Here is a 70,990-nt window from a genome sequence, read left to right as displayed (position 1 = left end):
GGTAGTGGTAAAGTTTTATTTGAGCTTCTGTTGCCTTTCTATCACCTCATACTAGTTTCCCCATTCTCCTTTAACCTCTGAACTCGAAAAGGCACTTTTATGCACGCGACTGTCGCTCACTGGATGTTTCCTCTGTTTTGTGCTGCTCTCTGTAAACCTTAGAGAACAAAGGCCTGATGGAGCAGCAAAAGTTTCTGAAATACCATAACACAACAACGCCATTTTCAAAGTCTCCATTTGATGGGTGGTTTGAACTTCAGCAAGTCTTCACCACGTCTAGATGTCTTAAGTGCGTTATTTTGCTGCTATGAGTTTGGCAGCGTTGCATTAAGTAACAACTCTTAGAGCAGCAGAGTTGTTCTAAGGCAACAGAACAAATCTTAGGCATTATGGTGCCTAATAATGCAATAATAGTACAAATCACACAAAACAACTCGCATGTATAGTGTGAGCTCCATATTTGGATGTACGATTAAGCCTAAGGTTCTGCATGTTGTTCCCACCACTCTATGCTCAAATGTATTCACAGTACTCATAAGATGATTTCACAAATACCAGCTAAGGGCAGGGCAGAGGGCGGTCCACTACCCCCAGCCATGAGCTGGGACTTTAGGTTCAGATGACCAGCTACTAGATTCTTGTTCCAGTTCCACTGTAAGGTCAATGTAGCCACCAATATATCATGTGACACTAATGTGGCATGAGTTCTCTGCAACTCCTTGCAGACATCCCAGATGGAAAGACAGCCTCCTAACAAGTCTCTCCACCAAAAAAATAAATAATTCAGTCATTCAGTCTCCTTTATTCCCTAGAAGAAAAATACTAATATTAGGATTTATTAATGGTGTTCCAACAATGAATATGTCTGACCTATAAAGGAAATGCACTCACCTCAACTGGCGTTCCAGTATAAGAATTTCTAGGTCCGCTTTCTTGATTTGGCGGTCCAAATACATGATTTCTTTATCCGTTTTCTCAATAGTCTTAAGGAGATGGTGCCTGTATAACTCTGCAATTCTGCAAAAAATGTAGAATAAACACAAGTCTTTACTGTTAAGAACCCACTGTGTGGAGCCGTGGTGTGGAGGTCGGAGGAATCCCGTCCTGGTAGTGGCCAGCCTTTCTCTGTCAAAGGACAACAATGTACGACTCGTAAAAGAATCTCCCAATAGTAGTAACTAGGAAGAATACTAGTATCTACTTCGGTATGAATCTCAGCTTCCTCCTTGGTGGCAGCAGACAGAACATCATCCTCCTGCGATGTGAGGAAGAAATCATGTTTCAGTAACCTTTAACCCCATGAAGCAAAAGCAGTGTGTAGTGTACTTACGACTGCAGGCTCTTCGCCTGTTGCAGCGGCTGAAGGCTCAACAACGTAAACGACACCATCTGTAACTGTTGGGAAGAGAAAGGTGGATGAATAACCACATTTAACTGCATGTGCGGCTAAATATATGTGGTTGTGTAGTCCTAGCTCTGACATGGGTACCTGTGTCTTGGTTGGCATCCGGTTCAGGTGAGCTGTCTGCAGAGATGCCTTCGGAAACGGGTCTGGGGGAGCTTTGGGTGATGGCCAGCCCCTCCGCCTCCGTCAGGGGTGGGATTAGTAGCTCAGTGTCGATTTTTCGGGCCGCAGCCCGTTTTCTGTTGGCTGAATGCAGCTCAGAGTGAATCGTTTTAAGAAATTATACGGGTATCTGCAAATTAATGGCTCCGACATGAATATGTACCATTTTAAAACTGCGTCAAATTATAACAAGCAATATACTGGATGTTAAATGTGCATTACAAAAGTGTTTTTTTTTTGTTTTTGTTTTTTTTACAAATTAAAACATGGCTTGAAATCAGACATTGAAATTTTTTTTTTCCCAATTCTTCTTTGAAAGGCTGCAAATAATTATTTTATTTATCAATTATTCTATCATTTATTATGATGTAGAAATACATTAAACAATGCTAATAAGCAAATAATTCAATTACTTTTTAGGATAAGGAGATGACTTTATAGCCTAAAATGCAATAACAGCATTCCTTTAGCATATGTTTGATCATTTGTAGGAAAAGATGCATCTGAAGCTAAAAAAGAATAATCTATTGATTATTTTTTGATACTTGGACAGCACAAAATACAGTTTTGGCTGAATTACTTCACTGAATATGTTGTTCTTTCAGCAAATTACCTTTTTTTTAAGTTTGTGTGCTCCAAGTTAACAATTAATCGATTATTATTATAGTTGACAATTATTTCAGTAAATGATTAATCATGATTGTTTTCATACTTCTATGCAAACTATTTTTTAATGTTTCATTCTGAGATCAAACACACAGATGGACTCTAATAATTAGCAGACCTCTGAGGGTCATTTGCTGCACTGGATTTTATTTATCGGGGTAAAGGAAGTTGAGAACAGAAATTCACACAGCACCTTTGAAATTTTTATTTATAAAACATTTTTGAAAACCCTGAATCATTTTTCTTTCATTTCACAATCCCAATAAAACACATCGAGAAAATGCTACTTCTGCAAGTCACTGTATGTTAAGTATTATAATGAGGGAAAGAATTAAGTCTATAACTTGTTGAATTAACTACTGAATTATAGCTATATTCGTTCATGTCTTAGCTTTCTGAATCATATTTTTATACTTCATTTTCAGTTGCATCCAAGTCCGTTTTTCCCCTGAGTTACACCTAAATGAAAACCAAATTTTATCCAATATACCACTTTTTTCTTCCTTTTTTTCCCCCTTTTTTTTTTCATACAGATAAATGGCGTGGTGCATTCCGACGCATTGACTCGGGCAGCAATGCTCTTCCATGCAGCCTGTCTCGCTGTAGCTGCTGCTGCCTTGTTGCTCTTTTCACTAAATATGTGAGCATGCTCTTCGTAAGCCTGAAGGAGGACCCTCTGCTCTAGCGGCGTGAAATAAGTCGATCTCTTTTAGGAGCTGTTGGTGTGTTCACTGAAGGCATCCGCAGGAAGGGTTTGGATGGCGCTGGTGCTCGCGCTTGCTTCCAGGTGAACCAACTCCGAGTCCACTGAACTCATGGAAACCAGCGGTTCTGATACCGAAGAGCCTGGGTTTTCCCACTCGGAGTAAGCTAACTCGGAATTCGCAGGCTGACCCAGAGTTTGTTGAATTTTTTCCATACTCCTATTGTCCTTCAAATTTAACGTAGTGCGTTCGTCATTTTTACGTTCTCGCCACCATAGATATATAAGAGTAGACGCTCACCTTATGTTGTGAGCGGAAGGTTCTAGATAGGCAGGAAAATGCATGTTTTCGTTTTTTTGAAAGAAAATGGAGGGAATAATCGAGCCGAAATGAACAGTGTGAAAATCTAAATATGATAGGAAAAATATATTCCATAACTTCCATGAATTTTATTGGGATTACATGTGAAATATAGACCTAAGGAGCTAGTAAAGAAGATGGGAAGGAGGAGAAAGAATTAATTTTTCTTCCTTACAAACAGAGTGTAGTACATTTATGTTTACTTGCGTATTTCTACATAAAATCCAGTCACTTAATTAGTAAACATTCCACCTGGATATATTTAAACCTGATTAAATACAATTGTTTAGTCCAGCCATTGTTGAAAAGTCCTGTTTACAGTTTACCATAAGTGTGGGGACATGACACACTTGTGGAAAAAGTGCATCAGTGAAATGCAAGCAAAATCAAACCTGCAGCAAATAAAAAAAAACATCACCCTCATACTGAACCATAGTAGTGGTGGTGGCAGCATCATGCTGTAGTAATGCTCTTCACCAGCAGGGAATGGGGACATCAAGGCTTTTCTTGTAAGTTCTGCAAAAAAGCATTTTACAGGCTGCAAAAATAAACTGGGCCAGTTGGGCCATCTTACAGTAGGATAAACCTAACTGTACAGGCAGAGCTACAATGGAATGGTTTTCTGTTTTTTACTTGGAAAATTAAAACTTTAAAATTAGTGTTTCCTTTCGCTTTACAAATATGCGCTACCTTCTGTTGATCCATCAGAAATATAGTATTTTACAGTAACCCAGCTTTAACAATGTAGCCCTTTCTAACAGAAAAAATATATATGCCACTCAAAATATGGCGGCAACGTTAGCGCACAAACCTGACGCTCATGCTGCGTCTACTTTGCGATGTCTATGCTCGCTATGACGCACGTCTGTTGGTAGTAAAGGAAAAAGGAGAACCAGTCCAGTTAACCTGACCTGCCGTCTCTGTCTACATAAAATTCGCGTTTGCTTTACAAAATGTTTCGCCGATATATACACACGGATTTAATTTAACAACCAAACATGTCGGTTTGTTCGTCGTCAGCCCGCGAATGTATTCAGCTGGTAAAACTGACCTAGGAAGAAGAATGCCTTTGTTGCTACGCTAGCTAGCTGGACTTAGCTTCAGGATGGACAGCTGAGTGCTATCAGGAGTAACAAATAAATGTCCTGTAAATGAATCTTGAGAATACCGTCTCCTGAGTGTAAAGGAGGGGTTTGGGTGCCTTTTTTGCTACCTCCGAACCGCGTAGACGATGAAGAACTGCGAGTACCAGCAGATCGACCCACGGGCGCTCTCCGTTTCGCCGCTGTCGGCTCAAAACCCCGCCGAGAAGAAGGTGCAGCGCCCGCGGAGAAAATGGGAAGCTTTCCCGGGGAAAAACAGATTTTTCTGCGACGGACGGCTCATCCTGGCCAGACAGAACGGCGTCCTTCCTCTAACACTAGGCCTTATTGTTGTCACTAGTGGCCTTTTCTTTGCTTTCGAGTGAGTAACTTGTAGACTGCTGTACGACTATAAATAAAACACGAGAAGTTGTTTTTTTTTCTTCTTTTTTTAGTGTTGCTGTAATGAAACTTGTTTTATTTCCAACAGTTGCCCCTTCCTGGTGGAGCATCTGACCGTCTGTATACCTGTGATAGGAGGGGTGCTCTTCTTGTTTGTGGTCGCCTCCTTGCTAAGAACCAGCTTTACAGATCCAGGCATTTTACCCAGAGCCACGGCAGACGAAGCCGCAGACATAGAGAGGCAGATAGGTAAGATCCCCCGCTTGAACATATGGCAAAAAGAACTTTGCCATATGGAGGACACGTTTGTTGTGGAAACATAGACAAAGACCTAAGCAGCTTACTGCGCCGTGTCATGGCAGGAGGAGCCTATAGCTGCACACACACACCTTGATCTGATCGTGCTGGAGGACACGTGTTGTTAAAATGTCACATCTTTTATTCACAGATACCTCTGGATCCTCAACATATCGCCCGCCTCCTCGAACCAAGGAGATCCTCATCAACCAGCAGGTGGTAAAGCTCAAGTACTGCTTCACTTGCAAGATGTTCCGGCCTCCACGGACCTCCCACTGCAGTCTGTGTGACAACTGTGTTGGTAAGAATAGTTTTGGAGGATCACCACTTATTCTTTTGCTTTATAAAAAAAAAAAATAAAATAAACTAACTCACTTGTTGCCTAAAGTCTTAGGTCATCATTGAAAAGTTTGGGACTGCCTATATGTTTTTATCAGAATGAAATCGATTTTATCACTCTCATTAAATCCAAATCATCCCTGTTGCTGTTAACCATTTGCTTTCAAGAGAACTGGTGTTGAGGTCACTTCCCTAACAGAGTGGGGAAATTTTAGCTGTGCATTTCACAAACTGATTTTTTTTTTTTTTTTAGTGACCAAGTTACAGGAAGTGACTGTGTCCTGTGTTGTGTACAGCAAAACCCCACCAGCCTCTGCTCATCACAAGACTCGACTCTTAACTGTTGTCACTTTCCATCCTACTGTATGCCATCGGTGACCATCTAGTGATTAGTGATTCAATTATGGATTATTTTGTTGCTGGATTTCACTTTTCTGATTTGCAAAGTTGTAGCTTCAAAACTCAGATTTTTTTTCCCCTGTAAGCTATAAGTAACAATAAATCTTTAAGATTTATGAGGAAAAAGCTCAGATTTACCGTTTTATGTTGCACTGTTAAATCACTCATCTGTGCAGAGGAACTGTTCTTTGATCATTGGTTAATTGATGACATGGTACTGCATATGTGAGAGAGACGAGTCCGTTACACAGCTCTGCAGTCAGATAAGATTTTACAATTTAAAGCAAAGAAAACATACTTACAGTCTTAGATTTGTATGAGCAAATATAGTGGTAAACAGCGCCCTCTGTGGGGCACCGCTAAACCAAACTCTAATCAATATGGACTGAGATTTCCTAAAACCATCATTTCTTCTTATGAAGATGTGATGGTTCTTAACAGGATAAAATAGAGCAACTTTCCTGTAATGTATTCACCTTAACTGCAGTGTATCGGTAGCATAAATGATCAGTTGGACTGCTTCTGCAGAAAATAGTTTCCTTTTAGGTGTTTGTTCCTCATTTTGTATTTTTTGTGGTTTCTCACCGATACTGAAAATATGAGTCTTCTTTCCTCAGTAACAACTTCCACACTAAAAAAAAAAAAGTCATAATTAGCATGTTTTCCAGATGATGGTTCATTTAAGAGTTTTACTTCCCAGCATTTTCTTTTTTTTTTCTTTTTTGTTGTTGATCTCTTTACGAGCTACTGCCGATATTTGACATATTTTCCATTTTTCTGTTCCTTCAGAGCGATTTGATCACCACTGCCCATGGGTGGGGAACTGTGTCGGGAAACGCAACTACCGCTATTTCTACAGCTTCATCATCTCTCTGTCTTTCCTGACATCTTTTATATTTGCCTGCGTCATCACACATATCACCCTCCGTAAGTGGCCACATCGCTTAAAAGGGAAGGAGATGGATCATTTGTCATGAGCCAAGATTAGTTTTCAGATTTTTTCTTCTTTTTTTTTTTCTTCTTTTCTTTACAGGTTCTCAAGCAAAGAAAGGCATCGTTCAAGCCGTTCAGGAGAGTCCTGCAAGATATCCTTTGTATAGTCTTTTTTTATTATTGTTATTTTAAAATGTTAGTGGGCTGAGTCAGATCTGACTAAATTTGGTGCCAATTTGGCATTTACCGGAGCACTTAATGCTGCGCTCTCTTTTTAGAAGCAGCCTGCCCAGCAAAAGTGCTTTTAAACAGAAGATTTGGTGTTTTATGGCTGTTTGAGATGATTTTAGTGAAAAATAATATACATTTCCAGGTAATTGAGATTCAGTTTTGATTATTTTATCTACTACAAGCAGGAGTGAGTTTATGTTTGTCTGCTTGCCTTTTCAATTTTATCTAATTAAATGATAGTACATTTGAATGTTATTTAACTTTTTTTTATTCCAGTAATTAAATTCAGAAAGTGAATCCCATATATCGTCCTAATATAATATGTTCCTGAAATTAACTTTTTTCATGATATTCTTATTTATTACCATTAATCTGTGTAAAAGCTGATGAGCTGCCTTGATCAAAGTCTTCTCCCAGCTTGTGTAGAGATGAGTGTGAGATCTAATACTCGCCCTTTGTGACTGGTGCCATGTATGTTAACACTTTTGCCTTGACTCTTCCCTGTGCACTGTGGTGGAATTGGTGATTTGCTTTTTCTCCATCTGGTCTATTTTGGGCCTCTCAGGCTTCCACACCTACTTAGTAGCCTCCAATCTCACCACGAATGAAGACGTGAGTATTCCAGTCTGTAAATTGACGGCGCTGGGTTGGGCTGAGGCGTTTATTACTTGCTGATCGGTGTGCTGATCAACAGATCAAGGGGTCGTGGTCGGGTAAGCGGGGAGCGGAGGAGTCCGGAAACCCCTACACTTACAGCAACATCATCACCAACTGCTGTGCTACGTTATGCGGCCCAATGCCTCCCAGGTGCGTAATTATTTGTCACGCTTTCAATCCCTCTCCTTGTTCGAACCGCGTGTCACGGTCCGCTTTGTTTCCAGCCTGATTGATCGAAGAGGGTTCCTCCCTCCCGACGAGGCGATCCCGGCCGCCGCGGCCTCAGAGATGGAGCTGCCTCCCTTCACGCCCAAGAGCGATGCGAACATGGTATGATGAAAGCGCTTGCGGTCCCTCCCCGGTCCCGAACGCCTCCCCGCCTCCCCTCTTGTTGCTGTGTGGTTGTTAGCCCCTCCCACCCTGTGCGTCCCCCTCCGTCAGCCTCCAGACCTCCAGCTTCAGTCCTTCGATTAGCGTCAACCACCAGCAGTTACATTTCTGCTACCGTTGTTAAGAACTTTGCACCATGATTGTGTTTTTTTTCTTTCTGTTATTGAAAAACGAGCGTCTCAACGAAACGTCACCAGAGTTCGGTTGAAATAACTGATCACATCAGGTTCAAGTTTTCAAAGTAGAGGTGATCGGATTAGTGCAGCTGGACGTGAGCAGAGAACTTTTTAGTTTGACTTTTTACAACTGAGACTGAAATCATCTGTTAAGATTAAAGTTGAGCTGGCCGACGGTCAGACTGCAGCAACTATGTTAACTGGACAGTAAACGCCTTGTTTCTCTTTAAGTTTTTGTTTTTATTTATTTGCCTTAACGAACATGTTTCTCTGCCATGCTCCATGTTGTTAAACTACTGACTTTATTTTTGCATGTTTTTATAGGAATATTCTACCAGTTTTCATTATCAGGGCCTTTAAGTGGACATCTGTTGGGTTATCAGCACTTTATTAGGAATCATTACTCGTATGCCTGAAGTACATTTCTCTTTGAGTATTTTCAGCATAGCAAAATGTTTTATTATTTGCTTTGTCCATTGCTTTATTTTTATCGTCATGATGATAAAAATGAGTTGCTTTATTTGTTAAATAAATGTTATTTTTGTATTTTGAGTTTTGGTCTGCTTTGAGTTTAGTCTTGTCTTTGAACATTTTACATTTGAAGCTGTTTTTAACCTTTCATCAGGAGCCTGCTCTTCAAAACCGATTCAGATACACATTTTGTATACCTTTTACTTGGTTATGGTAAAAAAGAAAGTACACCCCTTTCAAATTGTTGTTTTTCTGTATGTTGTACACTTTGAATCAGAAGTTTGCACACCCTCATTTTTAGCTTGCACGTCTTATTAGAAATTGTTTGTTGGATTTCTAATAAGTGTCAATATGTTGAATCATCACGTCATGCAACGTAAAAGTTGTCCAAAATTGCAATTGCAACAAACTGCTTAGATGTAATATTTGGTTGAATATTATTATCTCAGGCTCTGCTTGCAGTTTTTACCATTTAGAGGGACTTCCTTTCTGTCCTTGCCTGATCTAGATCTTACTTCAACGCTTGAAATGACAGACGATTGAGGAAATAATATTTACGACTTCTGGTTTTCTCTTTCTTTTTTCACCACTACTTCTAATTACAGCTTTATGTTCCCCAGAGGGGAATAATTTGTTATTCCAAAGACGATTAAAACTACACACACAGACTCAGATGTGTACTTGCACCCCCACTGATCAGTAGATAAATGTCTGTTTGCAGACACCAGGGTAGGAACAAACTTTTTCACTGGGCCAGTTATCAGAAAGGGCAAAGTTCATATAAATTGTTTTCCTGGCACATAAGCACAGTTTTTCACTGTGGCTCAAAATGGAGCCATTTTAAACTTGATGTTAGCCTGTCTTATTTATTATGATGTTGCTCACCTCATTAGCTTGAAAGCGTCACCTCAACTCATCGTTTTTATTTTGTGTAAGCTTCAAAAGTTCTCCTGAAGACTTTCCAGATCCTCCATGGGGGCAGCTGCTGAATATTGGAAGGTGTCAGTTTTGGAGCAGAGTCTCTACTTGTTTGGTCAACAACTTCTCAGTCTGTCATGGTCTGTGGGTGAGAGTTTGAACTCTGGACACAGTGATCCTAAACACACCAAAACTATTTTAGCAACGTATAAAGCAAGGCAACATAAAACTTAGAAAACGTATTAACAGCCCGTTAAGGCTGGATCTGTGGCAGAAAACATTTTAATCAAACTGTCCAACTCTAAAGTCTATTTAAGTACGATGGAGTTGCATATATGAATTTGCACGCGTGTGGCTTAGAAAAACAAATTAGCATTAAATTTAAACTTAATTTTTAAGATTTGCGTTTTGAAATCTGCATCGTTCCTCTAGAAAAAGATAATTAAAAACCTCAAATCAATGTGAATTTCATTCAAATGAGTGTATGTCAACTTCTGACTTGAACTCAACATTTTAGGGTTATTTGGGCGTACGTATAATTCACAAACATTTCCATTGTGCCTTCTTTCACCTTTGATAATGACACAGTGGATTCTGAATTTAAGTACTTTCGTACATGAAATTTGAATGTATTTTAGGAGGCGGTGAATACTTGAACTGACACAGGGTGTACTTTCTTTCCTATTTTTTTTTTTTACTTTTTTACCATGACTGTAACTGTGTGACACATGACAAATCTCACCCTCTGTGTTGTGTACTGTATCCGTTCCATCCTGCCAGGAGGAGAACTGTCAGGAATTTTCTTTGTCCTGCACAGCCTGAAGGTAAACAGTGCTACAGGTAGACAGTCGATGGTAAGAGTAGGGCGTCGATGTCGAGCCAACCCCAACATCTCATCACTTTCCATTTTCTGCGTCAGCTCCTCTGTACCGCTTACATTCTGCTCTACTAACTATGCCAGATGCAGCCTGTGCAGATTTTGTGATGGGTGTCTGATGATGGTGTGGATCACTCATGGTTGTGGGTTTGCATGCTTCATCACAGCCAATCACGTTTGCCGTCATTAACGTTTGCTCGCTCACTCGCTCGCTCGCTGCAGGATCAACCTTGCTCTTACGGCTGATGATCTAGCACAAACCACGTCTCTAGCAAGGTTTTCTAAAAGGCAACAAAACTTAAATCTGTATGCACATGTAGTTTGAATCTTACCTCGTAAGGAGCATTTATTTATTTAGCTGCTTCACTAATCAGCTTGATTACTTTTTTTCCCCCCAATATATGAACAAAGACAACAAAACACATCGATCGATCCGAGATGTGCTCAGATCTGTTTTCTGTCCTGCTTATGCAGCTTTTTCTCTTCCAGAGCACAGATGTAGGTCACTTCTTTTCATGGATCCTGTTGAGTTTTGAATTGAAGGTTTCAGCTTCCAGTACATCTTTGTAATTAAAATATATATATATATATCTTCACTCCAATGGATATTATCACTTTATTCATAAGATTTCTTTAGAATAATAATAATAATAATAATAATAACTCTTAAATTTGAAAATCTTAACTTTAATTATCTCAAACTTTTGAATGTGAATTCTTAAAAATACTGCTCCACCTCAGTAAATTAGAAATCATAGATTGGTTTATTTACTTTGGTAATTAATCTTTAAAAAATCTGCCTCACATATGGATTTATTACTAATTATGATTGTTGCTTACAGCCAACGGAAACCCTAAATATTAGTCATTAAAACATTACATCACATAGGACCGATAAAAAGACTAATCAATTTTTGATGTAGAAATGTTATGTTCACAGTCCCAATGAACGTTGATGTTTTTGATAGTCGTCTAGCACACGTTGACACCCTCCGCTAGGGGCGTAAGTGACAAAATGTCATTCAGGAAGAAGTCGGCTGTTCACAGAGCTCTGCATCAAAGCATAGTAATGGGAAGTTAAGTGGAAGGAAAACGTTTGGTAGAAAAATCTGCACAAGCAAATCTCACTAAAGAGTTTGATGTAGTTCAGGGAGACACTGAAGATGATCTGTAGGATTTTTATGCTAAATTTTAAACGTGGGTTTTCATCAGCTTTATGTCATAATCATCCAACAGAAAAAAAGTATTTAAAAATATAACTGTACTACGAATTCGTATCTATATATAACTTAGTTTTACTTTTTGAATTTAATTACTGAAATAAATTAAGTTTGGTTTAATTTACTGAGAGGCATCAATGAATTAAACTAATTTATTGTGTGTTTTTCTTACACTATTCACTACAAGCTCAAAAGTTTCACTGTCTTCTGATCACCACCACTAAACCTCATTTCAAAAATGTTTCAGAAATAGTGCTACTTGTTACACAGTATGTTCTGTCCTTCTCTTCCAGAGATATTTCGGAGGCCTAACATTAAATTTGCCTAAAGCCTCTTCAAGACATTGGTCGGAAGAAACCGAAACTAAAATAGTTTCTTTGTATTTCCGCCTAAGTCCAGCAGAAACACAAAGTAACTGTTCAAATAGTTACATTGACACTAATTTAAGATAAAGATTTCTGCCGTTTAGATAACTTTCCAATTCTCTGGGATCATGGCTTGTGCATGGTTGCCCTCTAATGTCACTCCATACGTTCAATTCACTTCCTCCATTGCTTCTTCACGTGCGTCCTTTTTGCAAGCCTTGCCCCGAGGCTTTGTCTCGCTGCTCTCACCGTGAAGACGGTTTCCAAATTAATCCTGCTTGATTCGAACTCTTTCCTGTTCAAAGTCTGCCTTTGTTCTTGATTTGCCCTGTTTATCTTTCTCCACACAGTGCACTCAGAGCACGAAGGACGTGCTGGAAAGGATGCTCCACTCCTCTGACTTTCATGGCCTGTGCCCTTCAGGGAACCCCAAGACCTCGCCGCTGGTCCAGGAGGTTTCCAGCAGCGCCCCAGCAACCGCAGAGCCCTCCCTCTCCTCCGGCTGCTCACGGCAGCTCGCCCGCCAGGCTGTGGTTGACCCCTGTCCCCTGTTGACCCCTGTCGCTTTCAGCAAAAACAACAGGAGAGACTCGCTGCACTCGATCAACCCGGCCTTCCGCCTGGCTTCTCCCTCGCCCACGCTAAGCCGCAGGGCGCTGGTTCTGGGCGACGGGCCTGACATTGGTTTCATCCCTCAACATTAAGGGCGCTTTGGTCACCATCAGGGCAGACATGGAGTCATGGTGGGGACTGTGCGCTCCTCAGGCTGCACACATCGCTGCTGTTTATTGTCAGGCAGTGGTTTTGGACACAAAGACACTTAGTCAGAGACTCGGTGCATGTTGGAATTTGGTGTCGCAAAAATGTCCTGGTGAGGGCTTACGGTTAATTTAAGTCACTAGTGTCCAGTTGTACACATCCTTCAAAATGGAGGGGAATCTTAGTAACACTTGAGAGCACAATATAGAGATATTTTTTCACATCTTTTTTAGGACGCTTGAAATGTCCCAGCACTCCTTCTGCTGATAACCTCAGTGTTTGAGTTCTAACATAATATGCAAACATGAGTTTGGATGTTTTGTGTATAAGAAGCCAGAAACAAATGTTGGACTTTGCTCAGTTTTCCAGAGAGTGAACCATTTTAACAACGAAAAGCCTCACGCATCGTCATCTACATTGTCCCATCTATGTTTGAAGGGTTGGTTATAGACGGACAAGGATTTCATACTTGTTGGAATTTTGCAAATCCTTTTGCAAGAAACCAAAGGTTTTGGAAAAGGTTGTCTTTTAAAAGTTACATTTTATCGTTTTTTTTTTTTTTTCCCCTTCGGTGTCCTTGGGCTCAGTACATAAAGAAGCTAAAACTGGACAACGATGTTAAAATTACATAGTTTGTTCAGATGTCCCATGTGGAACAGGATGAAATGTTTTAGTAATTCTTTAGTAATTCTTTGTTTCCTCTGTGTCTAAACATTTAAAAATTGGACGGGAAAACAAAGCATTTGAATCATCTTTGCAACTTTTTTTTTTTTTTGGAACTCATTCGGAAGTATTTGTTGCTGACATGATGTTTAGTGTTTTCTGTCTTCACGCGTTTTTATCGGTTTTGCCTGCAGCACATATCCGACGATTTCAACACAAAACCTGAAACTGTCATATTAATACACAGCAAAATGCAGGAGGTGGAGAGCACCACTAGGGGGCAGGATGTGAACAGCAAATTCAGCTCAATCTTTATTTAGTAATGTGGACATCAATAGGGCAAATGCCTTTTTCACTTTATTTACTTATATATTTTTTTGTATTTGAGCTTTCAACGTGTCCATCTGTGGTGAGTTTGTGAGGATTCACTTTGGCGTAGCTCATGAATCAGTCTGCAGCGAGGCCTGTAGGTTGCGTAGACAGTTACAAGCAGTGCTTGTACGAACAAACTTGTTTGTATTTTGCAGTGTAGCAGTACAACTGTATCATATGACCAATAAACATCCATGTTTGTTGAAAGTTTATTCGTTTCTAAAAAAAAAAATAAAATAAAAAAATCTGCTCCCAGTTACACAGTGATCAAAACAAATGGACAAAACCCGCACAGGAGGAAAGCGGGGTATCGAGCAGAGTTCATTCTTTAAGACCGATGCCTCGTGGAAACGGCGTGAAGGTGCATGCTGTCCACATGTGCTCAGAGTGTTTCTGTCAGATGTGGACAGTGTGAAGCACTAAATGCTCGACACAGATCCAAAGACCAGCAATGCATTCGACCTGGAAAGTCCTAGAACATAAAGTCATGATGTGCAGAAATACAAAGATGCATCCACCTGCTCCAGGATGCTGGAATGCAGGATGCAAACCAACCTCTCGCATGCCAGGATGAGTTATTTCCGTTTTGCGTTTTCTTCCTTGCCGAGCCAGTCGTATTTGTAAAGCTGCTGTTTACCTGCAGGCGTTTTAATAAAACCTATTTGCACTCAGTGTTGGGCTTATGGAGCAGGAAGAACAGAAAGAAGCAGATGTGTTTCACTCTAAATGACGTCTCGCATTTGGATTGAGATAAAAGATACCCACCTCTCAAGGTACTCTCTCAACATATTTCAGTCTGCTTTGAAACACGAAAAGAATAATGGATTTTTTTTTCTACTCCTCTGAACACAGTAAATCATTTAACTTCAAAGGACTCAAGCATGTCAGCATGACAACCTGTGTATTTCAAGCAAACAAAACACAGATGGCCAAACCTTTGGCTCAACGTCTCGTCGAAAGAATAAAAGCCAAAGTGTCGTCGCAACCTCAGCAGATGTGTCGGATCTTAAACGGAACCAGTCGTCGCACAGGGGACCTCAGTTATGGTTTTAAAGGGGATGAGACAAAGATGAGTGTAAGGATCGTGTTTTACAAGGACAGAGACCAGTTACGAGGGCTTTTGAAGCGGGTTGATCTGAAGGCAGTCTTGACTCAAAGATGGCCAGTTCTTATTGGCTGCTGCAGATTATTTTTTAAGAAAGAAAGAAAAAAAAAATACTAATAAGCACATTTGAGCACATTTATTGACTGGAAACATTGTTTTATGCGGAATCCCTGATGCCTCATTGGCACCCCATCTATTCCTAAAAAATAAGAGGAGAAATTAAAGCTTTGAATGACATTGGGGAGTGAACAGGATGCAAGATAAAAATCTTTCTAAGAAAAATTTTCAAAATATAAACATGAATAAACATGACACTTATAGCAATAACTACAGCGAGCGCATTAGATAAAAATGTTTAAAACGATTGGAGCTTTTAGCAACATTTCTGAACGCACAATTGAGTTTATCCTGTTGCCACAGAAGATGGCAAAGTCTTCAAAGCTTTGTTAAAGAACTGAGTTTATTTAGTGGTTATCAGGTCTCCATAGTGAGAGTTAGATGCTGGCTACTTGACAATGTTTGAAGACATGCAAAACCCCCCCCAAAAAACAAAACAGTTTTCTCTCCTTCCATCAAATGTAAATAGTTGGCTGGTTACTACTGGAAAGCCCCGTGTTTACGCTACATGAGATTAAGACTGATTATTTTAGTGATAATCGCTTCAGGTGGTTTTTGCTGTAAAGCAAAGTCAGTTTGTGGAGAAGCTGTTAGAGATGGTGAGGGATCTGTGGTGCTGTGGGCTTGTTCTCCTCCAAAGGCCCAAGAAACTTTGTCTGGAGATTTTAAAGACAGATCCTAAGGACTCTAGCAATAAGCTAAAAATGGCTCATCATTGTGTATTTCAGCAGATTAGTGATGCAAAGCAAATTAACTCAGAAATGGACGATCAGACACAAGCTCACACTGTCTTCATGACAATATCTGCCCTGTGGAGAACCTGTTGTTGAACTGACGAGATCATGTGACATGAACCAGGACTCTGGACAGTGTTACATGAAGAATGATGAAAGACCATTATCATTAAAGACCATTATCTCTGTATGTTGCAGCTTTGGGAAATATTTTTTCAGAGACGGATGTTCTGTTGGCAAAAGATGTTTGTTCCAAATATTGGAAATATTAAGATTTCATGGTGAAATATATTTCTGGAAAAGTGATATGTTTTTCCTAAAGTGTGCTCCACTCAAAAGGCTGGGATTTTTCTGGTAATTTATTGTGAGGTCACGCCATCCCTTCGCCACCGGCCGCCGTCCACCACATGCGTGACTCACTGCACCTCTTTCCTCTTACCCCAGACCTGTTGGGCTCTGCTGTCATGTGTGCAGCCGTGTGTGTCACAGCCTCACAAGCCTTTTTCTCATGGCTCTCTGGTCTGAGCCGAGCCGAGCAGAAGTGAAGTGAAGCTCTTCACTGAACCAAACAGGTGACTCAGAGTCAGAGCTTGCTGTCAGCATCACTGCTGTGCTAAAAGCGTGTCTCTCTGCTGGGGCAGCGGGGCTGGATATAATTAACCCTGTGCTGAGCTGAACAAACTGGCATGCTGAGTGTCGCCACTGAAGCCAAGTAGTGAAATGTCAACTTGGTGGCCAAAGATTTCACAGTTCTTCAACTTTGTCGTATTTCGTCAGCAACAAATAGTTTGGTGTTTTTGATCTGGATTATCTGTGACAGACCAACACAAAGTAGTGCATAAATGTACATTAGAAACGTATGTACTGCTTTTTTAAAACATTTTTTTTTAAACACAATAAATCTGAAAAGTGTGGCAGGTATTTTTGTTTCCACTCCAGTCCCTCTTAAACTGTTCCCTCTTTTAAAATTTTCATATGTAAAATACTTAGTGGACCAGGAAACATCATTTTTGCACTTTGCAATTATGCTCTGTACATGTTGGAGATTCATTACATAAAATTCCCATTGAAGTGTGTGACATGACAAAATCAAAAAGGTGTGGAAATGTTCAGCATTCCAGAACTGAGTTTGATGAAACAAGCCCTGCTACGCTTAGATGTGCTGCATTTCTATTTTGCCTGACAAAACCCACTAAAAACCTTTAAAACATGCCAAAGTTCTGCAGCACTCGCCTCTTGAAGCTGATGGAAAAAACACAGGAAAAAAGTCCTCGCCAACCAAAAAACGGCTGCAGAGCGTGCGTGTTCACGCGCGCGACGAGTTTGCTCTGTACTGATCTGCATATTTGTACAATGCTTTTCGTGGAATTTGGTTTTGGGTGTGACCCGGGTGGATCTGATTATCTCTGTGTTTGGGCACGGTGGCTTGTGTCAGCCTCACCTGGGAGCTGTTTGGAGACGGCAGCGGGGTCAGGTCGTTCCACGGTCACCTCTCAAACAATGTAGCTACAAAGGAATCTGTAAGTGGTGATCATTAATCCAAACCGGTTTCATCACAATTTCTCTGGCTTTTTATTGCAAAAGAAGACCAATTTACCGTTTGCAATGCAGAAAGCTGAGGTTTTGATGCGTTGAGAGCCCCTGCTCACATAAAAAGCTGACAAAGACAAAGAATATTCTCAACTTTTCCACCCTGATGTACGAAAAGACTTTATATCATATAAATCCCGTGGACCAGAGATAAATGAGAGGATGTGGGACGTCGAAGTTCTTGCAGACGGAAAGATGTTGGTTCCGTGTGGCGAAGTGGAAAAAAAAGGGCTCGCCATGGAAACGTGAATATGTGCCAGGGAATTGGATTAGAGTACCAGGGTACCAACGGAGCAGACTTTATCACAGCAGCCATTATCAGCAGAGGTTGCATGATATGGCTCAATTAATCAGAGGGAAATGCTTTGGTTGCTCATGACATAATTTCCCGCTGTGATAGTAACACTCTCTTATCAACTGAAACATGTTTTCCTTTTACTTGCCTCCGCTTAATATAGACACCTGCAAGCTGCTAAAGTGCTAATTTGATCACGTTGCAAACACAAACTTCAGTGTTTTGTTGGATGATTTTAGACAACATTCCAACAAATGAATCTCCAGTTGGGAAGGTGAATATTTTTTCAAATCTTCTGACAAATAACATCTGAGAAGCTCGGCACGCTTTTGTATTTTTGCCCCCAAAGTCGGTGCTTTGGAGATCCACCATTGGCTGCAGTTATAATTGTCAGTTTTTTTGGGGGGGGAGATCTTCTTTTCCAGAGACTAGAGAGACTCTTCCTTCTGAAATTGCTCAAGTTCAGTCAGATTGAAAGGAAAACATCTGCGAACATCAATTTTAATGCCACGGATTCTCTATTGGGCCTGTGGACTGTTTGCCATAATAACTACTCCCATTTTAAGAAGATGGATTAAGCACTGTGTGATCTTGTTTTTTAAGCTCACCCTTCTAAAAACTCCATAATATCTCCCTAATCTGTCTGCTGGTCCTCATCATTCTGATATAGTGAGATTAAATTATTTAGATTTTTTTTTCTTTAAGTTTTTGATTGTGCTGCTTTCTCAAAAATGTTTAGTTTTTAAAAAATAATTTTATTTCAAAGTAAAATACTTGTAAACCTAAAGCAAATGTGTAAATATCCACCTATAGTATGACGCACCTTTATTTATTGCAGTAAAAAGATGGAGCCATACACTTCCCCCCATTAAAATAACACCTTTATGCCGAGACGATGCTCCTGATTTACTTTCCTGTGACTTAAACCTAACACTCAGAGAACGGCATCGCCGCCATACTGCCTTCCGAGTCTCTTAAGCGCAAACAGATGATTGCGCATTAAGCCACAGGGATCACTGAACCTGATGTACGTGGTCATGGCCCAGTTTTGTAACGACAATAAAGTCAGAGGGATGAAAAGGTCAGACACATAGATAGCTGATGCTGAGTCACTGAAAAGGCACGACCAGACATATTCCTGACAAGCCCGAGCGACGTGCGGGCCAGTTGGGCTTTAAGGAATGAAGCCGCAACGCTTATTACGCTCGACGCTCTGTTATTCAAACAACAAAGGGAGTGCGACGCGAAACTGACTCGTGGAGACAGGTAGTAAATTGGGCAGCAGTTAGATGAAGTATTTCGTTTGTCTCAAACACGAAGCCCGTCTCTCCACTGGAACTCAGAAGGGCTTTTGGCCACATGTGCAGCATTTACTCCTGTCTGCTTTCAGTTACAGCGCACATGAATCTTCCCCTTCCACCCAAAACCCCCACAGGCCTTTCAAAAAAAATAAATAAATAAATAATAATCAGAGCAAACGATCCAGGTTTGTTTTCATTTAGACACCTATTTTATCAATATCCATAAATGTTTATTAGTCTGGTACGTTTGTTCTTGCTCAGGTAGTAAAAAGAACTTCGTGACCTGAAGCACAGCGAGGATTCCTTCCAGGTGAGGCCTGGATGGCGATCCAAAGAGGGTGCTGTCTGCGGGATTTTTTTCTTTTATGAACAGAGTTTGACCCTGCAGGTGTGTTAGATAATGCCGCTGTTTCAGATGTCAGGCGCTTTCGCTTAGTCCAGTTGTGCTGCATTCTGTAGGCGTCAAACAGCTGACAACAATTGCTGTCTGGCAGGTGATGTGCTTTTCTCTCACACCATCTAAAAGTTGAGGAAAACGGTGAGTTACTGGAAAGAGACGGCAATACGTGTTTCTAGGAATAAAAATCAGGTCTTGCTGCTAAGTCGGCCTGCCTCTTCAATTCTAGTAAATGCTCCAGGAAGTGAACAAAGGCAAATCTCTTCTAACATAAAATGTCCTCAGCAGGCAAATGTGTCGAGGGGAAAATGCAGAAGATGCTTATTTCATTTGCGCTTCTGTGGTTGGATTTGTTATTTCAGAAACATCTGCACACTGTAAGCACCTCAGCTCACATCTTTACACTTAACGTTTTGGTTCGCAGCACAATCGCATCGCTTGTCGTGTCATGCAAACTGTATTGTATTACGGCCAGAAACTTCTAGGTGTTTACAGTGACGCTGGAAGAAAAATCTTTCAGTGGCTAAATCAGATTTGAGAGGTGGGGAGGTTCTCCTTTCAGCATTACAATGGCCCTAAAGGCAGAAATCATATCTCTCGGTGCGATCTGCTGTGTACTTTACTGTAAAGGCTGTGTGGTGTAAATTTCCTCGCCTGTACCCACNATGGCGGCAACGTTAGCGCACAAACCTGACGCTCATGCTGCGTCTACTTTGCGATGTCTATGCTCGCTATGACGCACGTCTGTTGGTAGTAAAGGAAAAAGGAGAACCAGTCCAGTTAACCTGACCTGCCGTCTCTGTCTACATAAAATTCGCGTTTGCTTTACAAAATGTTTCGCCGATATATACACACGGATTTAATTTAACAACCAAACATGTCGGTTTGTTCGTCGTCAGCCCGCGAATGTATTCAGCTGGTAAAACTGACCTAGGAACCGCGGTAAAGAATGCCTTTGTTGCTACGCTAGCTAGCTGGACTTAGCTTCAGGATGGACAGCTGAGTGCTATCAGGAGTAACAAATAAATGTCCTGTAAATGAATCTTGAGAATACCGTCTCCTGAGTGTAAAGGAGGGGTTTGGGTGCCTTTTTTGCTACCTCCGAACCGCGTAGACGATGAAGAACTGCGAGTACCAGCAGATCGACCCACGGGCGCTCTCCGTTTCGCCGCTGTCGGCTCAAAACCCCGCCGAGAAGAAGGTGCAGCGCCCGCGGAGAAAATGGGAAGCTTTCCCGGGGAAAAACAGATTTTTCTGCGACGGACGGCTCATCCTGGCCAGACAGAACGGCGTCCTTCCTCTAACACTAGGCCTTATTGTTGTCACTAGTGGCCTTTTCTTTGCTTTCGAGTGAGTAACTTGTAGACTGCTGTACGACTATAAATAAAACACGAGAAGTTGTTTTTTTTTCTTCTTTTTTTAGTGTTGCTGTAATGAAACTTGTTTTATTTCCAACAGTTGCCCCTTCCTGGTGGAGCATCTGACCGTCTGTATACCTGTGATAGGAGGGGTGCTCTTCTTGTTTGTGGTCGCCTCCTTGCTAAGAACCAGCTTTACAGATCCAGGCATTTTACCCAGAGCCACGGCAGACGAAGCCGCAGACATAGAGAGGCAGATAGGTAAGACCCCCCGCTTGAACATATGGCAAAAAGAACTTTGCCATATGGAGGACACGTTTGTTGTGGAAACATAGACAAAGACCTAAGCAGCTTACTGCGCCGTGTCATGGCAGGAGGAGCCTATAGCTGCACACACACACCTTGATCTGATCGTGCTGGAGGACACGTGTTGTTAAAATGTCACATCTTTTATTCACAGATACCTCTGGATCCTCAACATATCGCCCGCCTCCTCGAACCAAGGAGATCCTCATCAACCAGCAGGTGGTAAAGCTCAAGTACTGCTTCACTTGCAAGATGTTCCGGCCTCCACGGACCTCCCACTGCAGTCTGTGTGACAACTGTGTTGGTAAGAATAGTTTTGGAGGATCACCACTTATTCTTTTGCTTTATAAAAAAAAAAAATAAAATAAACTAACTCACTTGTTGCCTAAAGTCTTAGGTCATCATTGAAAAGTTTGGGACTGCCTATATGTTTTTACCAGAATGAAATCGGTTTTATCACTCTCATTAAATCCAAATCATCCCTGTTGCTGTTAACCATTTGCTTTCAAGAGAACTGGTGTTGAGGTCACTTCCCTAACAGAGTGGGGAAATTTTAGCTGTGCATTTCACAAACTGATTTTTTTTTTTTTTTTAGTGACCAAGTTACAGGAAGTGACTGTGTCCTGTGTTGTGTACAGCAAAACCCCACCAGCCTCTGCTCATCACAAGACTCGACTCTTAACTGTTGTCACTTTCCATCCTACTGTATGCCATCGGTGACCATCTAGTGATTAGTGATTCAATTATGGATTATTTTGTTGCTGGATTTCAGTTTTCTGATTTGCAAAGTTGTGGCTTCAAAACTCAGATTTTTTTTCCCCTGTAAGCTATAAGTAACAATAAATCTTTAAGATTTATGAGGAAAAAGCTCAGATTTACCGTTTTGTGTTGCACTGTTAAATCACTCATCTGTGCAGAGGAACTGTTCTTTGATCATTGGTTAATTGATGACATGGTACTGCATATGTGAGAGAGACGAGTCCGTTACACAGCTCTGCAGTCAGATAAGATTTTACAATTTAAAGCAAAGAAAACATACTTACAGTCTTAGATTTGTATGAGCAAATATAGTGGTAAACAGCGCCCTCTGTGGGGCACCGCTAAACCAAACTCTAATCAATATGGACTGAGATTTCCTAAAACCATCATTTCTTCTTATGAAGATGTGATGGTTCTTAACAGGATAAAATAGAGCAACTTTCCTGTAATGTATTCACCTTAACTGCAGTGTATCGGTAGCATAAATGATCAGTTGGACTGCTTCTGCAGAAAATAGTTTCCTTTTAGGTGTTTGTTCCTCATTTTGTATTTTTTGTGGTTTCTCACCGATACTGAAAATATGAGTCTTCTTTCCTCAGTAACAACTTCCACACTAAAAAAAAAAAAGTCATAATTAGCATGTTTTCCAGATGATGGTTCATTTAAGAGTTTTACTTCCCAGCATTTTCTTTTTTTTTTCTTTTTTGTTGTTGATCTCTTTACGAGCTACTGCCGATATTTGACATATTTTCCATTTTTCTGTTCCTTCAGAGCGATTTGATCACCACTGCCCATGGGTGGGGAACTGTGTCGGGAAACGCAACTACCGCTATTTCTACAGCTTCATCATCTCTCTGTCTTTCCTGACATCTTTTATATTTGCCTGCGTCATCACACATATCACCCTCCGTAAGTGGCCACATCGCTTAAAAGGGAAGGAGATGGATCATTTGTCATGAGCCAAGATTAGTTTTCAGATTTTTTCTTCTTTTTTTTTTTCTTCTTTTCTTTACAGGTTCTCAAGCAAAGAAAGGCATCGTTCAAGCCGTTCAGGAGAGTCCTGCAAGATATCCTTTGTATAGTCTTTTTTTATTATTGTTATTTTAAAATGTTAGTGGGCTGAGTCAGATCTGACTAAATTTGGTGCCAATTTGGCATTTACCGGAGCACTTAATGCTGCGCTCTCTTTTTAGAAGCAGCCTGCCCAGCAAAAGTGCTTTTAAACAGAAGATTTGGTGTTTTATGGCTGTTTGAGATGATTTTAGTGAAAAATAATATACATTTCCAGGTAATTGAGATTCAGTTTTGATTATTTTATCTACTACAAGCAGGAGTGAGTTTATGTTTGTCTGCTTGCCTTTTCAATTTTATCTAATTAAATGATAGTACATTTGAATGTTATTTAACTTTTTTTTATTCCAGTAATTAAATTCAGAAAGTGAATCCCATATATCGTCCTAATATAATATGTTCCTGAAATTAACTTTTTTCATGATATTCTTATTTATTACCATTAATCTGTGTAAAAGCTGATGAGCTGCCTTGATCAAAGTCTTCTCCCAGCTTGTGTAGAGATGAGTGTGAGATCTAATACTCGCCCTTTGTGACTGGTGCCATGTATGTTAACACTTTTGCCTTGACTCTTCCCTGTGCACTGTGGTGGAATTGGTGATTTGCTTTTTCTCCATCTGGTCTATTTTGGGCCTCTCAGGCTTCCACACCTACTTAGTAGCCTCCAATCTCACCACGAATGAAGACGTGAGTATTCCAGTCTGTAAATTGACGGCGCTGGGTTGGGCTGAGGCGTTTATTACTTGCTGATCGGTGTGCTGATCAACAGATCAAGGGGTCGTGGTCGGGTAAGCGGGGAGCGGAGGAGTCCGGAAACCCCTACACTTACAGCAACATCATCACCAACTGCTGTGCTACGTTATGCGGCCCAATGCCTCCCAGGTGCGTAATTATTTGTCACGCTTTCAATCCCTCTCCTTGTTCGAACCGCGTGTCACGGTCCGCTTTGTTTCCAGCCTGATTGATCGAAGAGGGTTCCTCCCTCCCGACGAGGCGATCCCGGCCGCCGCGGCCTCAGAGATGGAGCTGCCTCCCTTCACGCCCAAGAGCGATGCGAACATGGTATGATGAAAGCGCTTGCGGTCCCTCCCCGGTCCCGAACGCCTCCCCGCCTCCCCTCTTGTTGCTGTGTGGTTGTTAGCCCCTCCCACCCTGTGCGTCCCCCTCCGTCAGCCTCCAGACCTCCAGCTTCAGTCCTTCGATTAGCGTCAACCACCAGCAGTTACATTTCTGCTACCGTTGTTAAGAACTTTGCACCATGATTGTGTTTTTTTTCTTTCTGTTATTGAAAAACGAGCGTCTCAACGAAACGTCACCAGAGTTCGGTTGAAATAACTGATCACATCAGGTTCAAGTTTTCAAAGTAGAGGTGATCGGATTAGTGCAGCTGGACGTGAGCAGAGAACTTTTTAGTTTGACTTTTTACAACTGAGACTGAAATCATCTGTTAAGATTAAAGTTGAGCTGGCCGACGGTCAGACTGCAGCAACTATGTTAACTGGACAGTAAACGCCTTGTTTCTCTTTAAGTTTTTGTTTTTATTTATTTGCCTTAACGAACATGTTTCTCTGCCATGCTCCATGTTGTTAAACTACTGACTTTATTTTTGCATGTTTTTATAGGAATATTCTACCAGTTTTCATTATCAGGGCCTTTAAGTGGACATCTGTTGGGTTATCAGCACTTTATTAGGAATCATTACTCGTATGCCTGAAGTACATTTCTCTTTGAGTATTTTCAGCATAGCAAAATGTTTTATTATTTGCTTTGTCCATTGCTTTATTTTTATCGTCATGATGATAAAAATGAGTTGCTTTATTTGTTAAATAAATGTTATTTTTGTATTTTGAGTTTTGGTCTGCTTTGAGTTTAGTCTTGTCTTTGAACATTTTACATTTGAAGCTGTTTTTAACCTTTCATCAGGAGCCTGCTCTTCAAAACCGATTCAGATACACATTTTGTATACCTTTTACTTGGTTATGGTAAAAAAGAAAGTACACCCCTTTCAAATTGTTGTTTTTCTGTATGTTGTACACTTTGAATCAGAAGTTTGCACACCCTCATTTTTAGCTTGCACGTCTTATTAGAAATTGTTTGTTGGATTTCTAATAAGTGTCAATATGTTGAATCATCACGTCATGCAACGTAAAAGTTGTCCAAAATTGCAATTGCAACAAACTGCTTAGATGTAATATTTGGTTGAATATTATTATCTCAGGCTCTGCTTGCAGTTTTTACCATTTAGAGGGACTTCCTTTCTGTCCTTGCCTGATCTAGATCTTACTTCAACGCTTGAAATGACAGACGATTGAGGAAATAATATTTACGACTTCTGGTTTTCTCTTTCTTTTTTCACCACTACTTCTAATTACAGCTTTATGTTCCCCAGAGGGGAATAATTTGTTATTCCAAAGACGATTAAAACTACACACACAGACTCAGATGTGTACTTGCACCCCCACTGATCAGTAGATAAATGTCTGTTTGCAGACACCAGGGTAGGAACAAACTTTTTCACTGGGCCAGTTATCAGAAAGGGCAAAGTTCATATAAATTGTTTTCCTGGCACATAAGCACAGTTTTTCACTGTGGCTCAAAATGGAGCCATTTTAAACTTGATGTTAGCCTGTCTTATTTATTATGATGTTGCTCACCTCATTAGCTTGAAAGCGTCACCTCAACTCATCGTTTTTATTTTGTGTAAGCTTCAAAAGTTCTCCTGAAGACTTTCCAGATCCTCCATGGGGGCAGCTGCTGAATATTGGAAGGTGTCAGTTTTGGAGCAGAGTCTCTACTTGTTTGGTCAACAACTTCTCAGTCTGTCATGGTCTGTGGGTGAGAGTTTGAACTCTGGACACAGTGATCCTAAACACACCAAAACTATTTTAGCAACGTATAAAGCAAGGCAACATAAAACTTAGAAAACGTATTAACAGCCCGTTAAGGCTGGATCTGTGGCAGAAAACATTTTAATCAAACTGTCCAACTCTAAAGTCTATTTAAGTACGATGGAGTTGCATATATGAATTTGCACGCGTGTGGCTTAGAAAAACAAATTAGCATTAAATTTAAACTTAATTTTTAAGATTTGCGTTTTGAAATCTGCATCGTTCCTCTAGAAAAAGATAATTAAAAACCTCAAATCAATGTGAATTTCATTCAAATGAGTGTATGTCAACTTCTGACTTGAACTCAACATTTTAGGGTTATTTGGGCGTACGTATAATTCACAAACATTTCCATTGTGCCTTCTTTCACCTTTGATAATGACACAGTGGATTCTGAATTTAAGTACTTTCGTACATGAAATTTGAATGTATTTTAGGAGGCGGTGAATACTTGAACTGACACAGGGTGTACTTTCTTTCCTATTTTTTTTTTTTACTTTTTTACCATGACTGTAACTGTGTGACACATGACAAATCTCACCCTCTGTGTTGTGTACTGTATCCGTTCCATCCTGCCAGGAGGAGAACTGTCAGGAATTTTCTTTGTCCTGCACAGCCTGAAGGTAAACAGTGCTACAGGTAGACAGTCGATGGTAAGAGTAGGGCGTCGATGTCGAGCCAACCCCAACATCTCATCACTTTCCATTTTCTGCGTCAGCTCCTCTGTACCGCTTACATTCTGCTCTACTAACTATGCCAGATGCAGCCTGTGCAGATTTTGTGATGGGTGTCTGATGATGGTGTGGATCACTCATGGTTGTGGGTTTGCATGCTTCATCACAGCCAATCACGTTTGCCGTCATTAACGTTTGCTCGCTCACTCGCTCGCTCGCTGCAGGATCAACCTTGCTCTTACGGCTGATGATCTAGCACAAACCACGTCTCTAGCAAGGTTTTCTAAAAGGCAACAAAACTTAAATCTGTATGCACATGTAGTTTGAATCTTACCTCGTAAGGAGCATTTATTTATTTAGCTGCTTCACTAATCAGCTTGATTACTTTTTTTCCCCCCAATATATGAACAAAGACAACAAAACACATCGATCGATCCGAGATGTGCTCAGATCTGTTTTCTGTCCTGCTTATGCAGCTTTTTCTCTTCCAGAGCACAGATGTAGGTCACTTCTTTTCATGGATCCTGTTGAGTTTTGAATTGAAGGTTTCAGCTTCCAGTACATCTTTGTAATTAAAATATATATATATATATCTTCACTCCAATGGATATTATCACTTTATTCATAAGATTTCTTTAGAATAATAATAATAATAATAATAATAACTCTTAAATTTGAAAATCTTAACTTTAATTATCTCAAACTTTTGAATGTGAATTCTTAAAAATACTGCTCCACCTCAGTAAATTAGAAATCATAGATTGGTTTATTTACTTTGGTAATTAATCTTTAAAAAATCTGCCTCACATATGGATTTATTACTAATTATGATTGTTGCTTACAGCCAACGGAAACCCTAAATATTAGTCATTAAAACATTACATCACATAGGACCGATAAAAAGACTAATCAATTTTTGATGTAGAAATGTTATGTTCACAGTCCCAATGAACGTTGATGTTTTTGATAGTCGTCTAGCACACGTTGACACCCTCCGCTAGGGGCGTAAGTGACAAAATGTCATTCAGGAAGAAGTCGGCTGTTCACAGAGCTCTGCATCAAAGCATAGTAATGGGAAGTTAAGTGGAAGGAAAACGTTTGGTAGAAAAATCTGCACAAGCAAATCTCACTAAAGAGTTTGATGTAGTTCAGGGAGACACTGAAGATGATCTGTAGGATTTTTATGCTAAATTTTAAACGTGGGTTTTCATCAGCTTTATGTCATAATCATCCAACAGAAAAAAAGTATTTAAAAATATAACTGTACTACGAATTCGTATCTATATATAACTTAGTTTTACTTTTTGAATTTAATTACTGAAATAAATTAAGTTTGGTTTAATTTACTGAGAGGCATCAATGAATTAAACTAATTTATTGTGTGTTTTTCTTACACTATTCACTACAAGCTCAAAAGTTTCACTGTCTTCTGATCACCACCACTAAACCTCATTTCAAAAATGTTTCAGAAATAGTGCTACTTGTTACACAGTATGTTCTGTCCTTCTCTTCCAGAGATATTTCGGAGGCCTAACATTAAATTTGCCTAAAGCCTCTTCAAGACATTGGTCGGAAGAAACCGAAACTAAAATAGTTTCTTTGTATTTCCGCCTAAGTCCAGCAGAAACACAAAGTAACTGTTCAAATAGTTACATTGACACTAATTTAAGATAAAGATTTCTGCCGTTTAGATAACTTTCCAATTCTCTGGGATCATGGCTTGTGCATGGTTGCCCTCTAATGTCACTCCATACGTTCAATTCACTTCCTCCATTGCTTCTTCACGTGCGTCCTTTTTGCAAGCCTTGCCCCGAGGCTTTGTCTCGCTGCTCTCACCGTGAAGACGGTTTCCAAATTAATCCTGCTTGATTCGAACTCTTTCCTGTTCAAAGTCTGCCTTTGTTCTTGATTTGCCCTGTTTATCTTTCTCCACACAGTGCACTCAGAGCACGAAGGACGTGCTGGAAAGGATGCTCCACTCCTCTGACTTTCATGGCCTGTGCCCTTCAGGGAACCCCAAGACCTCGCCGCTGGTCCAGGAGGTTTCCAGCAGCGCCCCAGCAACCGCAGAGCCCTCCCTCTCCTCCGGCTGCTCACGGCAGCTCGCCCGCCAGGCTGTGGTTGACCCCTGTCCCCTGTTGACCCCTGTCGCTTTCAGCAAAAACAACAGGAGAGACTCGCTGCACTCGATCAACCCGGCCTTCCGCCTGGCTTCTCCCTCGCCCACGCTAAGCCGCAGGGCGCTGGTTCTGGGCGACGGGCCTGACATTGGTTTCATCCCTCAACATTAAGGGCGCTTTGGTCACCATCAGGGCAGACATGGAGTCATGGTGGGGACTGTGCGCTCCTCAGGCTGCACACATCGCTGCTGTTTATTGTCAGGCAGTGGTTTTGGACACAAAGACACTTAGTCAGAGACTCGGTGCATGTTGGAATTTGGTGTCGCAAAAATGTCCTGGTGAGGGCTTACGGTTAATTTAAGTCACTAGTGTCCAGTTGTACACATCCTTCAAAATGGAGGGGAATCTTAGTAACACTTGAGAGCACAATATAGAGATATTTTTTCACATCTTTTTTAGGACGCTTGAAATGTCCCAGCACTCCTTCTGCTGATAACCTCAGTGTTTGAGTTCTAACATAATATGCAAACATGAGTTTGGATGTTTTGTGTATAAGAAGCCAGAAACAAATGTTGGACTTTGCTCAGTTTTCCAGAGAGTGAACCATTTTAACAACGAAAAGCCTCACGCATCGTCATCTACATTGTCCCATCTATGTTTGAAGGGTTGGTTATAGACGGACAAGGATTTCATACTTGTTGGAATTTTGCAAATCCTTTTGCAAGAAACCAAAGGTTTTGGAAAAGGTTGTCTTTTAAAAGTTACATTTTATCGTTTTTTTTTTTTTTTCCCCTTCGGTGTCCTTGGGCTCAGTACATAAAGAAGCTAAAACTGGACAACGATGTTAAAATTACATAGTTTGTTCAGATGTCCCATGTGGAACAGGATGAAATGTTTTAGTAATTCTTTAGTAATTCTTTGTTTCCTCTGTGTCTAAACATTTAAAAATTGGACGGGAAAACAAAGCATTTGAATCATCTTTGCAACTTTTTTTTTTTTTTGGAACTCATTCGGAAGTATTTGTTGCTGACATGATGTTTAGTGTTTTCTGTCTTCACGCGTTTTTATCGGTTTTGCCTGCAGCACATATCCGACGATTTCAACACAAAACCTGAAACTGTCATATTAATACACAGCAAAATGCAGGAGGTGGAGAGCACCACTAGGGGGCAGGATGTGAACAGCAAATTCAGCTCAATCTTTATTTAGTAATGTGGACATCAATAGGGCAAATGCCTTTTTCACTTTATTTACTTATATATTTTTTTGTATTTGAGCTTTCAACGTGTCCATCTGTGGTGAGTTTGTGAGGATTCACTTTGGCGTAGCTCATGAATCAGTCTGCAGCGAGGCCTGTAGGTTGCGTAGACAGTTACAAGCAGTGCTTGTACGAACAAACTTGTTTGTATTTTGCAGTGTAGCAGTACAACTGTATCATATGACCAATAAACATCCATGTTTGTTGAAAGTTTATTCGTTTCTAAAAAAAAAAATAAAATAAAAAAATCTGCTCCCAGTTACACAGTGATCAAAACAAATGGACAAAACCCGCACAGGAGGAAAGCGGGGTATCGAGCAGAGTTCATTCTTTAAGACCGATGCCTCGTGGAAACGGCGTGAAGGTGCATGCTGTCCACATGTGCTCAGAGTGTTTCTGTCAGATGTGGACAGTGTGAAGCACTAAATGCTCGACACAGATCCAAAGACCAGCAATGCATTCGACCTGGAAAGTCCTAGAACATAAAGTCATGATGTGCAGAAATACAAAGATGCATCCACCTGCTCCAGGATGCTGGAATGCAGGATGCAAACCAACCTCTCGCATGCCAGGATGAGTTATTTCCGTTTTGCGTTTTCTTCCTTGCCGAGCCAGTCGTATTTGTAAAGCTGCTGTTTACCTGCAGGCGTTTTAATAAAACCTATTTGCACTCAGTGTTGGGCTTATGGAGCAGGAAGAACAGAAAGAAGCAGATGTGTTTCACTCTAAATGACGTCTCGCATTTGGATTGAGATAAAAGATACCCACCTCTCAAGGTACTCTCTCAACATATTTCAGTCTGCTTTGAAACACGAAAAGAATAATGGATTTTTTTTTCTACTCCTCTGAACACAGTAAATCATTTAACTTCAAAGGACTCAAGCATGTCAGCATGACAACCTGTGTATTTCAAGCAAACAAAACACAGATGGCCAAACCTTTGGCTCAACGTCTCGTCGAAAGAATAAAAGCCAAAGTGTCGTCGCAACCTCAGCAGATGTGTCGGATCTTAAACGGAACCAGTCGTCGCACAGGGGACCTCAGTTATGGTTTTAAAGGGGATGAGACAAAGATGAGTGTAAGGATCGTGTTTTACAAGGACAGAGACCAGTTACGAGGGCTTTTGAAGCGGGTTGATCTGAAGGCAGTCTTGACTCAAAGATGGCCAGTTCTTATTGGCTGCTGCAGATTATTTTTTAAGAAAGAAAGAAAAAAAAAATACTAATAAGCACATTTGAGCACATTTATTGACTGGAAACATTGTTTTATGCGGAATCCCTGATGCCTCATTGGCACCCCATCTATTCCTAAAAAATAAGAGGAGAAATTAAAGCTTTGAATGACATTGGGGAGTGAACAGGATGCAAGATAAAAATCTTTCTAAGAAAAATTTTCAAAATATAAACATGAATAAACATGACACTTATAGCAATAACTACAGCGAGCGCATTAGATAAAAATGTTTAAAACGATTGGAGCTTTTAGCAACATTTCTGAACGCACAATTGAGTTTATCCTGTTGCCACAGAAGATGGCAAAGTCTTCAAAGCTTTGTTAAAGAACTGAGTTTATTTAGTGGTTATCAGGTCTCCATAGTGAGAGTTAGATGCTGGCTACTTGACAATGTTTGAAGACATGCAAAACCCCCCCCAAAAAACAAAACAGTTTTCTCTCCTTCCATCAAATGTAAATAGTTGGCTGGTTACTACTGGAAAGCCCCGTGTTTACGCTACATGAGATTAAGACTGATTATTTTAGTGATAATCGCTTCAGGTGGTTTTTGCTGTAAAGCAAAGTCAGTTTGTGGAGAAGCTGTTAGAGATGGTGAGGGATCTGTGGTGCTGTGGGCTTGTTCTCCTCCAAAGGCCCAAGAAACTTTGTCTGGAGATTTTAAAGACAGATCCTAAGGACTCTAGCAATAAGCTAAAAATGGCTCATCATTGTGTATTTCAGCAGATTAGTGATGCAAAGCAAATTAACTCAGAAATGGACGATCAGACACAAGCTCACACTGTCTTCATGACAATATCTGCCCTGTGGAGAACCTGTTGTTGAACTGACGAGATCATGTGACATGAACCAGGACTCTGGACAGTGTTACATGAAGAATGATGAAAGACCATTATCATTAAAGACCATTATCTCTGTATGTTGCAGCTTTGGGAAATATTTTTTCAGAGACGGATGTTCTGTTGGCAAAAGATGTTTGTTCCAAATATTGGAAATATTAAGATTTCATGGTGAAATATATTTCTGGAAAAGTGATATGTTTTTCCTAAAGTGTGCTCCACTCAAAAGGCTGGGATTTTTCTGGTAATTTATTGTGAGGTCACGCCATCCCTTCGCCACCGGCCGCCGTCCACCACATGCGTGACTCACTGCACCTCTTTCCTCTTACCCCAGACCTGTTGGGCTCTGCTGTCATGTGTGCAGCCGTGTGTGTCACAGCCTCACAAGCCTTTTTCTCATGGCTCTCTGGTCTGAGCCGAGCCGAGCAGAAGTGAAGTGAAGCTCTTCACTGAACCAAACAGGTGACTCAGAGTCAGAGCTTGCTGTCAGCATCACTGCTGTGCTAAAAGCGTGTCTCTCTGCTGGGGCAGCGGGGCTGGATATAATTAACCCTGTGCTGAGCTGAACAAACTGGCATGCTGAGTGTCGCCACTGAAGCCAAGTAGTGAAATGTCAACTTGGTGGCCAAAGATTTCACAGTTCTTCAACTTTGTCGTATTTCGTCAGCAACAAATAGTTTGGTGTTTTTGATCTGGATTATCTGTGACAGACCAACACAAAGTAGTGCATAAATGTACATTAGAAACGTATGTACTGCTTTTTTAAAACATTTTTTTTTAAACACAATAAATCTGAAAAGTGTGGCAGGTATTTTTGTTTCCACTCCAGTCCCTCTTAAACTGTTCCCTCTTTTAAAATTTTCATATGTAAAATACTTAGTGGACCAGGAAACATCATTTTTGCACTTTGCAATTATGCTCTGTACATGTTGGAGATTCATTACATAAAATTCCCATTGAAGTGTGTGACATGACAAAATCAAAAAGGTGTGGAAATGTTCAGCATTCCAGAACTGAGTTTGATGAAACAAGCCCTGCTACGCTTAGATGTGCTGCATTTCTATTTTGCCTGACAAAACCCACTAAAAACCTTTAAAACATGCCAAAGTTCTGCAGCACTCGCCTCTTGAAGCTGATGGAAAAAACACAGGAAAAAAGTCCTCGCCAACCAAAAAACGGCTGCAGAGCGTGCGTGTTCACGCGCGCGACGAGTTTGCTCTGTACTGATCTGCATATTTGTACAATGCTTTTCGTGGAATTTGGTTTTGGGTGTGACCCGGGTGGATCTGATTATCTCTGTGTTTGGGCACGGTGGCTTGTGTCAGCCTCACCTGGGAGCTGTTTGGAGACGGCAGCGGGGTCAGGTCGTTCCACGGTCACCTCTCAAACAATGTAGCTACAAAGGAATCTGTAAGTGGTGATCATTAATCCAAACCGGTTTCATCACAATTTCTCTGGCTTTTTATTGCAAAAGAAGACCAATTTACCGTTTGCAATGCAGAAAGCTGAGGTTTTGATGCGTTGAGAGCCCCTGCTCACATAAAAAGCTGACAAAGACAAAGAATATTCTCAACTTTTCCACCCTGATGTACGAAAAGACTTTATATCATATAAATCCCGTGGACCAGAGATAAATGAGAGGATGTGGGACGTCGAAGTTCTTGCAGACGGAAAGATGTTGGTTCCGTGTGGCGAAGTGGAAAAAAAAGGGCTCGCCATGGAAACGTGAATATGTGCCAGGGAATTGGATTAGAGTACCAGGGTACCAACGGAGCAGACTTTATCACAGCAGCCATTATCAGCAGAGGTTGCATGATATGGCTCAATTAATCAGAGGGAAATGCTTTGGTTGCTCATGACATAATTTCCCGCTGTGATAGTAACACTCTCTTATCAACTGAAACATGTTTTCCTTTTACTTGCCTCCGCTTAATATAGACACCTGCAAGCTGCTAAAGTGCTAATTTGATCACGTTGCAAACACAAACTTCAGTGTTTTGTTGGATGATTTTAGACAACATTCCAACAAATGAATCTCCAGTTGGGAAGGTGAATATTTTTTCAAATCTTCTGACAAATAACATCTGAGAAGCTCGGCACGCTTTTGTATTTTTGCCCCCAAAGTCGGTGCTTTGGAGATCCACCATTGGCTGCAGTTATAATTGTCAGTTTTTTTGGGGGGGGAGATCTTCTTTTCCAGAGACTAGAGAGACTCTTCCTTCTGAAATTGCTCAAGTTCAGTCAGATTGAAAGGAAAACATCTGCGAACATCAATTTTAATGCCACGGATTCTCTATTGGGCCTGTGGACTGTTTGCCATAATAACTACTCCCATTTTAAGAAGATGGATTAAGCACTGTGTGATCTTGTTTTTTAAGCTCACCCTTCTAAAAACTCCATAATATCTCCCTAATCTGTCTGCTGGTCCTCATCATTCTGATATAGTGAGATTAAATTATTTAGATTTTTTTTTCTTTAAGTTTTTGATTGTGCTGCTTTCTCAAAAATGTTTAGTTTTTAAAAAATAATTTTATTTCAAAGTAAAATACTTGTAAACCTAAAGCAAATGTGTAAATATCCACCTATAGTATGACGCACCTTTATTTATTGCAGTAAAAAGATGGAGCCATACACTTCCCCCCATTAAAATAACACCTTTATGCCGAGACGATGCTCCTGATTTACTTTCCTGTGACTTAAACCTAACACTCAGAGAACGGCATCGCCGCCATACTGCCTTCCGAGTCTCTTAAGCGCAAACAGATGATTGCGCATTAAGCCACAGGGATCACTGAACCTGATGTACGTGGTCATGGCCCAGTTTTGTAACGACAATAAAGTCAGAGGGATGAAAAGGTCAGACACATAGATAGCGGATGCTGAGTCACTGAAAAGGCACGACCAGACATATTCCTGACAAGCCCGAGCGACGTACGGGCCAGTTGGGCTTTAAGGAATGAAGCCGCAACGCTTATTACGCTCGACGCTCTGTTATTCAAACAACAAAGGGAGTGCGACGCGAAACTGACTCGTGGAGGCAGGTAGTAAATTGGGCAGCAGTTAGATGAAGTATTTCGTTTGTCTCAAACACGAAGCCCGTCTCTCCACTGGAACTCAGAAGGGCTTTTGGCCACATGTGCAGCATTTACTCCTGTCTGCTTTCAGTTACAGCGCACATGAATCTTCCCCTTCCACCCAAAACCCCCACAGGCCTTTCAAAAAAAATAAATAAATAAATAATAATCAGAGCAAACGATCCAGGTTTGTTTTCATTTAGACACCTATTTTATCAATATCCATAAACGTTTATTAGTCTGGTACGTTTGTTCTTGCTCAGGTAGTAAAAAGAACTTCGTGACCTGAAGCACAGCGAGGATTCCTTCCAGGTGAGGCCTGGATGGCGATCCAAAGAGGGTGCTGTCTGCGGGATTTTTTTCTTTTATGAACAGAGTTTGACCCTGCAGGTGTGTTAGATAATGCCGCTGTTTCAGATGTCAGGCGCTTTCGCTTAGTCCAGTTGTGCTGCATTCTGTAGGCGTCAAACAGCTGACAACAATTGCTGTCTGGCAGGTGATGTGCTTTTCTCTCACACCATCTAAAAGTTGAGGAAAACGGTGAGTTACTGGAAAGAGACGGCAATACGTGTTTCTAGGAATAAAAATCAGGTCTTGCTGCTTAGTCGGCCTGCCTCTTCAATTCTAGTAAATGCTCCAGGAAGTGAACAAAGGCAAATCTCTTCTAACATAAAATGTCCTCAGCAGGCAAATGTGTCGAGGGGAAAATGCAGAAGATGCTTATTTCATTTGCGCTTCTGTGGTTGGATTTGTTATTTCAGAAACATCTGCACACTGTAAGCACCTCAGCTCACATATTTACACTTAACGTTTTGGTTCGCAGCACAATCGCATCGCTTGTCGTGTCATGCAAACTGTATTGTATTACGGCCAGAAACTTCTAGGTGTTTACAGTGACGCTGGAAGAAAAATCTTTCAGTGGCTAAATCAGATTTGAGAGGTGGGGAGGTTCTCCTTTCAGCATTACAATGGCCCTAAAGGCAGAAATCATATCTCTCGGTGCGATCTGCTGTGTACTTTACTGTAAAGGCTGTGTGGTGTAAATTTCCTCGCCTGTACCCACTGGAGTCCGCCGAGACGTCTCGGCGGACCTGAAATTTCTGGGTGCTAAATACTTCCGGTCAGAGTGTGGCACCAAACATGGCAGACAAAGAAAACGGCAGGTCGGATTACAAGCAGGAGAAGGAAAAACAAGAAGGGACACTTGTTTTAAGTAACACTGAAAGGAGAGATGTGCTGTTTTCACAGTGTGGATTATTTACCTCTCAAGTACGAGGTTGCAAAAACTGCAACGACGCTCGGTGACAAATCATCGTATCCTTCCTTTTCAGCTCTTTTGTTCTTCTCCTCTGTGTAGACGTTACAGAAGCTGCATTGCTATCATTATCTCCACCTAAGTGGCCGCAGAGAAAACTGTATAACATCTGAGCGTGACTGGGTCGCCAGCGTGAATGGTGGCTCATGCTCGCAGCTCCAGACGCGACAAAAGATGGTTGATAAAAAGAAAGGATACATCCTGCACTTTCCAAATCTGTTCTTCATTTTAGGGGTATCAAGGTAAGGTATGAGGCACAACTCTTTAAGATTTTTATTGATTAAAAAACCCCCCCCAAAACCCCAACAACTTGAAAACCATGTTTTCCTTTAACTTTACAGTTCTGAGCTACTCCTTATGTTGGCCCTGTCACATGAAATCTTAAGTAACACAGCGAAACGTGAAAAGAGTCGAAGCAACACGAATCCTTCAGCAAGACACTCCACCGTGTCTTTTTCTGTTTCTCGGTAAATTATGTTTCAAAGAGACAGTATTTATTTTTGCTTTAAACGTGGTGAGAAGGGAGTGTTACACATCTGCTGGTGCGGATTTAGAGCCAAGATGATTTAAGCCCCAGACATACAGAAGAAGGCCTGGGTATTTTATTACCAGGCCTAAACAAACGCCTCCTTACATACAGGCTCCTCTATAGGTAGGGAGCCAGTCACATGCATGGGGATATTCCAGACACGTGACCGATGGGATTTGTGACGGAAACAATTCTCCGTTTAAAGTCATCAGATTATGCGCCAAACAAGCCGTAAAAGGCATTTCTGTAGGGTTTTTGTAATTTATTTAAACATTCCACACAAACAAGTTTTTTTTTGTAGCTACACCCATTCAGATTGTAAAGCGAGACAAGCCTTACATAATACATAGTCTATATTTGACCACTGAGCTCCAGAGAACTCCAGCTATGCAACAACCGCCCCTCTTCTAGGTTACTGGGTGGGGGGTTGGAGACCAGTGGAGCTCACATGGATACATGCGAGAAGGAACTGAGGTCCATTACTAAAAATACTCTCAAATCCAAATGGGGACAGTTGACCATACAGCCCCTAGCAAAAAAAAAGTATTCATATCCCTTTGGCTTGGATTTCATACAAGACTAATACAAAGTAGTGTATGACTGTGAAGTGGAATGAAAGGAATGCCTGGGTTTCAACATATTTTAAAAATATATTCAGTAAGCGTGTGTAATGCCTGTGTACCCGGCCCCTCGGGTCAACACTTCTGTAAACCACTTTACAGCGCAACAACAACAACAACTGCAGTTCTTTTAGCTTATTTATGCATAGGGAGTTGTGTTTTTGACGTTCTCCTTTGTAGGATAGCTCCAGTTCAGTCAAAAAAGCTGGACTTTGACTGGGCCGTTCTAACGCGCGAGTATCCTTTGCTTCAGGATCGACCTGTCTTCGCCGCATCCACCTTTCCTGTCACGTCTGAAAAGGTTCCCAACACGCGGTGAAGGACAGCCTCACCGCATCATGACGGCGGTGGGGATGGTGGTTTTAGGGGAACTGGGGTCCTTATAAATTTCTTCCTCCTATGGCTTTCTTTTTGCCATCCACCCATAAAGGCTGGATTTCTGGAACCAGTCAAAAATATTTGTCCCAACTTAGCTAGGAATTCTTTCATCTGTCCGTTCTGGTTGACAACCATTTTAGTTTGCTTTTCTTGACTGGTCTTGTCTCTTCCTTGGTTCTCATGCTGCTGTTTGTTTACTAATGTAAAATGTGGCCCTGTCTCCAGTAAAGGACAGCTGGATTTCAGCTGGGTGTTTTACTTATTAGATGCCTTCTGAAGGCAGCTGCTTGAATAGGATTTTATTTAGTAGCAGTAGAATAAATGACGGTGATAAAAAGGTAAAGTCCATTTTTTATTGATTTATTTTACTTTTTGTGAACCTTGCGTCCCTTCACTGCCACTTTGCATTTAACTGATTACTGCTGACTGATATATTATATAAGATCCCAATAAAATAAGAGGCAGTTTGTGGTTGTAATGTGATAAAGTGTACTTTTGCAAGCCACTGTATTTATAACTCCAGGTTTTATCAGTTAAGATACTGGCATCATGGTTATTATCTCAACAATCAGGCAACAGCAGTTGTTTTCTTTAATCTACTTCAGCAATTGCCAACACCAAATTTGCCAGCTTTTAGCTCAATTCTCTACTTTAACCTTATTTGACGGTGCCCTAGAAGGCGTTCACACAGGTTGCGGCGCTTCTACATAGTGATACCACTTGAGTCTCTGCCATATTTTGATGTTTTTATGTTTTTCGGCATCTCCCTTATCTGTGCTCCAAAGCACTCCTGTAATAAATCAAGCAGGACGAGACGGGAGTCTGACGTCAGCAGCACGACTGCTTGCGTAATCTTGGCCCCCAAGTCCCATAGATTTGTCATATGGAGCAATCCGGAAAAGTAAACGGACTCTTATCGCACTCTTATTCTCTCTATGGATGGTTGGATCCATCATGTCCAGCCTGAAGGCTCCGCTCGGCCTCCGTCTGCCATGTTGGGCAGTCAGAGTTGAAAACAATAGAGATTTGGATCAACTCGAATCAGTAAATCCCGGCTGCTACATTTGTTTTTCAGCTGTTCAAAAGCTTCACATGACGCACTATAACTATAGCAAACACTCAGTTTCCTTCAGTAACACGTCCATCGGCGTCAAAATACGAGGGAGGGTGGGAGAAAATAAATAAATAAAAAGTCTTCTTGGGGGAATAATTCACTGAAATTGCAGGAAAGTTGACAGACGGGTAAGAAAATTACCTCCACAACTCATCCAGTGTGACAAACGCAGTGGTATCACAATTCATCACGGTGACACTTAAGCGCTCATTGTTTGTCAGTGTCAGTTTCCAGCCACGCTTTTACAACCCGCTGTGACGTCTGCTCGTGTCTGTGTGGCTGACAGAAAGAAGACTGCGCCTCTGCACCGGTGCACTCACTTCCTCTCACTGCTCCACAGCAGAAAAATGCAACACTAACGTCGTTTTACTTCTTAACTAACTAGGCGGAACAACACCGGTTCACTAAGGTAATTTAAAACTATTTACCAGAGACTGACGTCTTAAATTTGTTTGCTCACGGGCATCTCCGGTAAGAAAGTTGGTCTAATGTACAGTTTATTGAAGGTGTGTTTAAATACGGGCTTCCTCACCGCACCTACAAGGCTCACAGTCTTAGTTATTCTAGTTCCAGCAGGATGTCAACCTGCGGGATAAACAGAGCATCCAGCAGATTGCAGTATCTGCTTTAAATGGAGGAACGTGGGGGCGGTAAAGGATAGTTCAGGATTTTAAAGGTTAAGTTTTGTTCCAAGGTTTCAAGTCGTCCATTTCTGAGAATAATTGGTCACAGAGGCTGAAGACAAAAAGGCCCCCAGATCCAAATGGTAAATGGCCATCTAGTCTAGAGGACTTCAAAGGGGGAGTCATTCACCCATTCATGCAGACATTCATGCTGCTGATGGTGGTATGCTACACTGTAGCCAGAGCAACAGCAGGCAAGGTGAGTGAAGTGCCTTGCTCAAGGACACAAAACCTGAGACGAGCTGAATGGGGCTTTGAGCCGGAAACCCAGATTACAGGACAAACGCCTACCTCCTGAGCACCCAAACAGACTTTTACAGTACCAAAGCAACGTCACATTTTGTGACAAAACCTTAGTCAAAAATATAGAAAACTTGCAAAATTGTGTATTTTTTATTTCTATTTTTGAAGATTAGGATAAAAAAAAAATAATCATGTTACAACAACAATTACTGCCTTGGGGTTTTCATTTGCGTTTCTGGGCACTGAAGCTAACTGCTAATCCAAGCCTTCTTTAAACAACTCCAAACTCAAAAACATCCCAGCAGGCAATGGATGACTGTTTTCTTAACCTTTAAACCATCGTCACGTGGTAGTTTTACTCAGAGGTCAATAACTATTTATACAGGAAATCGAAGCAGAACTCGGCGCTCCACCAACAAAATCTTTCTTTGAGAAAGTCTTACGACTGCAAACGCAGAAGAGAAATGAGTAAAATAAATGCAATGTGGTGAAAAAAAATCAACAAGTTTTCGTTTAGACCAATGTTTCTAACTTTTTATGCTGCCTTGTTTTCCTATTTGACACTCTGATCAGAAACGTTATGCATGTTCCTTTCTCAGTACGGGAAGGTCCCAGGGGGAACGCTCTGTTTCCTGTGTAAATAACCATCCAGTGAAATTGTGATAATGAATGAAAAGTTTTGTAAAACAGAGTAATGATGTTTTTGACCCTAGAGTTGATTCACAATAATAGAAATCCACTTTGGTCGTGGCCCATCAGAGATTAGCTGTCAGCTTCAGCTTTTAATCTGGATTTACATTAAATGAACTTGCAGAGAGTTATACAAAACTGCTCATAGCGTTTCAACAGTACGTCACTTTAAACCCTAAGATATAATTGTTTTTGCCAATTGAATAAACATCTTGCCTCTACATCAACAGCGCTCCCTCTTACACGAAGCTGTGAGGGAACGTGAGAATGTCAAAGGGGCTGACATTTATCCGCAGCCCGCCGCCCCCACCACCAAACGCTTTTAAAAAACTTTTCTCATCCCTGCTCAGGTAAGAGACGGCTCTTCTCCCAGAATGCACGAGTAGCGCGAGGGTGGTTATTTATAGTCGCATGACGCATGATGTGTCTCATGTGTGCTCGGCAGGACCCTCGGCTGGAGACGCCGCTTCCTGGCTCTTCAGCGGCCGTGGATGTTGTTGCCACAGAAACAGCGCGGTGTTGACATCACAGTGCTTCAAGTGATCTGCTGTGGAGACCAAAAAGCCAAAGCCTGATGATCACCGCCTGAGTCCTCGGAGGTTTGCGAGAAGCTGTTAGCCTCCAGCTGTGGACACAAGCTGAAACATGCATGAAACACAGAAGAAGACAAACACACACACACACACACACGCACACACACACACACACACACACCCTTGTGTTTTGGAGAGAGGATAATGACGTGAACTGGCGCATGTGATTGTGTCTGTTTAATGGCTGCATTGCTGAAACAACACGGGATGAACTTTGGTCTGTTGTAAACATTTTAAGGGCCTGTAAACATGCAGTGTGGAAATGTATGATGAGCTGATTGGGGGGGGGGTGGACATTTTTAATTATTACCTTAAAAAGGGAAAATTCCCCACCTCTGCTGTTTGCTGGAATAAACAGAAACAATCCAAAGGCCCATCTCATCACTGAGGGAGTAATGTCTGCTATTGTGAGTAATGTCTATGATTGAGTCAGGTCCATCATTATGAGACATTTAGGGTATTTAAGCCCGTAATAGGCTCCATTTAAGACGAGATGAGGCGTAAAGACAAAGGCAGGTCCGACCGCAGGCCAGTCACAGAAGACCAGAGACTCTGGACACTCAAGAAACGTGCAGACAAGCCCGCCTCAAACCGGTGCCACACTTGCAGTTCCTGGGAGAAAAGCTCGCAAACGTTCTGTTTTCACCCCAGGAATGTCTTTGTAAAAGGCACCAAAGCAAATAAAACGCAACCTGCTGCACAGAAAAAGAGGCAGAGCGGAGAAAACCAGGAGGGCAAAGAAAAGGTTATCTGACTGTGAGCAACACCGAGCAAATAAAATTAGTAGCCGTTTTGTGTGGGGAGTTTGTTTTGATGGATGGACGCATCAAAGTCCAAAAGGTCACAGGTTTCTACTGTACCTGTTAAGACATGCAAATCTCCCCATGGGAGATGTAAGCTGAGCCTCACGACAGATAAAGGACATTGAAACAATAAGAACATATCCATTCATCCATTACTTTTCTCTATTAATAAGTGGGTGAAAGAGGGAATCTCTAACAAACCTCTCGCCAGCAGCGCTCATTCTGGGAATCCAAACATGTTCTCTGGCCAGACGGGATGCGCAGCTCCTCCACTGGGTTCTGGTCTCCTCCATCTCCTAGTTAGACACAAATCTGAGTTCAGGACATATCTTAATGTAAAAACTGCTGGTGGATCCTTTCAGTGTGGAGTAAAGTCCAGACCAGACCTATTTGGCTAAGAGTTAACTGTACCAAAGTCAGGTAAGACCAATCTCAAAAACTTAACAGTGCTTCATTAACCTTTTGAAGCATTGTCACATTTTCATTAAGGATCTATTCAAACTAAAGTGGGAAACTCAAAGTTCTTTTGTTAATCACTTTTGGCTTCTCTGTAAATGACCATCCTATGCAAAATATAGCAGCGTCTCCATGAACTACTCGACTTTTCAAAGGTTCAAGCACTTTCAAGACATTAGATGTTTGCTTTTGGCCTTCTCTGACTCACTGTTTTCTTGATCTGGATTTGAAAATATACTAACTGCTTCTATTTTTTTTTTTATTTAATTTTTTTTTTTTAACAGAACCTCATTTCCAAAAATCCCAAATTATCTCTTTAATACGTGGCTTCTGGCCAGCCCTTATTATAAGCAGAAGTGGAGTTTGTATTTGCCGCAGGGTCGGCATGAGGCATCATTAGATTTGTGGCTGCAGAAGGTCCCGTCCTGACGTCAATTCTCCCACGACAGCAGCGGTCGTACATCACACTCGCAAATAACTTCAAAGTTGAACGTTCTGTTGACAGAGGCACAGCTTACAGCCAAATTAATAATGCCAGCTGCTTGTGTATGAGTTTCAAGAGCGTTTCATGCATACGCTAACTGTTCATGAGTAGAGAAGTAAAAAAAATTATTTAAAAATTATAATCACAGATTTTATTGTGATTCTGATTCTGATGAATTTCCATATCATCCAACATAAAAAGTCCTATTGCTTGACAGCCCAAACATCTGGGGCTATCACATTTGAATTCATCTTAAAATAAAATCATCTTTTATTTTTTTAAATAAATTTTTTACTAAGCGACATTGTTTTTGTTTTTCTTCAGGGTTTTTTAAGCTGTGGCTCATTAGGCTTCGCATTCTGCCAATAATTTAAACAAACTTTAAAATACTTTTTTCATTGTACTTGCGATGCAAAAAGAAGGAGAAACGACAAACCTTGTCTACAGCAAGTAAATTATTAACCGTTCACGCTTCAGTATATAAATTAAATAAGGAATTTGAGTCACTAATTAGCTGTATAGCAAGTTCTTTTCAAATCACAGAATGCAAAAGTGTTTCATCATGGAGCGTGTGATGCCCCCCTTCGCCCCCCTTTAAAACTTGCTCAGGCCCTCAAATAACTTTGCGCCGCCTCTGCTCCGAGCAGCTGCAGTCTTATCCCAGTTCTTACTTTTTTTTTTTTTATCAGACTCAAGTCAGACTCGGGCTCAGCTGTAGTCTGGGCCTGAGGTAATGCTCCTCAGGATCCCTGATGATCGGAGGGGAAAACTGTGCCAGCATGCAGCTGCTGCAGAGCAGAGGAGGAGGAGGAGCAGAAAGCTGTCACCGAACGTCAGAAGGAGGGTGTTCCCTGCATGCAGGACGTCCATAATCAATGACCAAACGCAGCAGCCAATCACTGCGGCCCATGCTAATAAGGAGGCTCTCTAAGCCTCCAGGACCTTCCTTATGAATCGGCGCTTTGCACACTGACCGGATTTCAGCGGCACACAGGGCAGGAGGAAGCTGCTGATCTCGGTCAATCCTAAAACTTTCTTTCTCCCCACCGCGTCCAGTTTTTGAACCAGACCTGCTCCAGCCGCTGACCCGAGAGGAATACGCGGTGATCTTAGTGATTTTGGAAGAAGATTCTCTGGTTGTTAATTGTTTATTTAATATATATAATCTTTTTTTTTTTAATTCCATCCTTTTTTTTTGTTTGTTTGTTTTGTTTGTTTTTCATTTAAGTCGGGGGGGAAAAAAGTTGGGACTGAAATGTCTGGAGCTTTGGATCAGACTCGGAGGTTCTGTGTGTTGTCGTGGGATCAGGTGCAGCGTTTGGACTCGATCCTTGGGGAGGCTGTCCCCATCCACGGCCGAGGAAACTTCCCCACTCTGTCCGTGCAACCCCGACAGATCGTCCAGGTATGGTAATCCGACACTCCCAACTCTCTTTTTACATTTTATTTTTAATTTCGAGCAGAGGCAGTGGGAAGATCTGTTTAGTTAAGTTTACAAACAACTAATTTAGTCCACTGAACCCCCTCCCCCCCTCAAAAACAACATATAATCTATTATTAAGCCTGCAAACTGAATACATTTGGCTGGAGCTTCAAATTTAAATGAATAATTTACAGTAACTTAGTTATTCGCTTTGAAAGTCCTCAACGACCCCTGGTGGTCTTTTATCACTCTTAGACACACCCAGAACTTAATTTCCTCTCTTTTTAAAAAAACTATTTTTCATCTCAAGATAATCCTCAATTTAAGTAAATTTAATTTAATAGAGATTAATTAGCTTTATTCCATGAGAACGAGCAAAATTCTCCAAGAATGTATTGAATATATGGAGCCAGTATTTACATATTCTCTCTGTAAATTTCATTTGCATGGCCTATATCATCTAGAACAGTGTGGTCAGATCACATTTCGCATCCCCTGATACTTAGGTTTGCGTTTAGCTGGAAAAGAAACTGCAGAGTTAGAATTTCAAAATGAACGGTGGCTGTTACAGGACACTCCCCCCCGCCCCCCATACACCCTCCCTTCATTTTTCCATCTCATTTTGCGCTCTGATATATTCAAGATGAGCCCAAGAACTTTGTGAAGCCCAGAGGTCCGTGCCTGTGGTTGTGGAAAGATGAATGGTCCATTGAAGAACGCGGGGAGGCTTAAATGGGGGGTTTGATTTCCAAGTGTGGGGACTCCTGTGTTTGCTCTGGATTTGTGGAATCCCTGTATAATTTTTTTTCTTCTTCTTTCTTTCTCGAATCTACCATCTGCTGCATAGATTAATTTAAATGGAGGCTGAACGCTGATGACAGGTTTCGGTGTGTGTTTTATCAGTCATGATGATGTGCTGCTCCAGTTCCTCTGACATAACAGGGAACGACATGAATGGATGCATGGACATTTGTCCCACTGCAGTGGCACTGCTATAATATCAACTTCACCATCATAAACCTGCATTTTCTCCCTATTTTAGTCTTTTTTATCTAAATACAGTCTCTGTTTTTTTTTTTTCTTTTTCCAACTTTATTTTGTTCGGTAAATTTTCAGTCATTTATGCTTCACAGCACGCGTTTCTGATCATTAGCAGGCATATATTCAAGTCGAAACAAGTTTTGTTTTTCAGTATTTCACCTGTTGATTATTGAGCAAAGGCAGAATTGACCAATTCCAAACCCTGCTAAGCTCAGATGTTCATCTCTCTGCTGTGTAAAACAAGAGCCTTTGTCCTCCACGTTTTAGATGTGTCCCTTTTCCAACATATCTGAAATGGCTGAATTATCTCTCCAATATGTCATTAAGTTGTTCATTATCCTGGGCGTCGAAAACCAATGCACTCAACATGCCACAGGCCAGGAGCCTCACAAAAATACATGTACATTTTTGCATTCTTATATAAAAATTGGCATAATGAGAACACCTGCACTCATGCCGTCACCCGATTGAAGAAAAGAGTGGAAAATGAGTTCAAACTGCATAAATAATCCATATCATGTTAGGTTGGGATTGGGGATTTATTATTAGTAGTGTTTATCTCATTTATCCTATGAGGACTAATTATCATATCAAAATGTTTGATTCATAGTTGAATCCAACAGAAAATGATGTAATTACAAGATTGTTCTATCAAAACAAAAGTTCTTGATCTTGATCTGATATTTTCTACAAACAGAGCAATTGATCAGTGTGTTTATTGACAAAAAATATAGAATTTCTTACTTTTTCAACACTTGATAAACAAGAAAAAAAATAGATTTTCTTTTTTTCCAATTATATGACTTGGCTCTCCCTTGTTAGAATCGACCAAAGGAAAAACCGACTGATTTCATTCACTGGACGTCTCAAGTTTTGCAACACAAATCCACTTCAGTTTCACACGTTTTTTTTTTTTTTTTTTTTTTTGAGCTAGAGAGTTTGAGCCCTGGAGTATTCAAAATTTTTGCCACGAGGTTAATACCTCTACTTGAACTTCTTTTGGGGGGATGGTGGGGGGGGGTAATCACATCTGCATCCAAGCATCTCTGAGAGGTGAGTTGCTAAGTGCAGGATCGCTTGGAGAGCTTGAAGCGCTGAAAAGGAGAAAAAGAAAACACTTTTTCATTGCTTCTGACTGGAGTTTGGACCCAGTTCATTCTGCTTTATGGCTGAAAGACTGTAAGCATCTCGCTGGCAAATTGCTGCTGTCGCAAGTTTTGTCCTGCTCATTATCCTGCACCAGGGGGGTTGCCCCTTCTTTAAAATGCGTTTGCCTCTAGGCTGACCCAGTATGTATAAATAGAGCCGTCATGTTATCTGATCACCATGGGAGAGAGCGTTAACACACGCTAATCTGACAGGCCGGTGCCGTGGAGGATTGAGGATTGCGTGTGAGCGTGCAGTAGCTAATTTGTGCTGCAGGTGTTTATTTCTTCATGGTTTTGCAGCAGTTGTTTGCCCAGCAGAACCACAGTCTGACATGTCCAGTCAGTGATGCATGGGGTGTTAGTACAAGCGTCGAGATAAACCTCTGATCCCTCCTACAGATGCAAAAACGGAAGCCGATGCCTTTTAATTGGAAACCTAAACTAGATTATTGCAGTTTAAGCACATAATCTGAACGCATCCTTATTGCTGTTTTCAAGTCGGTTGACTCTCTGTTGCTTCTGCTGAGAGACGAACAAATTGCAGGACGACCAGAGCGTGTCCCTGTGCTCCCTTTTGGTGGCAGGTTAGGATTATAAATCTTATCTGTGTGACTTTGATAAGGCAGTCTGACCCAGGTGGATGTAGCCCTGGAGACTTTCCATCCCTGCGTTGTTTTTTTTTTTTGCAGCACTTCAGTTTGATTCAGACTAAGGTTGAGGGTAATGAGGTGGACTTTTGTGAGCAGGGGTATTGATCTTGCCTTCACAATCTATTGATTTCCTCTGGGTTGCTGTGGGGGTTACTTAAACAAGTCTTTGGAGATGCTTGCTAAATAACTGTGGTGGAATTTCAGGTTTTCACTGATCAAGCTGATGACGATTTCTGGTTTTCTTTGGACCTGCCAATTCCCAAAAGTTTTTTTTTTTTTTTTTAATGCAACAGATTAAGCATTTTGGAGATAATTTGGAGTTGCGAATCAATCTCTAATTCACTTTGAGTTAAAAAAAGGGTAAATTTTAAAGCAAAACTTGTGATGAATCCATAGACCATAAATAGTGTAAGTTGTTTGTTTCGATAGATTTAATTAACATTAGAGGGTAAAAAAGCGGCTTTTTCAGCATTAGGCCAGACTAAGCCAGTCGTGACACAGTTTTCTGGTTAATATCTGTGGCCAATTGATTGATGATTCTCCAGAAATATGACCGTATCCGATACTGAAGTCTCATAAATCGTTGACCATCTTCTAGAGCAGAGTTGTGACGTCATCGGTAGAGAGCCTTCTGTATAATGCTGTTATATAATTTTGATAAGATGTATTGACTTTATTGTGCTTTCTATCTTTTACATCATAACCCAGCTGGTGGAATGCACTTTATCTCGGTAGAGTTGCGGTTTACATTTCAATAAACTGAAAAACTGTTTTGAGGTTGGCGTAACAGTCTTGTGTTAATCATTAGTCCTCTGATATAAAGATAATGTTGAATTAATGATTCTAAGCTAAAAACAACTGAAATGACGAGTTTTTCTTGAAGAAATTGATAAATGCTACGTTTATGTTTCTAAATGTGACTGAATACAATTATTATGTTAACTGCACAGTCCTGCTCTATTAGAGATGCACTAATCAGAATTTTGTGGACAATTTCGGATTACCGATTCTTCTTAATCTTCAGCCAGCCAAAAAACAATTTTAGCTGATTCTGGTTTCTCTTCAAAAAGATTAGAAGAACATTGTTTTTAATTTTTTTATTTTATTTTTTTTTAGCTCTTTTTAATTTATTCTTGGTCTTAAGTCAAATACATCTGTGAGATGGTTTTCCTCTTTAAAAAAACACAGAAAAAACAGTTACAGAGTTCAGCATTATATTGAGGATTAGTGTAGCGACCACTACAACAACCGACGTCTTCGGGTGTATTTACAGAGAATTCAGCTTCTTTCCTTCACTCTGAGATAAAACAAAAGACGCTGCCAACATTTTCACCATCTTACTTAAGTCAGAGGTTAAAAGTGAAACCGAATGAAACGGCGCAACTTTGCTGTACTCAGTTTAGCCTTCCTGTTGTCTGATGAAAGTCTTGCTCTCTCTCACTGTCCTGCAGCTTAAAGAAAGCACATCTCTTTATATTTGTAGGAAACACAATTAACATTAAAATTCCTTCTTAAAAACCTGTTTTTCGTTTTCACTTGACATAGTTTTTACGCACACTACTGACAATGACAATGACTAACTTTGACTTAGTCATCACAATAAGGGCCACAATATTTTGTGGTTAACTTAAAATGAATGAAAACACAGTAAAATCTGGTTCTATTCTTGTTCTTCACACAACACATGAAAATCTGTTTACAATTGCGTCTTGGCCTAAATGCTTTGTTATATGGTTTTCTTTAAGTGATTTTCTTTTTTTTTTTTTTTTTTAAATGAATGACATATTTGGTAAAGGTCACTCATCGCGTGTTGTTTTTGTCCAGGTGGTGCGAGCGAGGCTCGAGGAGAGAGGAGTGTGTGTGAAGGACGTGAGGTTGAACGGCTCAGCAGCCAGCCACGTGCTCCATCAGGAAAATGGCCTTGGCTACAAGGACCTGGACCTGATCTTTGGGGTGTCACTAAAGGATGACCAGGCCTTCCGCCTCGTGAAAGACGTCGTCCTGGACTGCCTGTTGGACTTCTTGCCAGCTGGGGTCTCTAAGGAGCGCATCACGGCGCTGACCCTCAAGGAGGCTTATGTGCAAAAACTGGTAAAAGTCTGCAACGACACGGACCGCTGGAGCCTCATCTCGCTGTCCAACAACACGGGCAAGAACGTGGAGCTTAAGTTTGTGGACTCTTTGAGGCGGCAGTTTGAATTCAGCGTGGACTCCTTCCAGATTTGTCTGGACTCGCTGCTCCTGTTCGACCGCTGCTCGGAGACCCCCATGTCGGAGAGCTTTCACCCCACTGTGATCGGGGAGAGCGTGTACGGCGACTTCCAGGAAGCTATGGACCATCTGTGCCGGAGGACCATAGCGACGCGGAGCCCCGAGGAAATCAGGGGCGGTGGCTTGCTGAAGTACTGCCACCTGCTGGTGAGGGGCTTCACGCCCTCCTCCGAAGCAGACATGAAGCAGATGCAGCGCTACATGTGCTCCCGCTTTTTCATTGACTTTCCCGACATAGGCGAGCAGCAGAGGAAGCTGGAGGCCTACCTGCAGAACCACTTCGCCGGCATGGAGCACAAACGCTACGAGTGCCTGATGACGCTGCACCACGTTGTGAACGAGAGTACTGTGTGTCTAATGAGCCACGAGCGGCGTCAGACGCTCAGCCTCATCTCCATGCTGGCGCTGAAGGTCCTCGCCGAACAGAACGCCATCCCGACCGTGACAAACGTCACGTGCTACTACCAGCCGGCACCTTACGTGCAGGACATCAACTTCAGCAATTATTACATCGCACACGTGCAAGCGCCGCAGATCACGCACTGCAGTAATTCGTATCAGACTTGGCTGCCCTGCAGCTGAGCCGCCCCTGTGTCTCCATCATCGCCGCATCAAACGAACAGGGAAACAAAATCTTGGTTTGCCAAATGTGACTTGAATCAAACAATCCTGTATTGCTGGATGTCTGATTGAGCTGACAAATAATTTCTCCTCACGTTTTTTCTTTTTCTTTTTTCTTTTGTTTTTTCAGATGCAAAAAAAAACATCTGTAAGATTGCTGGTCATTTCTGAGATGTAGCTTTAATATCATATTTAAATGTAAAAAAAACAAAAACAAGTCTTTATATGTTTCAGAAATATGTGTTTCGATGGAATGAAACATTGACGCTGGTGTTATTTTCTTACATTTTTGAAAAAAAAAAAAAAGAAAAAAAAAGCAATTACTTACTGGACCAAAGATGTATTTTTTTTTCTTTTTTGTGTTCTGAATTAAGCGATGCTTTAATTCCTAGTGCCTAAAAAGAACCACAAAATGTTTGAAAACATTTGTAAAGTGACAACTGTGAATTCAGTGTTTTCTAGATTCTGTCTCTTTTCAGAAACATAAGCATTCATTTTTGTGAGAATAAAAAAAATGGAAAACCCAGATTTTTTTTGCACTGTGGTCATTTTATGTTTGTCCTATAATGATTGACGTTTCAGTGGGTGGGTTTATGGTCATTATTAGTTTACAGTTTGTCGTCTGAGCTACTTCAACACTCTCAATGAAGTCACCTTACATATATTAACGCATACCAAAGTTTTTTTTTTTTACAAAAAAACAACTTTTTATCGTAGTGATCCCATCATTTAAAGTCCCCTTGTGGACATGTCAGAGAAAAACTGCTAAAGTGACAAAGATTTATTTTTTAGCTACACAGTCCCTCCCCCACCTGTTGTTCTGAATTGCCACTCTGCTGGCTGAAAGAGGATCTCTATACTTGTCCTTCACTTTACAGAAAGAGAGTTTGTGAAAAACATCAAGTCGTAACACGGAGGGTAACATGACCCCACAAAGATAATTCAGTGTTTTTGAAGTAGGGTTTTGTTAAAAGGGAGTCGGTTATTGTTATCTCCATCAGATAACTAGTAGTATAAATAGCCTAAGTCCTGATTAATTTGTCCTGAAGAATTAAATTACCGACTTGTCTGAGAGAAACCAAAACCAAATTCGACTTTTACCTCCTCAAAACACAAAAGTCTCAACACTGACAGTAGTTCAGTATCTTTTAGTCTTCAAACCATTGCCTGGCATTGACATAATGGGAAGTAAAATGCAAGATCATTGTGTTAACTTAAACCAAAGGTCACCAACTTATACCATCAAAAGAGCCACTGTTGTTCTCTCTCTTATCAAATAGCATTTAATTGTACTGAGGTTAAACTAAAGCTTTATTCAAGAAAATAAAACAATTTTTTTGAATGACATTTATCATAATTATAAATGAGGAGAAATAAATTATGTAATTTGTGTCTTAGCCAAGAGAATTTTTTTTTCTGAAATCATTAGTCATGCTGTTGTGAAACTTTAGATACAGCATTAAAACACAACTACAATAAAACAAACAAAAAAATAAAATCTCTTCTTTTAACCTTATTTAAATACAAGATTTAGCTCAAGATCACTTTGGACAAAAGCTATGAAGAGCCATATACAATTTCAGAGCCAAAGGCTAAAGAGTCCTGGTTTAGGACTTTATGTCATTGCACTGTTTTTTATTTTCTATTTTCACTTTGCATTGAATTTCTCTTAGCTATTTTTTCACTTGTTCCCTCTCAGCCCATGTTTCAGTCAGGAAAATAATTGGTAGCACACTGCCTCAAACACCCACTTTCTTGTGCAAACAGCCATCAACTTCTTGATAAGCAACTACCCTGTCCAAAGGTAATTGTGGTTTAATTGTCCACGTAATAGCCATTGCATTAGCCACTATGATGTTTTGAGAATAGAGTTGATTTAGGATGGAAGAGGCCTGCTTTGTCTTGCCCCTCTTTTTGATTTGCTGTTAGCTTTAGCCTCCTGGTCTGGCTCATCTGAATTGCCAAGAAAGTTAAGTTTTGAAGGTAAAATATCTTAAAGAGCAACATACTTGCTTGCAATTTAGCAAGCTAATATCATCTTGACATCCTCATTTTACTCTAAATAAACCTCAGAGGAGAAAAACATATTACTCCTTTTTGTATATATTTGGCAAAAACATTTTTTTAGTTTTATTCTCGCATTTCTATATTTTTAATTGAGTTTTTTCTTAATTATCAGGTAACCATAGTATTCCCACAGTAGTTTTTCATGCCTACTTGCCATTCGACCTTAATAAATACCTTCTTTTCATTAAATGTGAGAAGTCTCGACTCTAAACCAGAGACTTGTATGACTCCATCTTTATTTGTTTGTTCCGTACCGTCCCGATGAATGGGTTCCTGTTTGTCGTAGTGGCAACAAGCTGGTTCATTTCCACTAACCCGGCCCATTGAAAACCATCAACCGATATGCGGAGTGAGTTGCGTTTGTTAAACTGGAGCTGCGGATCCATTACAATCTGAGGACATGAACTATAAGGAGGCTTTTCTAAAGCACAATGGCTTCTCTCTCCTCTGTGATAGCAAACCTTTTTAACAAAGGCTGGCTTGTTCTCAATCCATGTTACCACTGGTAACCCGGCCCTGTTTGCTTGACCGAGACTACCTATGTCCCTGTCATTTTGTCTTAGTTAAAATAAGAGCAAGTTTTTTTTAAGACAAACAAACTGGGAGTGACACATCTCGTCGGCAGGATTTAGATCGTTGCACGGCTGCGTTGCTCATATTTTGACCAATAATTACATCTACTCTGAAATCTGAGAGCAAAGAACAGCATGTTTTTCCATATGTGACATCCCCTCCTCACACACACACATTCAGACTTTGATCATGCTGAATCCACCATACTGATGTTGAAAGGCAGAATTGAAAATGCGGTGTTATTGAAGGCTATATATACGCATAGCCAGATCCCAGACTAAATCTGTTAAATGCAGGGTATTGGTCCTGGTCACAGCATCAGTGCCCTAGAGGAGCAGTCCCAGAGCCAAAGTAAAGTACAGTAAGCCTTCAAATGTACGACTGTGAAATTCTTTTACTTTTGTGATACTCTGTTGCACGAAAGGTCAGATTAAGTTGGGGAAAGAGCCGGAAAGCCCCTTTTCACAGGTGTGTGCATAAGCCTTTTAATAACTTCAGCCACCACCTTTGGAGTGCTAGCTGGCAGACATTAAATCCTCCTTTTTAAGAATTTGGGTAAATTGTGAGGCAAAACTGTTGCTAATGATGGTTTAATATGCACTTTAATGCTTGAGAAAAAACAAAATATCCTCTCATATTCAAGTCTAAAGCAACTAAATCCAAATGTGGCACACCTGATAAAATCCTGAATATGAAAATGCAGGAAAATAAACCCTAAGTTTGAATAAATGTATTCTTTCAAGGGAAAAAAAATACCACACTTTGTAATCATTAGTTTTGTCTCTGGGACTAAATTTCTTAATATCTGCAAAATTCCTATAAAATAAAAGGAGCTGATGATCCGTTGGGTATAAATGAGTATGACATAACGCAGATGCTTATTTTATTTAGCCACTCTTTTAGTTAAGAAAGACAGGAGAACATAATTCTCTTAAGTACATATAAGCCACTCATATGTACAATTAAGGCAGCAATTTAAAGCAAAAAGCAAACAAAACTCGGTGAAGATCTAAATGCGTCTTGCCACCATGAACAATGAGCTGGGAAATAATTCACACCACTAATCAACAACAACAGAGAATGAGTTCTTGGACTCAGATGGTCTCCTAAACAGTGATTAGATGCTGTTCACATGCCAACCAGATGTTGGTTTATGAAGGTTTACTAGATACCGCTGACCCTTGAGCTCTGATCAAATGACGATAAGATTATCCTCATAATAGACAATAACCTGTATTGTCTCTCAGTTGGGAGATCCAGGTGTACCAGCAGCAAAGTGACAGACATGCCACAACAATAAAAATACAACAAAACTAATGATAAATGTACAGTAATGGCAAATTTACACCATAAGAAAATGTGTAACACTTTATTTGATGGGATGTGCATAAGACTGACATGACACTATCAAACATGACATAACACACATTAAGAACATGAAGGAGTGACACTTTAATGCAAAGTTGGCACTTTTAATTGACTTTTAATGCAACTTTTCAAGCAGCTTTGCATTAAAATTGTCATTATTTACCTAATTATGTTTCATGGCAGCACTTATAAACATTAATGAAGACTTCATGTTCTTATCGGGTGTTATGTCATCTTTATGACAGCGTCATTTCTGTCTTATGTTACCGAAAATACTGTGCAATTCTTAAAAGTGACATACTCCAATTCAATTCAAGAAATGTGCAAAATGTAAAAAAATACTGATGTAAATTTCTGCATTAAAAAAACAACAGAAAATTTACAAGTAAAGAAAAACTGGGCAAACAGCAACAAAAATATTATTTGAAATGATTAAAAACTGCTTCGATATCATTAAAAATGTACAAATTTAGTTGCCAGCTTGATAAATGTACCCAGATAAAAGAGGTGTTGTTGAAATTAATCGATGCAATAAAAGCAGAATTTATTTCAAGGCTTTCACTCGTATTCACTCATCAGACCAAACAGTGTTAATGATGCAAACCTTCAGCTGAAAAGGACTTAAAAAAAAAGTTAAGACTTCTGTTACTCTTCAGAACAAAGTGAGACTTCGTCCTTTAATTTTCGTCTGTTCTGCATTTTCCTGCCAATGTTGTGCATAAATACTTGAATCACTGAAATGCTGGTTTCTGTCAGCCACAGAGTAACAAGGCTAAAACACGTATTTGTACAACTGTCTTCCCTGTGACTCAGCCGTCTTGTACAAAGCTCTTTTGAGCCTTGCTATAAACACTAGAAACTGTTAAACCAGCACGGGGCATTTAGATTTGTCACATTCAATTTTATGGATATGAAAGAATTTAGTAAAACTGTAAATAACTTGGGAGGGAAGCAAATGTAGCCTCTGCAGACCTGTGAATACTACAATAAGCCATCTGTTTCTCTGTGTTTTTATAATTTTATTAGAGCGGATTTGTTATTTATGCAAATCCGCTTAAATAATTAGTTAAAGATGTTTTATGTAACCTTTTCCCAGACACCTGTGTCTCTTGTGGCTTGGCTACTCTGTCATAACCAATTAAAATCCAATAAGATGTGTTTTTTTTTTTTCTGGTGACATAACGATGGAAAGAAATCTAAAACTTTCTGAGAATTGCTTCAACCTGTTATGAATCCAGGAGCTTTTATTTTCTTTTTTTGTACTACCAGGAGAGACGATACACCTCCAGTCTTGGGAGCAGCAGTGTTTAATGATGGCTCGCTATGGTTTCTGAAAAAAAAAACAAAAAAAAACTGCCTCATTCAGATGACAGAAATGGAAATTACAGCCAGCAATAGCAGTCTGAGAAGCCTGAGATGTTTAATTTAGACTCGCATGAATGTGAAGTTTTCTGCGGTTGCGTGAAATCCGAACAGTAATACAGACACTTTAGATTTTAGCCACAACAGAATCTGGCCTGGTTTGCATTTAACATTTCTCTCTGACCAGGAAAAATATCAAATCACCCAAAAGAGCAAAAAGTTCCACTCATCCAATATGTGTGGCTGGTTAAGCTGGTTCAAGTCAAACTTTGAACCCTCCGTGTGATCCTGATCATGCTTGCCTGAGTCAGGATGCGATGATGTTTTAAATTAAGCAGGACTCTGGGAGCACATGACTCTGTGGATGTGACATCATCCTCAGGGTGCAGAGCGGAAACACATGTCTGCACTAAAGACTGAGGGTGATTGGAGCAGGCTGACAGCGAGGCTGTACCCAAATGTGTTTTGTGTGTGTGTGTGTGTGTGTTGCTGGGGTGAAGCGCTGAGGAATGTCTACAAGGTCATCACAAATTCAAACATGAGAAAAAGCTTCTGAAGAGTTGGAGCACAGCAGCCTTCCTGGGGTAATTAAAGGATTCAGGAAAAATGAGCAATGACCCTTAATCGGCCCTAAAAAAATGAGGTTGTACAAACTTAAATAATATTCTGACGTAGCATAAAAGTACTGGATTGGGGCTGTACCTCCAACAGTGTCACTGTCAAACACCGGAGCTCCACAAGGATGTGTGCTTGGTCCGCTGCTGTTCTCTGTACACCTAGAGTCGTGTGGTCACTCACGGACTGCACCAGCGCCGTTGTTCAACTGCTTTAAATTAAATCTAGTTTGTTTGGATAGAACCAATTCGCAATGAATGTGATTTCAATTCACTTTATAATAAAAACTGATCCAGATCATGTTCAAAAATATATATAATCAGAGAGAAGAAGGTAAACGCAGCTAAATGTTTCATTTCTACGGCAGGCAGATAAGGACTCTGATCTCACTGCCTCCAAAGACGGGACAGCCAGTGGTTGGTTTGAGGGGATCAGGTTGGTTTCAGTGGGTCCTCCTCTCCCACCCCATCCAATTCAAAAACTGCAGTTCATATCTGTTCTGATCATCTTTATTTGATTTAATTGAATGATTTTAAACATTTAACTATGATAGAATGAAAAGAAGGAATCAGGCGATTTTTACCTGGTACTTTAAATATTTAGTAATTAGTTTTGGTTCTTTCCTACTAATAATATTTTATATTTTCCAATTCTTTTCACTTTTTGCACAGCCTTTACACAAAGCCAGGATGCATTTCACTGTACTTTGCACTTATTTAACCACACATGGAGATCTACAGGTGTTATATTCAGACTGACAAAAGGTGTGAATCATCAGACATTCCTGGCTGTTCATGGGAAGGAAGTGACGTCATGGCGTGCAGATGGAGCATCCTGAAAAAGACAGGGGGTCAGAGAATAGACCAGCCTCTCTCTCTCTCTCTCTGCTTGGAACGGGGAGGGGTAGGAAGGGGTATTAAGTGTTAGCAACCAAAAAAGTTTGCACAGAATCTGAAACTTGACTGACTTTAAAGATCAGGGGGCACTGGGTGTCACGGCAGATTGAAACTGCTGCCGGGGAGGCAGAAGTGTGAGAGACACTTGCACATAGCGCTGAGGATTCTTGGCATTGCAACCCACTGACAAACAATCCTAACTTTATCCTGCGAGCTGGGCCAACTGAATGGCGGCAGTGTGCAGAGTTTACCCACCAAGGGGGGCTGCAGCTCGCCCCAACCTAACTCTGTTCCCATCCGAATGCTGTGATGTCTGAGGCATCATCATTTCTGTATCGGAGCCAGTAAATCTTTCCTGGAAAATATCCCCCAAAAAATAATCTGCAGAATTTGGGGGGGCTAGGAAACAAACCCGCCAGTGCTTTCTTTTGTTAGTTAGACTCGGTTGGTATCGCCATTCCAGCGCAGCATCAAAAATGTTGCTTTAGAGATTTACGGTCTGACACATGTTGATAATTACTACCAGATACGCGGGGATTTTCTGCAAGCCCTTATTTACTTTCTATAAACTTAATCAACGACAATTACAAACATTTTAATGCAAAATCAGCATGTGTTTAATTTGGCCAAAGTGACTGGCGTTGAAACATCCCAACATTGGTTGGTATAGATCAAACATTGGTTTGATCTATACCAGATCAAACCAAGTCGCCTGTTGTTTTAACATCATGCATGAACTCACACTAACGGGTGGGGACATTTGAAAAGATAAGTATATTTTTAAAAAACCACGATTATTTGCAATCTTAGTTACTTTAAGATGAACGTAACGAACCCCCTTTTTAAAAATCATACTCTGATTATTCAAGGTTAGTCAAACTGTCAAGGAATGTCTCATTAGTAATCCATGACTTCTTGTTTCCTGGAGTATAAACATGACGTAACCTAGATCCTGATTTCTCTTAGCCTCTCTTTGTGATGTGAAAGACAACAATTTAAGTCATCTGGGAACAGCTGCTCGCCTGAATTTGTCCATATCTATCGAATGAGCAATAACTGAAATGCTTAAAATTGGAAACAACAGTTGGAGAAGGAACCACATTCTTGCCACCATGCAGTGAGGAAGTCAAGAAAAAATGTGGCAATAATTAGCTTTGATGCCCATGAACATCTGTGTTTTTGACCAAACGTTGTTGACTCCAGTATTTTGCCACCACTATACCAGAAAGTACTGCATTGCTTAGATGATTCCAACTTCTCAAAGTACAGCTCTGGAAGAAATTAAGAGCTCACTGCACTGAACTCCATTGAAAACCTGATGGTTATTCCACCAGATATTGATTTCTGAACTCTTCTTGAGTTAAATCATTAGTATTGTTGTTTCTGAATGAGCATGAGCTTGGTTTCTTTACATTATTTGAGGTCTGAAAGCGCTGCATCCATTTTGTTATTTTGACTATTCCTCATTTTCTGCAAATAAATGCAAAATTTTTGCTTGGAATTTCAGAGACATGTTGTCAGTAGTTCGTAGAATAAAAGAACAATGTTCATTTTAGTCAAACATATACCTATACAAAGTAAAATAAGAGGAACTGATCATTTTAAATGGTCTCTTAATTTGTTCCAGAGCTTTAGGAAACCTTCTAAGCAACATGCCTCAGACTTTTGATCCTGGTTTGTGGGAAACAGTGCAACCGCCTCAGTTTACGATTAGCAGGAAGCATTTGCTGATGTGAAGCTGCTTTAGAGAGCTCTTGTCAGGAATTATGGGCTCATATAAACTTGGAGCTTGTTTAAGAGTTTTGATGGAAACTTTATCAAAATGTCAATTACAAATGGGAAATTGTACTGTAAATTTTATACTTGCTTTGCCAAAAGGGACCACAACATGATTCAATGTAGAGGATCATATTTTGCAAATTCTTCAAGGAAAACTGAAAAACTTTTCCAGAAGTGGGTTTAAGTGATGCTACGATCCTGGGCTTACCTTCTCACCCCCATGTAGCTCATCAATAAGACTTCCTTCACTTGTGTCCAGTCCTTCCTACGTTCCTGGAACAGGACAGGAAGCGTAATGTTGAGAAAAGGGTTTGGGCTGAGCTCTTCACCAACACTAGGAAGTGTTGGAGATCTCCGTGGGGGTTTCAGGAGTCTGGTGACTCATGCAGGAGGATCCTGGTCCAATCTGATGGAGGTTTTGTTTAGTCAGGGCTCCGAAATATTATTGGCTTTTCCACATCTCTATATTGTTCTCTGGCTGCTTGGCTGTCCAGCTCCCACAATCATTCTTCAGCTGCAGGGGACTGGGAATACTGGCTACCAGTTCTCTGAACATGATCTGGTTATAATAACCGCATGGCTTGGTGCTGATATTAATCTGAGCAAAGCCTTTATATCTTGATGTTACGCCAGAGTTATTGGAGTACTTTGGAGGAGGGAACTTTCCCGAAATCAAAACCAACTTGTCTTTATACAGTTTAATAAAAAAAGAAAATGGGGTCTTGTCAAAACATATAAATCTACTGCTTTGTTCTGCCAGTTTTCACTTCAGAGACATGAGTGTTTTCCTCCAAAACATGGTAATCCTTATAATGTTTCAATGCCAGTCATAAAGGAGCCGTCAAAAACATTATGGGACCATCAAACAAGCTTTTTATTCATATTTTTCCTCTGATTTGAGCTGTAAACACAAATAAGATGGTTATAAGAGTTGGTTGACTAAAACTAGTGTCCCAGCATATTTTAATTAGGTTTAATTGTTAATGTTTTTAACACCATTGTGCAATAGAAGTATAAAATTAAATTCCAACTTTTGGAAAATATTTGGCATACATTTAAGATTCCCTGATTAAGCAATGTAAAGGAGTGAAACAAAAGATTTTTGAGTTAATCACATGAGAGCATTTCCTAGTTGTAAATCACACTTCAGAAAGTTATGAGAAAATTAGATCTGAGTGTTTCTTGCTGTTTTGTTGATTATGTTAATTCCCGAATAATCCATCAGCTCCCACAGTGAGAAATAAAGCTGAGCAGCTCAATTTCTCATGAAATAATTTTGTCTGTCTACCAAGAGGTCTAAAGTTTGTCAGAAGCTGTGGCGCCTCCAGGGGAACCCCAAGAAAGAGAGGGAGAAACAAAAACACAACTCATTATCCATGTGAAAATATCAGAGTTCCTATTTATCTTTCTTTATTACATTCTTATGAGATATTTCAGTCGATAGACATTTCGAGCTATGGAGGAGTGTTGTCTTTGGCTGGTATGTTGTGTGCTTCAAATTCCATATTTTCAAGACAACGAAACATAAAACAGAACAAACGGATTTGGAAGAATCTCATTTGTCAACTTGAGCGATCCCCACATTTACCGGCAACTTCCAGATTTCCAGATTCTGAAATATTCGTATTTGGACACCTCACCATAATGAAACGAAGCTTCAGTGAGTCAGTCAGTTTAAACCGACCATTATTGTTTTCCCAATTTTGCTGAATTTCCCCCCAAAGTTCTGGCTTGATTGAAGGAATGTTCATCGCTGTTTACAGCAGTGAATGAAAAGCTTTTCTGTTTAGGCCTTTTCATCGCAGTGTTTCACATTTCTGCCTCATTACGTCTCAGTGTCCGGGGCATGCAAAACAAAATTAGGAAATTGAAACTGACAGAGTTACAGATCCAAAATGAGAAGCATAAGCAGACTTCGTTAATCTGGCTGCCCAAACAAACTTAGTATTCATCATGAAAACCGTTGTTTAACCAAGAACCTGACGGATGACAACCTGAAGCAGACAACGAGGACAACAACAGATCTGCCCTGATCCCAGCAGAGCTCCTCAAAACGGTGTGGAAATGTTAAATAAATGATCTAAAACAATTTCAGTACATCTATGAAAAAGTTTCATTACATTAAATTCAAGCTGAATTTGCTTAGCATGTCCTTGATGATAATTTAGCTTGTAGCATATTTTATTGCAGCTGCAGTTAAGTGTGTGATGGATGGATTACGTGATGGCTGGGGAGAGAGCTCCCCCAACGCAGAATATTCAACCCTCATGCGGTCAGTGCGGGGTCCAAGGATGTCACACTGACCCTGTGTGCGCTTTTACAGTTTTTCTTCTTGTGTGGTTTCGGAAATTGACGGTCTAACAGGACAACTCCTTAATGTCCCACCATCCGACCGTGACATTTGCCACGCTCCTCCTGAGTTAATGCGCTAATACTGTGGGAGGTTTAAGAAAGGCGTGCTACGCAGGCTACATGACAGAGACAGGAAGGGTGTCATGATCTATGGTGGTTGAATGGTGAGGAAGGACACAGGCAGACCCAGGGTGAAGTGATGAATGTTTTAATGAAAAATATCCACGGAACAGGACAACAGGGAGCAAGACGTAACACGACGGTGACACACGACGAGGATCCGACAAGAGACAAAGACAACAGGTGGGACTAAATTTAGTAAATACACTGGGAGGGTAATCAAAGAAATGAGACACAGCTGGGAACAATCAACAGGGAAGCCAGAGACTCACAGGGGGACAGTCTAATAAACAGAAAAACCTCAAAATAAATACACAGAAAACAGATCACAACAAAGGGAGGTCCAGCTCCCAATACTGTCTCTCACAGTCTCACTGTGAACATCACTGCCCAGAGGAATAAGCATTTTGATTTGTTAGATCAACAAAGTAAAGCTCTTGGTTGGGAGTTTTAAAAGCTTTGCAAAAGAAAAAAGGATTGTGATTTCATTACATTCATAATGGAATATGCAGATGTGCAGTCTGCTCCATATCACTGTAACACAAAGACAAAGACCACAAAGTTGAGTTTAATCAAGGACTCCAATGCTGAAAAAACAAAAACAAACAAACAAACAAAAAAAAAAACATTCCTCACGTCTCATATATAAAACCGTCACTGTGATGGATTTAGTGCAACTTGATGAAGAACACATCAACATGGATTCATTTTAGTGTTAACATAAAGCTTAAAAGGGCCTTAAAACTGTCAGACAGCTCCGTAGCCTCAGCTGGGAGACGGCTGTCCCAGTGTTTGGTGTCATCAGAGATGCAGAACAGTGATAAAACACTGCTGAAGTTTACAGCGGCAGCCAACTCGGACCTTTGGTACTTTGCCAACGTGATGTAACACAGTAACCTGGTTTCCATGGCTCAGTGGAGACTGCAACATTAATGATTTGATTGGATCAAAATACTTTTCTTCATCTTTTGTAATCTTTTTGTTTTCATCCTTCTGCTTGGTCGAGGCTGACCTTCAGAAGCCCTGCATTAGCCCACCTTCTTTAATATTCAGGTTACGGTATGTCAAGGCAACAGCGTTGCTTTGGTGCTAGAACAGCGTGTGTGTTTAAAAGATTACATCATGTCGTGGTCTGTTTGCAGGAAGCTTGAGAAGGAGTCTCAAAGCATCCTCTCCAAGCCGGAGATGCCTCCTCTGCTCTGAGACCCTGTGACTTCCTCAACCTACAAAAACAGAGTGGGGCTTGTGCGCTGTCAGTGAACCAAGACCCACACAAATACACTCATCAGCCTTTCCCACCTCCCCCAGTATACACTAAATACATTCCCTGTCTTAAACACACACACACACGCACACACGCACACACACGCACACACGCACACACATGCACACACACACACACAGACTGGAGACCTCTGAGCAGAGATGACACCCACGCCTCAACATGTCAGCTCGAGCTCAGGAGGACTCCTTTGTTTACTTATTTTTTTGATGGAGCTTTTGGACAAGGTTCCTTTTCCTCTGGGCTGCTGGAGTCTCGTGTGGTGGCCATAAATATTCCGCAGGCTTGAAACAAGCACAGATGTTTGTACAGCCAAGCCTTGCTTTTACTGTTTTCTTTTTCCAAAATGATTCATGATTTCACAGTTTTAGTTCCTCCCACTGGGATCCCAGCACAAGAGGAGAGCGAAGCGGAGACAATTGACGACGATGTGAGGTTTTTATGAAGGAAGACATCACAGCTTTCTACGGTTCACATGCACTCATAATGGACATGAGGGTAACTAAAGCTTAGATTTTAGACAGAGGAAATAACACAAATACAACTGTGATGATTTTCTTTTGAAGGAATTAGATTCACATGTTTAAATTGATTGTGAATTTGTGTGCATTTTTATTCAAACGTATCTCAACTTGATAATGATAAGACTTGTTAGTGATTAGTATTGGGTGCAGCTGGTTGTTAGATAGCTCTTGTAGAAATGACCAACATTCAACGAGGAACTCTGCATCTTTTTGGAGTCAGTTCTAGCCAATCATAGAGTCAAAGATCATCACTTCATATTGTTGCATCTCAGCACAAATGTTCTGGATGTTCCAAAACTCTCCCNTTTTTTTTTTCTGGTGACATAACGATGGAAAGAAATCTAAAACTTTCTGAGAATTGCTTCAACCTGTTATGAATCCAGGAGCTTTTATTTTCTTTTTTTGTACTACCAGGAGAGACGATACACCTCCAGTCTTGGGAGCAGCAGTGTTTAATGATGGCTCGCTATGGTTTCTGAAAAAAAAAACAAAAAAAAACTGCCTCATTCAGATGACAGAAATGGAAATTACAGCCAGCAATAGCAGTCTGAGAAGCCTGAGATGTTTAATTTAGACTCGCATGAATGTGAAGTTTTCTGCGGTTGCGTGAAATCCGAACAGTAATACAGACACTTTAGATTTTAGCCACAACAGAATCTGGCCTGGTTTGCATTTAACATTTCTCTCTGACCAGGAAAAATATCAAATCACCCAAAAGAGCAAAAAGTTCCACTCATCCAATATGTGTGGCTGGTTAAGCTGGTTCAAGTCAAACTTTGAACCCTCCGTGTGATCCTGATCATGCTTGCCTGAGTCAGGATGCGATGATGTTTTAAATTAAGCAGGACTCTGGGAGCACATGACTCTGTGGATGTGACATCATCCTCAGGGTGCAGAGCGGAAACACATGTCTGCACTAAAGACTGAGGGTGATTGGAGCAGGCTGACAGCGAGGCTGTACCCAAATGTGTTTTGTGTGTGTGTGTGTGTGTGTTGCTGGGGTGAAGCGCTGAGGAATGTCTACAAGGTCATCACAAATTCAAACATGAGAAAAAGCTTCTGAAGAGTTGGAGCACAGCAGCCTTCCTGGGGTAATTAAAGGATTCAGGAAAAATGAGCAATGACCCTTAATCGGCCCTAAAAAAATGAGGTTGTACAAACTTAAATAATATTCTGACGTAGCATAAAAGTACTGGATTGGGGCTGTACCTCCAACAGTGTCACTGTCAAACACCGGAGCTCCACAAGGATGTGTGCTTGGTCCGCTGCTGTTCTCTGTACACCTAGAGTCGTGTGGTCACTCACGGACTGCACCAGCGCCGTTGTTCAACTGCTTTAAATTAAATCTAGTTTGTTTGGATAGAACCAATTCGCAATGAATGTGATTTCAATTCACTTTATAATAAAAACTGATCCAGATCATGTTCAAAAATATATATAATCAGAGAGAAGAAGGTAAACGCAGCTAAATGTTTCATTTCTACGGCAGGCAGATAAGGACTCTGATCTCACTGCCTCCAAAGACGGGACAACCAGTGGTTGGTTTGAGGGGATCAGGTTGGTTTCAGTGGGTCCTCCTCTCCCACCCCATCCAACACATGAAGATATAATTCAAAAACTGCAGTTCATATCTGTTCTGATCATCTTTATTTGATTTAATTGAATGATTTTAAACATTTAACTATGATATAAAAGAATGAAAAGAAGGAATCAGGCGATTTTTACCTGGTACTTTAAATATTTAGTAATTAGTTTTGGTTCTTTCCTACTAATAATATTTTACATTTTCCAATTCTTTTCACTTTTTGCACAGCCTTTACACAAAGCCAGGATGCATTTCACTGTACTTTGCACTTATTTAACCACACATGGAGATCTACAGGTGTTATATTCAGACTGACAAAAGGTGTGAATCATCAGACATTCCTGGCTGTTCATGGGAAGGAAGTGACGTCATGGCGTGCAGATGGAGCATCCTGAAAAAGACAGGGGGTCAGAGAATAGACCAGCCTCTCTCTCTCTCTCTCTGCTTGGAACGGGGAGGGGTAGGAAGGGGTATTAAGTGTTAGCAACCAAAAAAGTTTGCACAGAATCTGAAACTTGACTGACTTTAAAGATCAGGGGGCACTGGGTGTCACGGCAGATTGAAACTGCTGCCGGGGAGGCAGAAGTGTGAGAGACACTTGCACATAGCGCTGAGGATTCTTGGCATTGCAACCCACTGACAAACAATCCTAACTTTATCCTGCGAGCTGGGCCAACTGAATGGCGGCAGTGTGCAGAGTTTACCCACCAAGGGGGGCTGCAGCTCGCCCCAACCTAACTCTGTTCCCATCCGAATGCTGTGATGTCTGAGGCATCATCATTTCTGTATCGGAGCCAGTAAATCTTTCCTGGAAAATATCCCCCAAAAAATAATCTGCAGAATTTGGGGGGGCTAGGAAACAAACCCGCCAGTGCTTTCTTTTGTTAGTTAGACTCGGTTGGTATCGCCATTCCAGCGCAGCATCAAAAATGTTGCTTTAGAGATTTACGGTCTGACACATGTTGATAATTACTACCAGATACGCGGGGATTTTCTGCAAGCCCTTATTTACTTTCTATAAACTTAATCAACGACAATTACAAACATTTTAATGCAAAATCAGCATGTGTTTAATTTGGCCAAAGTGACTGGCGTTGAAACATCCCAACATTGGTTGGTATAGATCAAACATTGGTTTGATCTATACCAGATCAAACCAAGTCGCCTGTTGTTTTAACATCATGCATGAACTCACACTAACGGGTGGGGACATTTGAAAAGATAAGTATATTTTTAAAAAACCACGATTATTTGCAATCTTAGTTACTTTAAGATGAACGTAACGAACCCCCTTTTTAAAAATCATACTCTGATTATTCAAGGTTAGTCAAACTGTCAAGGAATGTCTCATTAGTAATCCATGACTTCTTGTTTCCTGGAGTATAAACATGACGTAACCTAGATCCTGATTTCTCTTAGCCTCTCTTTGTGATGTGAAAGACAACAATTTAAGTCATCTGGGAACAGCTGCTCGCCTGAATTTGTCCATATCTATCGAATGAGCAATAACTGAAATGCTTAAAATTGGAAACAACAGTTGGAGAAGGAACCACATTCTTGCCACCATGCAGTGAGGAAGTCAAGAAAAAATGTGGCAATAATTAGCTTTGATGCCCATGAACATCTGTGTTTTTGACCAAACGTTGTTGACTCCAGTATTTTGCCACCACTATACCAGAAAGTACTGCATTGCTTAGATGATTCCAACTTCTCAAAGTACAGCTCTGGAAGAAATTAAGAGCTCACTGCACTGAACTCCATTGAAAACCTGATGGTTATTCCACCAGATATTGATTTCTGAACTCTTCTTGAGTTAAATCATTAGTATTGTTGTTTCTGAATGAGCATGAGCTTGGTTTCTTTACATTATTTGAGGTCTGAAAGCGCTGCATCCATTTTGTTATTTTGACTATTCCTCATTTTCTGCAAATAAATGCAAAATTTTTGCTTGGAATTTCAGAGACATGTTGTCAGTAGTTCGTAGAATAAAAGAACAATGTTCATTTTAGTCAAACATATACCTATACAAAGTAAAATAAGAGGAACTGATCATTTTAAATGGTCTCTTAATTTGTTCCAGAGCTTTAGGAAACCTTCTAAGCAACATGCCTCAGACTTTTGATCCTGGTTTGTGGGAAACAGTGCAACCGCCTCAGTTTACGATTAGCAGGAAGCATTTGCTGATGTGAAGCTGCTTTAGAGAGCTCTTGTCAGGAATTATGGGCTCATATAAACTTGGAGCTTGTTTAAGAGTTTTGATGGAAACTTTATCAAAATGTCAATTACAAATGGGAAATTGTACTGTAAATTTTATACTTGCTTTGCCAAAAGGGACCACAACATGATTCAATGTAGAGGATCATATTTTGCAAATTCTTCAAGGAAAACTGAAAAACTTTTCCAGAAGTGGGTTTAAGTGATGCTACGATCCTGGGCTTACCTTCTCACCCCCATGTAGCTCATCAATAAGACTTCCTTCACTTGTGTCCAGTCCTTCCTACGTTCCTGGAACAGGACAGGAAGCGTAATGTTGAGAAAAGGGTTTGGGCTGAGCTCTTCACCAACACTAGGAAGTGTTGGAGATCTCCGTGGGGGTTTCAGGAGTCTGGTGACTCATGCAGGAGGATCCTGGTCCAATCTGATGGAGGTTTTGTTTAGTCAGGGCTCCGAAATATTATTGGCTTTTCCACATCTCTATATTGTTCTCTGGCTGCTTGGCTGTCCAGCTCCCACAATCATTCTTCAGCTGCAGGGGACTGGGAATACTGGCTACCAGTTCTCTGAACATGATCTGGTTATAATAACCGCATGGCTTGGTGCTGATATTAATCTGAGCAAAGCCTTTATATCTTGATGTTACGCCAGAGTTATTGGAGTACTTTGGAGGAGGGAACTTTCCCGAAATCAAAACCAACTTGTCTTTATACAGTTTAATAAAAAAAGAAAATGGGGTCTTGTCAAAACATATAAATCTACTGCTTTGTTCTGCCAGTTTTCACTTCAGAGACATGAGTGTTTTCCTCCAAAACATGGTAATCCTTATAATGTTTCAATGCCAGTCATAAAGGAGCCGTCAAAAACATTATGGGACCATCAAACAAGCTTTTTATTCATATTTTTCCTCTGATTTGAGCTGTAAACACAAATAAGATGGTTATAAGAGTTGGTTGACTAAAACTAGTGTCTCAGAATATTTTAATTAGGTTTAATTGTTAGTGTTTTTAACACCATTGTGCAATAGAAGTATAAAATTAAAATCCAACTTTTGGAAAATATTTGGCATACATTTAAGATTCCCTGATTAAGCAATGTAAAGGAGTGAAACAAAAGATTTTTGAGTTAATCACATGAGAGCATTTCCTAGTTGTAAATCACACTTCAGAAAGTTATGAGAAAATTAGATCTGAGTGTTTCTTGCTGTTTTGTTGATTATGTTAATTCCCGAATAATCCATCAGCTCCCACAGTGAGAAATAAAGCTGAGCAGCTCAATTTCTCATGAAATAATTTTGTCTGTCTACCAAGAGGTCTAAAGTTTGTCAGAAGCTGTGGCGCCTCCAGGGGAACCCCAAGAAAGAGAGGGAGAAACAAAAACACAACTCATTATCCATGTGAAAATATCAGAGTTCCTATTTATCTTTCTTTATTACATTCTTATGAGATATTTCAGTCGATAGACATTTCGAGCTATGGAGGAGTGTTGTCTTTGGCTGGTATGTTGTGTGCTTCAAATTCCATATTTTCAAGACAACGAAACATAAAACAGAACAAACGGATTTGGAAGAATCTCATTTGTCAACTTGAGCGATCCCCACATTTACCGGCAACTTCCAGATTTCCAGATTCTGAAATATTCGTATTTGGACACCTCACCATAATGAAACGAAGCTTCAGTGAGTCAGTCAGTTTAAACCGACCATTATTGTTTTCCCAATTTTGCTGAATTTCCCCCCAAAGTTCTGGCTTGATTGAAGGAATGTTCATCGCTGTTTACAGCAGTGAATGAAAAGCTTTTCTGTTTAGGCCTTTTCATCGCAGTGTTTCACATTTCTGCCTCATTACGTCTCAGTGTCCGGGGCATGCAAAACAAAATTAGGAAATTGAAACTGACAGAGTTACAGATCCAAAATGAGAAGCATAAGCAGACTTCGTTAATCTGGCTGCCCAAACAAACTTAGTATTCATCATGAAAACCGTTGTTTAACCAAGAACCTGACGGATGACAACCTGAAGCAGACAACGAGGACAACAACAGATCTGCCCTGATCCCAGCAGAGCTCCTCAAAACGGTGTGGAAATGTTAAATAAATGATCTAAAACAATTTCAGTACATCTATGAAAAAGTTTCATTACATTAAATTCAAGCTGAATTTGCTTAGCATGTCCTTGATGATAATTTAGCTTGTAGCATATTTTATTGCAGCTGCAGTTAAGTGTGTGATGGATGGATTACGTGATGGCTGGGGAGAGAGCTCCCCCAACGCAGAATATTCAACCCTCATGCGGTCAGTGCGGGGTCCAAGGATGTCACACTGACCCTGTGTGCGCTTTTACAGTTTTTCTTCTTGTGTGGTTTCGGAAATTGACGGTCTAACAGGACAACTCCTTAATGTCCCACCATCCGACCGTGACATTTGCCACGCTCCTCCTGAGTTAATGCGCTAATACTGTGGGAGGTTTAAGAAAGGCGTGCTACGCAGGCTACATGACAGAGACAGGAAGGGTGTCATGATCTATGGTGGTTGAATGGTGAGGAAGGACACAGGCAGACCCAGGGTGAAGTGATGAATGTTTTAATGAAAAATATCCACGGAACAGGACAACAGGGAGCAAGACGTAACACGACGGTGACACACGACGAGGATCCGACAAGAGACAAAGACAACAGGTGGGACTAAATTTAGTAAATACACTGGGAGGGTAATCAAAGAAATGAGACACAGCTGGGAACAATCAACAGGGAAGCCAGAGACTCACAGGGGGACAGTCTAATAAACAGAAAAACCTCAAAATAAATACACAGAAAACAGATCACAACAAAGGGAGGTCCAGCTCCCAATACTGTCTCTCACAGTCTCACTGTGAACATCACTGCCCACAGGAATAAGCATTTTGATTTGTTAGATCAACAAAGTAAAGCTCTTGGTTGGGAGTTTTAAAAGCTTTGCAAAAGAAAAAAGGATTGTGATTTCATTACATTCATAATGGAATATGCAGATGTGCAGTCTGCTCCATATCACTGTAACACAAAGACAAAGACCACAAAGTTGAGTTTAATCATGGACTCCAATGCTGAAAAAACAAAAACAAACAAACAAACAAAAAAAAAAACATTCCTCACGTCTCATATATAAAACCGTCACTGTGATGGATTTAGTGCAACTTGATGAAGAACACATCAACATGGATTCATTTTAGTGTTAACATAAAGCTTAAAAGGGCCTTAAAACTGTCAGACAGCTCCGTAGCCTCAGCTGGGAGACGGCTGTCCCAGTGTTTGGTGTCATCAGAGATGCAGAACAGTGATAAAACACTGCTGAAGTTTACAGCGGCAGCCAACTCGGACCTTTGGTACTTTGCCAACGTGATGTAACACAGTAACCTGGTTTCCATGGCTCAGTGGAGACTGCAACATTAATGATTTGATTGGATCAAAATACTTTTCTTCATCTTTTGTAATCTTTTTGTTTTCATCCTTCCGCTTGGTCGAGGCCGACCTTCAGAAGCCCTGCATTAGCCCACCTTCTTTAATATTCAGGTTACGGTATGTCAAGGCAACAGCGTTGCTTTGGTGCTAGAACAGCATGTGTGTTTAAAAGATTACATCATGTCGTGGTCTGTTTGCAGGAAGCTTGAGAAGGAGTCTCAAAGCATCCTCTCCAAGCCGGAGATGCCTCCTCTGCTCTGAGACCCTGTGACTTCCTCAACCTACAAAAACAGAGTGGGGCTTGTGCGCTGTCAGTGAACCAAGACCCACACAAATACACTCATCAGCCTTTCCCACCTCCCCCAGTATACACTAAATACATTCCCTGTCTTAAACACACACACACACGCACACACGCACACACACGCACACACGCACACACATGCACACACACACACACAGACTGGAGACCTCTGAGCAGAGATGACACCCACGCCTCAACATGTCAGCTCGAGCTCAGGAGGACTCCTTTGTTTACTTATTTTTTTGATGGAGCTTTTGGACAAGGTTCCTTTTCCTCTGGGCTGCTGGAGTCTCGTGCGGTGGCCATAAATATTCCGCAGGCTTGAAACAAGCACAGATGTTTGTACAGCCAAGCCTTGCTTTTACTGTTTTCTTTTTCCAAAATGATTCATGATTTCACAGTTTTAGTTCCTCCCACTGGGATCCCAGCACAAGAGGAGAGCGAAGCGGAGACAATTGACGACGATGTGAGGTTTTTATGAAGGAAGACAT

The 70,990-nt window shown here is 40.7% G+C and overlaps 3 protein-coding genes and 1 long non-coding RNA gene across 7 annotated transcripts; all 4 read left to right on the top strand.

Annotated features, from left to right (window-relative positions):
• Nucleotides 1–4,140: 4,140 nt before the first annotated feature.
• On the top strand, nucleotides 4,141–13,697 carry LOC103143162 (palmitoyltransferase ZDHHC18-like). Of its 2 annotated transcripts, XM_007559591.2 has the most exons (10): nucleotides 4,144–4,761; nucleotides 4,870–5,030; nucleotides 5,230–5,379; nucleotides 6,606–6,743; nucleotides 6,850–6,901; nucleotides 7,490–7,592; nucleotides 7,675–7,787; nucleotides 7,862–7,967; nucleotides 10,373–10,446; nucleotides 12,405–12,496. In XM_007559591.2, exons 1-9 carry the CDS (start codon nucleotides 4,529–4,531, stop codon nucleotides 10,412–10,414), a joined length of 1,098 nt encoding a protein of 365 aa, XP_007559653.1. In that variant the 5' UTR covers nucleotides 4,144–4,528; the 3' UTR covers nucleotides 10,415–10,446; nucleotides 12,405–12,496. The 2 variants fall into 2 exon arrangements, with proteins under 2 accessions (XP_016530508.1, XP_007559653.1); XM_016675022.1 differs by lacking the exon at nucleotides 10,373–10,446 and having other exon boundaries at nucleotides 4,141–4,761; nucleotides 12,405–13,697.
• Nucleotides 13,698–20,340: 6,643 nt separating this feature from the next.
• Nucleotides 20,341–29,673, top strand: LOC103143163 (palmitoyltransferase ZDHHC18-like). Of its 2 annotated transcripts, XM_007559593.2 has the most exons (10): nucleotides 20,341–20,737; nucleotides 20,846–21,006; nucleotides 21,206–21,355; nucleotides 22,582–22,719; nucleotides 22,826–22,877; nucleotides 23,466–23,568; nucleotides 23,651–23,763; nucleotides 23,838–23,943; nucleotides 26,349–26,422; nucleotides 28,381–28,472. In XM_007559593.2, the coding sequence occupies exons 1-9, from the start codon at nucleotides 20,505–20,507 to the stop codon at nucleotides 26,388–26,390; spliced, it is 1,098 nt and encodes a 365-aa protein (XP_007559655.1). In that variant the 5' UTR covers nucleotides 20,341–20,504; the 3' UTR covers nucleotides 26,391–26,422; nucleotides 28,381–28,472. The 2 variants fall into 2 exon arrangements, with proteins under 2 accessions (XP_007559655.1, XP_016530509.1); XM_016675023.1 differs by lacking the exon at nucleotides 26,349–26,422 and having other exon boundaries at nucleotides 28,381–29,673.
• Nucleotides 29,674–36,305: 6,632 nt separating this feature from the next.
• LOC103143161 (uncharacterized) lies at nucleotides 36,306–41,503 on the top strand. Its single transcript, XR_476761.2, has 3 exons — nucleotides 36,306–36,521; nucleotides 40,767–40,886; nucleotides 40,982–41,503. It is a non-coding gene; the product is annotated as an uncharacterized LOC103143161 (long non-coding RNA).
• Nucleotides 41,504–43,814: 2,311 nt separating this feature from the next.
• On the top strand, nucleotides 43,815–50,554 carry tent5ba (terminal nucleotidyltransferase 5ba). 2 transcript variants are annotated; one of them, XM_016675001.1, is made up of 3 exons: nucleotides 43,815–43,984; nucleotides 44,101–44,277; nucleotides 48,959–50,554. In XM_016675001.1, exons 2-3 carry the CDS (start codon nucleotides 44,128–44,130, stop codon nucleotides 49,985–49,987), a joined length of 1,179 nt encoding a protein of 392 aa, XP_016530487.1. In that variant the 5' UTR covers nucleotides 43,815–43,984; nucleotides 44,101–44,127; the 3' UTR covers nucleotides 49,988–50,554. The 2 variants fall into 2 exon arrangements, with proteins under 2 accessions (XP_016530487.1, XP_007559652.1); XM_007559590.2 differs by having other exon boundaries at nucleotides 43,815–44,277.
• Nucleotides 50,555–70,990: the final 20,436 nt, after the last annotated feature.

Source organism: Poecilia formosa, unplaced genomic scaffold, assembly GCF_000485575.1.
Source record: "Poecilia formosa unplaced genomic scaffold, Poecilia_formosa-5.1.2 Scaffold105, whole genome shotgun sequence".
NCBI lineage: Eukaryota > Metazoa > Chordata > Actinopteri > Cyprinodontiformes > Poeciliidae > Poecilia > Poecilia formosa.
The sequence above is the reverse complement of the archived record's forward strand: the minus strand, read 5'-3'. Positions and strand labels throughout refer to the sequence as shown.

What these genes read in the sequence shown, in the direction of transcription:
- LOC103143162 (XM_016675022.1), top strand. Translation starts at nt 4,529, where the DNA reads ATGAAGAACTGCGAGTACCAGCAGATCGACCCACGGGCGCTCTCCGTT. An exon ending in CATCACACATATCACCCTCC is followed by an intron (nt 6,744 to 6,849) that starts GTAAGTGGCCAC and finishes TTTTCTTTACAG; the next exon opens with GTTCTCAAGCAAAGAAAGGC. An exon ending in GTTCAGGAGAGTCCTGCAAG is followed by an intron (nt 6,902 to 7,489) that starts ATATCCTTTGTA and finishes TTCCCTGTGCAC; the next exon opens with TGTGGTGGAATTGGTGATTT.
- LOC103143163 (XM_016675023.1), top strand. Translation starts at nt 20,505, where the DNA reads ATGAAGAACTGCGAGTACCAGCAGATCGACCCACGGGCGCTCTCCGTT. An exon ending in TCTGTGTGACAACTGTGTTG is followed by an intron (nt 21,356 to 22,581) that starts GTAAGAATAGTT and finishes CTGTTCCTTCAG; the next exon opens with AGCGATTTGATCACCACTGC. An exon ending in TGCGGCCCAATGCCTCCCAG is followed by an intron (nt 23,764 to 23,837) that starts GTGCGTAATTAT and finishes CTTTGTTTCCAG; the next exon opens with CCTGATTGATCGAAGAGGGT.
- tent5ba (XM_016675001.1), top strand. Translation starts at nt 44,128, where the DNA reads ATGTCTGGAGCTTTGGATCAGACTCGGAGGTTCTGTGTGTTGTCGTGG. An exon ending in AACCCCGACAGATCGTCCAG is followed by an intron (nt 44,278 to 48,958) that starts GTATGGTAATCC and finishes GTTTTTGTCCAG; the next exon opens with GTGGTGCGAGCGAGGCTCGA.